The sequence below is a fragment of the Mytilus galloprovincialis genome, chromosome 8 (assembly GCF_965363235.1).
Source record: "Mytilus galloprovincialis chromosome 8, xbMytGall1.hap1.1, whole genome shotgun sequence".
NCBI classification, from domain to species: domain Eukaryota; kingdom Metazoa; phylum Mollusca; class Bivalvia; order Mytilida; family Mytilidae; genus Mytilus; species Mytilus galloprovincialis.
In genome coordinates, this window is record NC_134845.1 from 76,407,166 (window position 1) to 76,459,674 (window position 52,509).

Consider the following 52,509-nt stretch of genomic DNA (forward strand, 5'->3'; position numbering starts at 1 on the left):
CTTTTTTTCCTCAATTTATGACCATTTGATAAATATGAATTATTTCTGAATAAAAAAAGCATAAATGTTTAGGATACTTATGCATGTTATGAAATACAGAAGTTACAAATTATTTAACAAAAAACCAATTTGTGTTTATCTTTTAAAACAAAAAAGTTATGTCTTTCTTTCGAAAGGACAAATACGTCCACAATTCCGAATTTTGAGCAAATATGCCAAATTTCGACCTCATTAAACTAAAAAAGTAGCACATGAAGGTATATTTTTTATTACATATTTGATTTAATCAGGCAAAAAATAGCCTATATGGAAATTTTCATCAAACTTTAAATACGGGATCAAAACTGTATCGTATGCCCTTAATAGCTCATGAAAGGTCATTTACCAAAATTTTAGAAAATTCTTGATTTTCTTTCTTTTGTTTTGAGACCAAATAATACCTTAGCAAATATAAGGTAAAAGTTCGAGTCAGCCTTTTCCCACCATATTTTAAATCTCAATTATATTGAAAACGAGGTTCATGACCTATCAATATTATTAGCTTATTTTCATCCTTAATGAATGTTCTACCAGCTTATAGTATCAATTTTAAATTCTTAATTTATTAATTTTCACCTAACTTCACCTAAGTATATCCTTAAATTAAATCAAAATAAACAGATTTTGCGAATTGACCTAAATACAGTTTCAACCTTATATTACTGATACTAGATATTAAGAAAATGCAGCTAGAGTTAAAAACTAATAGTGTAGGGTTTTCGACAAATAATTTCATTTATTTAATGTGCAAAACACAGATGAAATTTGCTAACTTCAGCTGAAACAAGTGACTCAAGCAGAAATTTTGTTTCACTAATTATAAACGCTTAGATATGATCATGTCTAAATGTGGAAAAATGTGATTTCTAAAATAAAACACTGAAAAAGAGTTTAAAAATGTCTAAATGGTAGTTAACATGAAGAAACTCAGTTCACTCTTAAGCGTTCAATGACCATATAAAGTAATGCAGTTACACTTATGAAAACCTTACATACAATAATTCAAATCAAATGTATTCAAATATAAATGCAGGATTAAATCTTTAAATCATAGGAAAATGTTGAGGGAATACTGTTGGAGATGCATATGACACAAATGTTAGATACCATCTACATAGTTGCATAAAACAGTTTTAAAGTACATTTGCAATCTCTCTGTGATCACTCTTTGCAAAGTTTTAATACTGAGGTAAATAGATTTTTCGTAACTGAAATTAAACTAGTTATCTTCTATGACTGTTGTTTTGGTGCAATTAAAAGTGAGAATGTGGTGCCTTAAGTTGCTGAGACAGCAGTCGAAAAGAAAACAACTACTTATTATATACTAATCTTCAACATATGAAAACTCTGAGGATTATTAATTGTTCTTGGGGTACAAATTTGTTGATTTGGTCGGTATATGTGAACAACAAGTTTAAAGACAAGTTATCATGACCATATTTTTACTTCAATTACTAAAAAATGTACCCACAAAAATTATATAATCCGTAATGCCAAAGGAGTTATGTTAAATAAAAAAACTAGTATGAAACATAACTTAACCATACACTTTCGACATTCATATCATGATAACATGACATACGTAAAATAGATGCAACGCACCATAAAAAACAAAAATAAAAATCGAAGATGAAGATGAATTCTAAATGACCAGACTTCAAAAGTTATATTAATGCAAGAAAAAAAAAAGATATTTGTTTGCCTCTTTATGTCCACTGTAGGATATCAGGACAAATGTTCAGGTATCCGCCTTTACTTGATATTTGGCAGTAACGATTTCCTTCATTTTGTGAACTTCATTGTATTACGAGTAAGCATATAGAAAAATACCAATGTTTTGAAATGAAAATGTATTCCTTCTCAATAAATACAGGTATAACGAATAGATACATGCAATTTGTTTCTGAAACTTACATTTAATTTTTGACAAAAAGAAAATTTTGTATCAAGAAATGTTATACATAAACACATAATTTGGTGAATATATATTTTGATAAATGGTTCATCTTTTAGAAAAGGAATAGCAGATGCATGTTATATAGCTATCTCTAGCTGTCGAGGCAGTAGCAATACGACTTCCGACTAGAAATAAAAGCTTCTTTATGTGCTTCTGAGTGTTTTGCTGTGTTCAACCAATGAAAAACAATCTGTTTATGATAACAACATAGCTAGTTCCGTTATATACTAGTACTTGATTAAATCAAGGTATGGTAAGCACACAACAATCTAACAAACCTTCTGTTAAACATGATTTGCTAACCATTCATCTACTAATTTAGTAAGTGCAGTAGTACACGAATGTTTAGGTCTGAAACCTGACTGTGTAGTATTAAGAAGGTCATTACTATTTAAAAATATATACAAACTATTAGCTATAATGTCGTTCTATGATTTTTGAGAGACAAGGCAAAACTGCTATTGGTCTATAATTATCAGGATTACAGGCATCGCCACTTTTAAAAATTGGGCAAACTCTTGCAGTATTAAAAATACTTGGAAATTTACCACTTTTGATGCTTAGATTAAATATATATGTCAAGGCTGGTGCAATGACAGCACTGCACATACTCAAAATATTTGGTCCGACATCATGCATCTAAACCCGTTGCTTTAGACTTGTCAAGTTTTTTTAAATACATGTTTACATCTAAAATACTCATTTCTGGTATAATGAATTTTTTACTACCCGTTTGTAACTTTGAATTTACAAATTTATTGAGTGCATCAAAACTGGCACCATTATCATTATTTCATAATTTGTTATCAACTATACCTTCAGCAATATTTGTGAAATGCACATTATATGTATTTTCTATATCAACATCATTTTGAATTACACTATTTTTATATTCTAAATGCGTGATATTATTATGTATTTTTTTAGGATTTAGACTTTTGACATACTTCCAAATAGTTTTACTATCTTTACTATTTGAAATAGCATTTTGAAAATATTGTTTCTTTGCCTGTTCTACTAGATAATTCTTATTAATAAATATTACTGTAAATAATCGTCTATAAAAACGAATGTGTCTTTGCATCATCACAACATGTGATTCCCTTATAATTTTTCAATCTCTTGAATGAGCTGCATTGGTACAGTTATTCACCAATACTAGAAATTTTTAGGCCCAACCAATGGGCATTATGTCTTTTTGGTCTGTTCATGTGTTCGTCCGTCCGTCCGTTCACATTGTGTCGAGCGGCTGATATTTTACGATATCTATACAAAGAAGACCCGATTATCTTTTTATCGTTCTATTACTGGTCGTTTCTTTCTCCCTAAGACAGTTTTACGCTTGACAAAAGCAAGCTTGATAACGTCTCTTCTCGCATTGTGACGTCGCTGATAACTTCTGTTCTCACATTGTGACGTCGCTGATAATACCTGGTCTCGTTTTAAAGTCTTGATACGAGAATTACGGAGCAACAGAGCAGGGTGATATAGGCAGAGGGAAGGACGATAAAGTTTCGTACTTGTTGTTGAAAATGGACCTCACACTAAAGTCAAAGACATATAAATGAACTAAAATTAAAAACATAACCAAGGACAGAGGCTCAGGAATAGGAACAGGCGCACAAATGCAGCGGAGTTAAACATATTTTGTAAGATCTCAACTTTCTCCTGTACCTCTAGCCAATGTAGAATAAAGAAACTTAGCAATACGCAAAGTACCCAATTTAACAGAAGAATCGGATGTCAGAACAAGTAAACAAAAACTACTCAAAATGACAATGATACATAAATTAACAAAGGACAACTAGCAGTTACTGACATGCCAGCTCCAGATCTCAATTAAACTCATTGAAAGATTATGTCCTCTGTATATGAAAATCAAGTACAATCCTTCTCGTAAAGGGTTAAGTATCATACCATCACAAAATGTAAGAGAAGAACATAACCTGTATCATGCTAACAATTAGTTTTATATGGATAGATTTTCGATAACATCTGAAGGTATCTGTTAGGTTAATAGATCTTTCTATTTGAGATTAATTCATAAGGGTTTTGATTTATCTTTAGATTTTCTGTGAAGATAAATTGAAAACACGCTCAAGACTCAAACTTATTATATCTTATTTTCATTCTAAGTATTTTAATCTGAAATATGCCTTTAAACACAAACTGAACAATAATAAAGGCATGTTGAAGGATATATGTCAAAAATATACTAACAATGCATGACATGTAAATAAATAAAAGCAAACAAAAGGCAAACACCAATGCATTTCGCAACATACAGAATACAGTGAACAAGAAAGGACTGTGATATATTTGTCATAGAATGAACTGTTTACTGTTTACACTCAAAGAAATGGTCCAAGATTTTTTTTACTTCGTTAATTTTTTATAAATATGAAAATTGAATGCCCCGCATTATTCACTACAAGAAGTTCATCGTTTAGTTGATCGTAGTCAATACTCATAGGGCGGTCAACGCCATTTGATTTCTCTATAGCTACTGTGGCTAGTGATAGGAGGGACTGTTTTACAAAAATTGTGTCATTTTCATAACACGAAACAAATAAGTTATTATCACGGTCAGTTGTCAGCCCTTTCGGATTGCTTAAGCCTTTCACAAGGTATTTATATCGTTTGTTGTTGGTTAGATTACACACATGAATGCGTTTAATATTCTCCTTAGCACCGAAAAGATTTCCCTGGTTGTCGACATGAAAATAAAATTCTCCTTTGATATTACTATTCTCTTTGACTATTTTCCCAGAATCATTTATATACATCAGCCCTTCATTTATACAGTTGACTAATAGATTGTTTTCAAAATAAACAATTCCTTTGCAGCTATCATTTAAATCAATGATGTTAATACACTGCCAAGCATCTGTATCTATTACACATACTTTCTTCTCACCAATAAGAGTTACACCTATACGGTGGTCCTCTATAACTGCTATACTATCGGGCTTACCAAGTAATTGAACTTGACCTTTTTTAAAACCATCTTTAGTGTACATAATACACCTAGGATTAGACGTTTCCGCTATAGCTATATGATACTTGTTTGGCATCAATTTTGCATCCCTTATGAAAATATCTTTGTTCTTTTTTTCGATACGAAATGACTTCTTAACGCAAAAGCTAAATTGTGAATCGTTTCTTGAATCGGCTGCAAAGGGAAGATTTGTAGTTTGGGTAATACAGGATGACTTTAAAAATCCAACTTGCGAAGTATGTAATGATTCTGCAGGTAAAGAAGTAGTCAAAGGAAAATATGGTGAACTTTTTACAGGAGTAGTTAATAGTAATTTTGAAACTCGATTAGACAATTTCCAATTGAAAGCTTGTGATTCTAATTCAACAGTAGAAGAACCTGATTCGACCGTGTCTTTACTTGAATCTCCGCGAGATGTGTCCGTCCCATTTTTTGGTCCATGCAAATTCCTATTAATGTGACGTATATCTATACCATCCTTTGTTTTTACGTAAGACAGCTTGCAATCGGCGATACTTTGTAAATTGTGCTTTGGGTCGGTTATGTGGCTTTCGCTATAATCATCTTCAATATGTTTCAGATGCATAATCTTTAAATATTTCTGTCCTAAAGACAACGCAGATTCTACTGAAGTATCTTTTATAACTTTGTACTGGTTAGTCGTACATTTTATTCTGGTATTAAGATCGGTTAATCTTTTGTTTACTTCCGAAATGTGATTTTGATATTTTTTATTCATTTCTTGCTCGACGTCATTTTGCAATAAATCTATGTGTTCATTAATGGCGGTTCTAGCATTCTTCAATTCTTTGATAAAATTAGTCTTAATAATTCCCAAATCTCTCAAATTCGACCTCTCATTATCAGCAACTGTTGTTAAGCGAGTTTTGCGTTTTCCAACAGTCAATAAGAGGTCCGTTGTGACGGTTTCCAATTTGTTGTCATCTACGACGTCATCAACCTTTTCAACGTCGCAACAATGTCTATGATATTGTCTTTTACAAAGAATGCAACATGGCTTCTCATGTTTAATGCAAAAATATTCTATCGATCTATCCCTATGTTCATGACAAATATTCCATTCATCATGTCCAAAACCAACAGACTCCTTCTGAATGTCCAAAGGCAGAGCGGAATCTTGCTTTACTTCGATCACGTTGTGATTTCCGCTCACTTTGAATGATTTGTGTTGAGATTTACAGCTATGGCATAATGCTTCATCACATTCGGTACACCAACATTTTGCAGATGAATGCCGGTTCTGTTTACGACATGGCTGACATTCCATTATCTATAACAAGAAAAAATACATTAAGCGGACATTAATCAGTGGCAAATATTAGCTAACTGTCCTTAAAAAATATCTGTAAAATATTCGCAGATGTTGTTTAGTATTACTTGCCTTTAATGAAGTCTGACGGAATTGAAAAACGTATTGATGAAAAAGGAGTATAAAGACTGTTTACTTCCTTACTAAACGAAGAAGGAAGTCACAAATGCCGTTTTGGACAAGGAAAAATAGTCGGATAAATATTTGTCTTGACAGTTGGAGGAAATTAATTGCATTGTAGTAAACAAATTGAGTCATTAACACATATATATTGGGTGTTTGATATTTTTATAAGATATTTTGAAACGTATGTTTAATTTCATGGTCACAAAAGCTTTACACAAAAAAATAGGGGTGACAAATTTACTCGACTGGTTAAATTCAAGTGATAGTTTTTATCTTATATGCAATGTAGTCTCTTTATTTGACAGGATAAAACTTCACTCTTGTCAATTATCCCTATCTAAAACTAAAGATAAATTAAGTGCAGTTTTTTAAAGGTCCAAATTCAACAAAGACTTATAGAAACTATGGTGGTAATATACATATTATTGAAATGCACCCTTGACCACGAATGCATTTGAATTGTAATGAAAAATTGCTAAAATAAGTTATTCTGAGTGAATTGAGTCTCAAAAACCCATTTATGGAGAAGTTTGCTGTGAAGTAGGACTCTACCATGAATATTAGTAGACAGAGATTAGTGTCTTGTTGAGTTTTTCTGAGTTTTCTCCTGTTTCACTTTATTTTGCTATAATAGAAAACTTTTTCCTAAATACTACTGTGATGAATATAAAGCTATAAAGAAATAACAATTATGTTTTAAGCAGTACCTGAAAAAAATATTCACTAAAAAGGAAGCAATGTTTGTCCTTCTCTTTGGTTCGGCGGATATATAAGTTTTACGTAAGGACTTATTGTAACCTCAATGGAGTCAGTACACTTTTATATGGATAATTCATTTAGCTTGAATGCTTCAATTAATCACATATTCTTAATTTGAAATTGAAACTTTGGGGACATGATAGATATAATGGACAAGTAGGGACCTTATAATGAAGAGTATTAAGTCCGTTAGTGAAAGTTTCATCCTAGAGTAACATGTTGTGTCGTGTTTAATGTATTTGTAGGCAGATGAGAACAAAATTGATCATTCATTTGTCTACAATAAATACTATTATTCTACGACTTGGTTTATAATTTTCGAAGACATTTCATCAAATTGCTAAAGATGTCGTTTTACATTTTATTGAAGTGATTATGACAAATCTTAAGAGAAATGCTTGATACTCCAAGTAATTACAAATAAAAATAATCGTATTCAGTGTATTCAACAAAAAAGTCTTCTTTTAGGGTAAAACTACCAAATCAAGGACGTAAATGTGAGGCGCCTATGACGCTACACAATATTGGCATGGATTTTTTTAATTTAACTTCAACTATATATGCTTATTTCAACATTGGTAGGAATCATATTGTTTACATTTTACACTGAGCGTGAGAGAAAAAAGGCGGAATTTTTATGCAAATGGAATACCTCAGTGGTCATCTCTGACACAGATATCCCGTATCGATTAAACGCTTGATGATGATGCCGAAAACCTTCGAAAGGATTACTTCAATCTTACACTTGGAACTCTAACTTAAATAGATTTATTGTGAGCAGTAAATCTCAATTGGATAGCATGATATGATATATCACTGAAATAATATTTAATGGGGGTAATCAATTCCATATTGTTTGGTTTTATGGTGTGTTTTTTTTTATTTTAAATGTTAACGTTTGATATGTCACCACGATTGATTATCGTTGAAATGTAGTGATTTCTTTTAAATAGTAACTTGCAATAATCATGCTTTTCCATGCCTATTTTTCTATCAACCTGGATCCAAGTGTGATCCTGAATATCACGGAAATTGTCCCTTCCAAAATGAAACTCATTTCTAAAAAAAGAATTTCTTCTCAATATTTCACAACAAAAATAAAATGTGTAACATATTATAATAATTGGATTTATAAATCAACAAATATGCAGAACAAAATTTAAAATAATACTGTAGATTTCATATATTTATAATAAGTATCTACCTTGCTGTGTATCCAATCAATATTATAACGCTGACTCAAATTTACAAACGTATCACAACATGCTTTACTGTATGACTCGGTATCTACTTTAAATTAATGATTTTTGTCATGTTTTTATGTTTTTGAAACAGATGTTTATTATGTTAATCAATGCTACAGACAAACTTCGATTTTTTGCTTGAAAGTTTCAAATTTCAAGTTAAATAAATATTTAGAATACAAATGTATATTTTATTTAAATGACATTTTTTTTAAACATTTTAAAATAAATTATACATTTACAGTTTTGCAAAAACATGCAAAGGTCAATTATTTTTTTCTATTTTTGTTATTGACGCTCGAACGAAAATCCAAATTTCATTAAAAAAAATGCGTGAGGACATAAATTGTTTGTATTAAGAGGCACATGTGGGAAATAAAAATATATCAGGATTAACTAAAGCTCAGAAACAAACAATAGTTTTAAACATTTAGCAGTTTAAACAGTAATAAAATAGCGAATGGATATGTGTCAAAGAGACAACAATCCCACCAAACTGTAGAAAACAGCCAAAGGCACCATTGATTCTTCAACACAGTGATAAACTTTTGCAGATGGAGTCCCCATACTCACGCAAGTCTTAACACATTTGAATACTTGAAACTTGTCATGTTTATAAACCATTCACACTATAAACAGTAGACATTGATATTTTGTGATAAGTTAACTTATATATAAGCAACAAGACAATGTTCTAAAGTTCACAAATTTCCTTTGTACTTAGGATTGTAACCAGATTATATTCATATCTAAATACTTTAAGGTGGTACCTAATACAATAGGGAGATAACTCTGTAAAGTCATCTAAACGTTTTAATTACTTTGTGTTGTAAAAGGAATATTAAGCTTCTCAATGATCAAAATTGGTGTTTGGTAAATTGCTATATAACCAGTGTATTTTTTCTGATAAAACGGTTGGTTCAAAATTTTTGAAATTTTTATATTTTTGTTAAAGGGTCAATGTACATACTTTGACAAAATCTTATGAAAATTAAACGAGCCAAATTGATTTTAGTGAAAGTGTTAATTGTACAATAATCTTTTGTTATATCTACTCATCCATACCTTATCGCAAATAAGGAAATGTTACAAAGAATTTGCGGAAAATTGCGGTGCATGAATTATATTTCGAGACTGAAAAAACAATATGTTATTACTATTTGTTTGTTGCTATGTACTATATTTGTTTTCTAGTTTGTTACTGTTGCGCAACCGTCCTTGGTTAGGAGGATGGTGCCATTTAACAAGTTTAACCCTGTCACATTCTGTATGATCTTGTTCCAAGTCAGGACCCTGTGATTTAATAGTTGATTTTTGTTGCTGTTAAACATATTTGTTTTTCGTTCAGTATTTTTTTTACATAAATTAGAATGTTAGATCACTCGTTTTGATAGTTTAACGGAGCCTTTGGTAGCTGACTTTGCCATATTGGTCTGCTCATTGTTGAAGGCGGTACGGTGACCTATATATTTAAATGTCTGTGTCATTTTGTCTAATTTGGAGAGTTTTCTCATTGGTACCCATACCTCATCTTCTTTTTATATGAACGATATTTTTTTCGTATACGTAGCAATTTAAGTTCTTATCATCCTTAAATGATATCAACAACGACGACTACTCCGGTCGTGCTTGTCTTTCCTACTTAAAACTACAAACATATAGTTATAGAACAATATATGGAACAACAAAATTCGTGGAGAATGTGTCCTTATATTGTCCAGATACAAAAGTGTCCCATGTTATTTTTTGTTGTTGTTGTTTTTTTTTTGGGGGGGAGGGGGGTGCAAACTCGCAAGAATATGTTTGCCACTACATGCTGTAAAGTAATGTTCAAAGTGAGAACCCTGTAATTCAGAGGTTATTGTTAAGTGCTGTCTATCATTTATAGTTTTTTTTAACATTGATCGGTCGCTGTTTTTCTCGTTTTAAGAGTTAGACATTGTGTTATGACAGACCATTTTGTAGATTTGACTTCTATTTGATTTCGGTCATTGTTACCCCAATATAAAATATATTGATGAACTTTTTGCAAATCATGTACTAGTACATACTGAACAGTTTAATGTTACTGATCTTAAATTTGTTGTTCATTTAACGTCGTTATCATACAAATGAATTTTTTGAATTTTAAAATCGAATGTTTCCTTCCTTTTTAAAACAAATTTTGGTTTGTCTTTCATTACTATCTGAAACATTTAAATAAAATCTTAACTTCCATGGAACGTCAAAAAGAAATAAATTCTTTATAAAATGAAACAAACAATATAAAGAGATATCCGACGCTCTCGAACTCTTTTTCATCACTTTGTTCATTCGAACTTGAACTAAAGCAGAACTTGTTCCTATTACAATTTGAAAAGGGGTAACAAATTCGAATGTAAACGGCTATCGTAAGATTTTCCACAAACAGATTCTGATAAGTGAAGCATGAAACAGTTCATTGCTCGCCATTTCTTAATATAATGCAAACAAGTTTTAGCTTTCTAAAAAGCTATCGACTGCTTCGCTCTACACTAATTCAAGGTTATATGTCTGCATGTGGTTCTAAAAGTAGTATTGGAAATGTGGTAATTTTAGAAATTGATTGAAATAGAATGGATGTACTTTAAGAGTGTGCGTTTTACACCCATGCTTTTAAAAGATTTTAATTTCTTTCTTGTTGAAAATTAAATCAATTATAAATTTAGACAGGACTCTTTAGGTGTGCCTATATTGACAGAAGTTATAAAAATACAGATAATGCATTTTTGTAAACATTGTTTAGGAACATTGTTTAGTAAAGCAAACCGTGCAAATTGCAGAGTAACAAAGCAATGAAACACGTATTAATAATTGATATTTCAATATTGAATTTATCTGTGAAATGTATGCATAATAAAACGAACGTGAATTAATGACAGTTGATCGGAACTGAAATACACATAGTTTATTCTCCGTCATTTGATGTCTTATCCTAGACGAGAAAATTCTGTAATTCTTTATCTCATTTAAGCCAATAGCTCTTGCTGTATCTCAGCCTCATTATGATGCAACCAATCAGAATATATACGTGATAAGTAATTTATTCAAGATGGCTTGTATTTCGACTGAAACTTATAGCTCCGCATCGTGATGGGAAGCAACTACGTCAATTATAATATGACAAATAAACGTAAAAATTGGATTTTAAAATTTCCAATATGTCGGTGAACAGGGTACACTCAGGATATTCAAGATTACTTATTTACACACGATGAACGTAGAGAAGGAATATCGTTATCAAGTATCACAAGCTCTTTTACATTTCTTAAATATGAATATTGAATGTGCAGTGTTATTTACTACTAGAAGTTCGTCGCTTTGATGATTGTAGTCTAAACTCAATGGGCGATCAATGCCATCTGATCTCCCTAATACTACTACGGAACGTGGGTGACGCGACGGTTTAACAAATATTGTGTCATTGTTATTACATGCAACAAACAAATTATTGTCTTTGTCGGTTGTCAGTCCTGTGGGATTATCTACACCGATAAAATTGTATATTAATCGTTTACTGGTTGTTAGATTGTAAACATGTATGCTTTCATCGTTCATCTTAGCAGAATACATATTTCCTCGACAATCGATATGACAGTATAATGCCCCTTTAATGTCAATATTCTGTTTCACTATTTTTCCAGAATTGTTTATATACGTTAAACCTTTATTTGAACAGTTGGCTATAAGATTGCTTTCATAAAAGACTAGTCCTTTGCAATAGTCATGAACAGGAATGGTATTTATGATCTGCCATTTATCTGTGTCTATCACAGATACCCTTTGCTTACTCGTAACACCTACGCAAATGTTGTTTATTATTGCTATGCATTGAGGTGCACCCTTAAGCATGACTTGGCCCTTTTTCTGACCTTTTTTGTTGTAGATTATACACCTTGGATTTGACTTTTCTACAAAAGCTATGTCGTTCTTGTTCGGCATCCATTTTGCATCATTTATTGAAATATTTTTATTTTTTTCTCAACATAAAAAGTGTTAAATAGACCGAAATCGAATGACGAACGGTCTTCGGCAGTATCCATGCACGAGATATGCGTTGTCTGTGTAACAGGAAATGGCGACGAACTCGTAACGGTTGATGTAGGTGGCAATTCTGCTCGCAAAGTAGTAGTTGTAGTCACAGGTAAGGGAGATGTTGTACATGCAACGGAAGAAGTAACTTGTAATTCTAAAGCTGATGGATCAAATTCAAAATTAGAATCTTTTGATTGGTTAAGTTCTAGGTCAATTATAGAGGAGCCCGATTCTAATCCATCTTCACTTTTATTTTCCTGATACTTTAACATATCGTTGTCTTTCCCTTTCAAAGTGCGTTTGATGAGCTCTACAGTAATACTATCACTAGTCTTCTTGTACGACAGTTTGTGATTAGCGATACCTTGTAGACTGCAATCTTGATAGGTTTCATCACTTTCGGGAAAACCATCTTCCATGTGTTTTAGGCGTATAATTCTTAAATATTTTTGTCCTAATGACATATCAGATTGTTTTGTATCTACTACAATTTTGTGTTGGTCCGTTACATATTTTTTTCTGGCAGTAAGACTTGTTATTCTTTTGTTTATTTTCCTTGTTTCATTTCCATATTCTTTGTTTATTTCTTGCTCGATTTCATTTTGCAATAAATCTAGATGTTTATCAATGGCAGATCTTGTATTCTTTAGTTCTTCAATACAACTATCCTTTATAATTTCTAAACCTCTAAAATTTCACCTCTCTTTATCTACAACTTTAGTTAAACGGCTTTTGCGTTCCTCGATTCCCAATAAGAGGTCTACTGTGGTCGTTGCTTGTTTGGTATCGTCCACTACGTCATCCACTTTCTCAACATCGCAACACTCTACATGGTATTGTCTTTTACAAAGAATGCAGCATGGTTTTTCGTGTTTAATACAGAAATATTCTAACGATTTATCGTGATGTTCATCACACATAACCAATTTGTGTTTTCCGACATCAACAAATTCATTCTCTGTACCTAACGAAGATAGTTCTTTTACTGCGATAGGCGGCAATTTTGACACGTTGTGATTTCTGCTCACTTTGAATGACATGTGTAGTGATTTACAGCTATTACATAGCGCTTCTTCACATTCGTCGCACCACAATTCTGCAGATGCATATTGACCCTGTTCACGACATGGTTGAAACTGCATTATCTGAAACAAAATTAGATTAATATTAATCAGGATTATTCATTTTAACACTTATTCATGTCAGTCTTCCGTTTCAGAACGAATTATTTCTTCACTATTCACCATAGATGTCGTTCGTTTCAAACTTCATGTCTGCAATAAATAAGGTTTAAGAATAAGACGTGGGAAATAAATCTATGGACTTTTGAACATCTTTTATCTATTCCTCACACAAATAAATGCATACATTCATGCAATGGAATTTGCTTTTAACATTCAAATTTCTACATAAAGCCTTCAGATTTCTCATTTTTTTTAGCTCAATCAGGTACTTAGGTACCTACTTGAAAAGATTTATATTGTTTTTATGAAATTTCCAGCAATTACATTATTTATAACTGAGAATAGCTTTAAACATGCGAAGAAGACGTTGCTTCTTTAAATATGTATTTTGTGAATTAAAATTGGCTTCCCTTTTTTCAGTCCCTTTATGTCTAAAATATATCATTATGTATCTATACATTTCAACATCCTCTGGGTTACTTTTTAATCTGCAGGTATGAGCCTTCCACCCGAATGTAAATATAGAAAATCGCTTTGAAAACAAATAATTTATGAAGCATGATTGTAATTAATGAATACCATCTTGATTTCGTTAATTATTATGATGTATCTGTATCACAAGCAGATATATTTGCTTCGTTTTTCTCGTGACACCACACACATCATTTATCTGTATAGTGTTTTTTGACTCAATTTTTTTACGCGTCAAAGAAAAGAACGAAACCAACAATTATCATAAATGAATTGTATTCTTACAAATAATCAAATAAGTATCTTACAATCATAATGGTTACAAAATCCTAATTTTGTATACTGTATATATAGATGTAGTTAACAACTTTGCCGATATTTAAAAAAGGTTTTTTCTTCAATTTTCAAAATTCCTATTGTGTATCTTCAAAAAGATATATATAAAGGACTTACTTTCTGTACCATAACACAAGCATAAGATGATAAAAGCAAATTAGCATATCTTTAATGTCGATAGCTAACAAATGTTTGTAAAACACGAATTTACCCTTAGTGAATGTTATAAACTAAGTAAAACTAACTTTCAAAAGAATGAATACAATAAACTATTTTGCAATCTATTGTTAAAAATAGCAGTAACAATATCAGGTATGTGTTTAAAAGTTGACAGTTGAATCTTTTAATTTACGTCAAGGACAATACATGAGTCATCTTTTCAAATAATTTATATCATTAAAAGGCGAGTTCATTAAGGTACAGAATTACCGATCGGTTGATTGTGATTGTCTACCTATGCATTGGCACAAAATGGCTATATCGCGATAAAAGGTACAGAAGTAGTCGTAGCTCCTGTAGGTTCGCCGTGTCTTGATAAAATGGTGTTATACGTTTCACGTAATTAAAATTTATATAAAAAAATAATACGAGAATACCATATGTCTAACCTGCTTATGTATTTCGAAAAGGAAACTAATTTTAAAATGAACCCTAAACAAGTCGTAAATAAGATAGACTACTATATAAACGGTTTATACATTCAGACCGAGATTACTTTAGACTAATGACATAACATATCTTGCTGTCACCTGATAACTTTTTTTATATATGTAGGACTCTAAAGTGCGATGGGGACGCTAAAGTACGATGGTCACGCTAAAGTGCGATGGTCTACGCTTAAGTGCGATGGTCCGCGAAAGTATAGACGAGAGAATTGTACTTGGATTATGACGTTAACAGTCGTTTATACAAACCAAAAATGTATATGCCGGAACATAAATTAAGAACATTTGATTCACAACTTTTAAACCAAATGTCCACGTTTTAATTTCAGACCTAACCGTGCTTTGTCGGCTGAAGCAACTGTGTTGTTTAATTTCGGATGCTGGAAGAAGGACGTGTGTCCTGCAGTCAACCATTTTACTTTATAGATGCTAAATAGGTTGAAATAGTATACGCATAAAGGTATCGTAGATCCTGCTTCTATTGGCAGCGAACGGATGCACTGAAATTATTGTTTACAATTCAGTTTACAGTCCCCTTAAAAATATTTTCGATTTTATTAAAAAGTAACGTCAGTAAAATAAAGGTTCATGTTTTTCAGCTTAAATTATAAATTGTCGGCTAAAACATAGTTTGTACAGTGGAGGAAAATATAACATGTCTTTTGTACGGAAAAGAGAAAGCTTGACGAATATTGACTTTTTCTCGCATTTAAGAATAAAACACCTTGTACAAATAAATGTTACATAATGTATTCCGACAATGTGGTCGGTCTTCAAAATAAATTTTAGAAACTATCACTTAAGCTTACCGATAAATCATAAAGCCTATTACATATGTTATACCTTAGCAGTCTAGCTTTTGCAAATAGACCAGTTTTTTTTTAAATCCATGTATTTTAATGTTTTAAACCGTCGACCTTATCATATTGGTCCATCGCACTTTAGCGTGATATACCATCGTAGTTTAGCAAACAAACAACCATAGCACTTTAGCGTGAGACAACATCGTACTTTAGCGTAGACCATCGCACTTTAGCGTGACCATCGCACTTTAGAGTCCTACATATATATTTTCAGGAAGTAAAATGTTGATTAATATCGCATTAAAAAATGAAACTTACAAACCATTTGGAATATTTATCTCGACAGAGATAAAAAAAAATTTTTTTTCCTTGAGCGATCCCATGAAAATTTGTTAGGATTACTTATAGAATTGAAACCTTTATATATCAAAATTTTAACCGTGTACCCGCTATTTTTTAAAGATATGAAGAGGACATTTCAAAATGTTCAACCAGTGCATAAAAATAAGAACCGTTAATGTTATTACTACCACTTGGTTGCTACCTTTGGTAGTTGGTTGTTAGTCGCTGGTGGTATCATCAGCATAGTCGCAAAACGTTCGGCAATTGCATGAAAATAACGTGTGTTGTGCTATTACAATTTGCGTGCTCTAATATTCTGACTGCTTTATCAATTTGTTCCTTTTGGTGTACAAGCTCTTTATCTTTTAATACTTTTTGGATTTTTAGTAAAATAAATATAACACAGAGAAAAAAAACAAAGATTAGATGTGAAATACAAGTCAAAAGCAAATTACTAGTAGTGCACAAATATGCTTTAAATCAACACAGGTATTTTGACTCGGATACCGTGCCTTACAGTTAACACAGTTACATGTTCAACTTTATGCATTTATATTTCTTCCGCCTATAAACATATTTGATAGGTTACTATGTTTTTATTTAGTCATTTACTATTAACAATATCTTCATGATCAGAAATAAATCATTAAAAATAGTTTTAGTTAGCTTAATATTTATTTTTTGTAAAATGTGAACAGATGTTTACCACTTTTCCACGTTAATTCACGGTGATTGTTCAAGTCACGCTTGAACTATATGGTTTAAATCGAACAAATATACAAAGAATAAACATACACTCACGTTTTATTGAATGTTTAATGATAAAATGCCTGTCCGTTTGGAAACTTTACGTTAGCTCTCCATTTTCGACTTTTCGTAGTCATAGTTGCAAACTATAAACAAAACTGATATACGACAGCCCATGAACGGCCATGATTTGAAAACAAACTGATTTATTTCATTCTACTTTCGTTTTCCATTTATGACTTTCGTACTTAGTTCAATCTTTCGACCATCGATTTACATTCAATTATATTGATAAAATCATCATAACGTTCCTTTCGTTAAATAATCAAGAATTCTCTAATTATATTGCCGAATTTTACACAAAGGAACGTACATTAAATGAATCAATTACAGACGGGAACAACTGTTTTTTTCCTATATTAAGATATTTCAGTTGGGACGATACTTGTTTAAACAATGATTTGTCCGTATCTTAGGTAGCAATAAACAGTTAGGAGAAAATACTAAAATTTGCCCTTTTGAATTTTACCATCCCCTTTTCATTGCTTTTTTGCAATATCAAGCTTACTGTTTGTGTCATATATGGGCATATGTATGTAATCAGAATCTTCCATAGATTTTATATCCAGTATATAAAATGGTAAAATATCATTTCTTTTTGGTGTATCCATGGCAACAATCTGCATTTATTTGTTATAAAATATTGCAAAAAGAAGGGGAAAGGTGTCACATATTTCCCCAAAATTTGGCTAAAAGTAGAATTTCAATCGCTTGCAGTAATACCTTTTCTTAATCTGTGTACATGTATCATTCAGCAAATCCAATTAAAATCATATGTCTTTCATCTCATTTTTTTGTAAAGTTGCGTCAAAAACTTCGTGTAGAAAAAGAGTGTTTGTAAACAGTACATTAATTTCTGGACCGATGACCGGTCTAGCTATGACAATACGGATTGTCAAACAGAAAGCAGCCAATAAAACATGTAAAAAATAATCTTGATGCTCTTATAAACCATCTTGGAGGCTAAATTAGCACTCATCTGTCTAAAAATGAATTTTATTACACAATAACTTTCCTATTTGAAAAATCCAAAGGGGCCAAAATGCGAAACTAAACTCCTAACTGTGTATTGCTACCTTACGGTGTCTATATATTTTCACTCCGTTGCTATGTCCTTGTCTGTAGTGACGTTGCTGAGAACAAAAAAAACGTAATATTTGTGTTGGTGATTAATTATTAAGTCAAGGAATTTGAAACCACAAATATTTGAAATCATTACTAAATGCTTGTTTTTCAGCTTGTACTCTTAGATATGTGTGTTATGTGTTATTGTTTTTTTGTCTGTGATTTTAGTCGATCTAATGAAAAACCCCTTTACAATATAAATAAGAAAATGTGGTATGAGTGCCATAAGACAACTCTCCATTCAGGTTATAATGTACAAAATTTTGACATTTGTAGGTCAAAGTACGGCCTCTCAACAGGGAGCATTGGCGCACCAACCATAAGCTATCAACTTCTTTAAAATGAGTAGTGTAAAATAATTCAAACAGGAAAACCAACGGTTTCATCTTGATAAAAAAAAAAAAGAGAAATGAGAAACACCAAATAAAGATCAAGTTATATTGTTTGTTACGGTTTGAAGTAGACTATGGTGACCGCAAAAAAGTTGAACAAGCTGCATTCTGTTTGTGTCTGTCTAAAGTCCGGATCTGTTTGTGTCTGTCTAAAGTCCGGAGACTGTTGTACTGTTTTTGTCATTTGTTGTATATAATTTTGGTCTTTGTTTATTGTTTTGAACATAGATCTGACCGTTTGTTTTCTCGTTTGAATGGTTATACATTAGTAATTTGGGTGACCTTTTTATGCAGTTTTGATTTAGTTTATTTATGCAGGCCGTAAGGTGACCTTTATTTGCTTACTCCAATGCCATTTTGTCACTGATGGAGAGTTTGCTCTTGGCTATCATATATCTTCCTTATTTTATATGCTTAGGAAAACAAATCAATTTGTTATCAAATGTAATAGGTGAAAATATGAAATTGTAATCCTGGTATATTTGATGAGTTTATTCTTACAAACACAAAAAAAAAAAATAGCGAAAAGTTCCGATCAAACCGTTGCTAGGAGTCGTCTTGAACTACGAGTGAGGTGTGATCATTTACTCAATGATGAGGGTATCACTAGAGCATTGCTTTTCTGCTTTGCCTCTCTTTTTTTCAATTGCGTGTAGTGATTGTGCGTTATGTATTTCCACATCGAATTCTCATTAAATTATTTCTTTTTTTAAACTGGTAATAGCTCAAAGAGTACTCTTTCCCTTACCACATTACCAAGTTGAAACGTAATATATATCCAAAACTTAGTTGTTGTTTTTATTATTTTCTAGTTTCCTGTCGCCAATTCACTTTTCTAAATTGCATCTGTCCCAAAAGCACCAAGCACCTATCTCGATTGTGAGATACAATTTTCCTCATTATGCCATAGAACATTCCCATTGGACCATACATCATGATTATCTCCCTTCATTCTTTACCATTCAAGGGCTCTTTGTCATACAATTGATCATAAGCATTTAAATTTCATGTAAGTCAGGCTTTATGGGTTTGTACTATTTCATATTCTGAGAAGCATCAGGTATCTACTTTAAAACTTTAATTGATAAATGTCTTTTGATTCGGATTTGATTATATGTTATGCAATCTTTTCATCAGTTCATTTATACTATGTAAATAATATCTTTATTTAGAGGAACATGAATCTATACAAAATAAGCTCAGTAGACAACTTTCGAATTCGATGCATTTCCCACAAAAAACGTCAAAAACTTTGGTTTAAGTGAACATCATTCGTACGGTTAGGACCGGGGCGTCGTCACTTCCGTTCCAATGTTGAGCGATTAATTGAAAAAAAAACTATACAGATATATTGCACAAATTATTCGGCAAATTGGATTCTCTGTTTTTTTAAGCACTACTGTCATAAGGGAATTGTGATTAAGTACCTACAGAACAAATATTATGTCTAGCTTATCCTGCACAAGGACGATCGTCGAGACGCTTAATGAATGTTTAAAGTGCAGGGATACAGGTGAGACCCTCTATCTGGGAAATGACGCCATAAAGGCGCGAATAATTGACGAGTTTTTACCGGTGAAGGACAAACTCGAAAGTGGTCTATTGTTTCAAAACAAGCGCATAACTACATCATATACATATACAAATTCATTTTCGATGTTTGATTACCATTTATATCCTACACATTCGCCATTAACAAGTTAAAAATGGATGTTTTCATGGTTTTTGTCATTTTAATATTTGGTGCGTTAATGGCGACAATCGTCAAATTATAACAAAATCTTCTGTTTTTACACCTTAACACCCAGTTGCAGTCTTGTCTGTTTTTTCTGTTCTAGTTAACAAAGCTATTAACCGTATAGACGACAGATAGAGATTATCTGGTCTTTAACATGCTGTATAGACAGTAGTTTATGGTCGACGACAGTATGTCATGCATGTTGACTTGTATAAGTAGTGTGTTTCCATATAGATATGATTCTATTCTCCCTTGTGAATGATGGACTATATCACAACAACTATGGCATTGTTTATCCATGGAACACAAACATTAGTAACACTTTCGGTGGTTAGTTCTATCGTATCCTCTTAAAAGTTGATCTGTCATTTAAACCGCTCATTGTTAGTCAATTGTTGTTATTCAAATTGTAAACATCCTTTTATCGTTCCATTAAGCAGAGTTAAGATTTCCTCGATTGACAACATGAATGTCTCATTCAATATTATGATCCTGTTAGGCAATTTTTCTTAAATCATTGTTATACTATAACCGTGTTATATTGTTTCAAAATCAAATATTGTGTCTTTTGTACGTATTAAGCCGTGTTCACATCGATCTAAACTCGGTGTTGTGTTAGTGTAACTCACGCGTACGTAACCTAAAAAAATTACGTACCCATTGATAAAACTCAATGTTTACATGTAGTTATGTTTTGTCTACATGCAGTCGATAGTCAATGTAGGCCTTGTATAGGTAAAGTGTACACAAAACTAGGCATTTAAAACCTTAATTCTAACATGTATATTTAAAGAAGAAAACGAGTTTTGAATAAAAATGATATTTATAACAACTATTAATAAAGTTCTTTGTATACACTTGATATATTTCTTTGATATAAATAGCACTTTAACGTATCTTTATTTGTAATGCGTAATCGAGACTTCTTTAGTATCTCTTTCAATTACTGCAAATCATCAAAATGGGTTTCATAAAGGAGCAATCACTTAACTCCAAAAAAGGGGGGTTGAGTCAGATTTTTGTTCGCGTGAACGTTTTTATTCAATATTCGATGCTAGCAATGAAATTGTTTCCTCAATATTTAACACTATAACATGTATAATGTATGGGGAAGTTCATGATTCCGAATATGTTTCTAATCATCTTTATGACCAGAATATATGTATTTTGTTTTTGTATTTTATCAAATTGGGGATCAGAATATTTTGCAAGGAAAAACCCATCCCCCATTTTTGAAATCAAATGGTCGTTCCCTAACTAGAAATATTGTCCGCAAAATTTGCATTCGGTTCTATGTTTTAAATGACATATAGTTTACAAGTGTGAACAAATCTTATGTACAGGTAACTAAACAATGTGTATAGATATGAACATATTTAATGTGAAACCAGTGTACATTACATTAAACTAATTGTAAACATGTTTACTGTACATGGCGTTTGGTGTGAACACGGCCTTATACACGTAAACGGTGTTTATAAACTACCAATGCCTCATATCTATCACGTCATACACCTATATATTATTGATATTTATTTTTGAAATGCTATTTGGTTGACCATTTAGCTACATTTGACCGTTTTTCTGGTCATCTTTGCTGTACATAAAACACACAAGCTTAGAGCTGTATGTAGACGAAACGCACGTCTGGCGTTGCAAATAATGGACCCGGAACCTTTAATAGCTATTTGTAATACTAAACCATTATAGGTCAGTGTACGATCTTCAACACGGAGCTTTGGCTCACACCGTACAGCAAGTTTTTAATTGCCCTGAAATGACAAGAGTAAAACCATTTAATCGGTAAAACAATCGGTAGCACATAATTAAACAAAAGCATTATAACGAATGAAACAACTAAGAAAATTAGTGTACTTTAAATTGCTTTTACCTTATATTTCGTACATTATATAGAGATGTCACTTTTATTGATGTGTCTTCACTAACTATTCGGGCTGAAAGAATCCATTCTGTATTTTGGAGAGTTTGCGCTGCCTCATCTTCTTGGTTTCTTTAAATTTTTCCTTGACAGTTGCCACTACTCGTTTTGACAAGGGTTAATGTCCTTCCGTCTGGCGTTTAAATTTAAAGAAAACGGAGACCCCTCTACATTCATTTTGTTTAAATACAATTCACATTCACTTGCAAATTAAACAGCTTCATAATTTTGAGATATTAACAGATAAGTGACATGTTTTATGAAAGATAAACACTTTCAAATAAAGAAAATACATGTGAAATCACTTTTTTGAGAGGATATTTTATATATACACATGGAAAAAAGGATTGCAACACCTTGATTTTTTAAAATTCGAAAAATCAGTCTCTGATTTTGGATGGAATATGATAAAATATTTGTAAAATAATATTGAAACGTAGTTAATGATGACATTGGCATTAAAACGAACAAAAAATTAATGAAAAAAAAAAGTTTTATCTAACCAAAATTTTTATAACAAAATGAAGTGTTTTTGGAACAAAAAAATGCATTTTACAACTTTTGCTTTAGTCGAACTTTACAATGTCAGACATTTCAAAATTAATCTTTAGATGATTGTTCACATCATGGTTGATCGTTATACGCCAAAGAATTAGTACTTTGTGTGCAGCCTCGATTCAAACGGATAACCGTATCTTAACGTCTTCTGATTTCTGCCATATGTCGACTAATTTGTTGCTAAGGTAGCAGCAACCATTCTTGACGAAGGGTATTGTTTATTTCATGACGTGTTTGAACTGGGATGCCCTTTCGTGCACTTTACGGCCAATAGTGTACCATATTTGCTCGATATGGTTCAAATTCGGACTACGATTGGGCCAAGGAAGATAAACCGAATTCCATCGGAACAATGGATCTTCCTCCACGACGCTAATTTCGAACTTTGGCGAGCTCTGCACTATATTGGATACGCGAATATGTGTGTCTGTTCGTAGGCAAAGGTCCCCGAAATGGTATTATCGCACGATAACCAGTAGCGATGATCCAATCTCGAACAGTTCTTGATTAAAGGCTCCTGTATGGTCATCACTCTCTTTTTATGATTGTATTGTTTGCAATGGGTTTCCTTCTGACCAACCTTCATTATGCTTGATTTTCACTAACAGATGTTATAGGGGGTCTTCTTGACCTCGGAAGGTCTTTAACATCGTTTCTTGACTGATTTTTATTCTCAAAACGACTTATAGTGGAATGGGGATGACCAACAATACGTGCAATTGTGACAGCGACATACCTGCTTCCCTCATGCTGATTATCTGCCATCTTGCTGCAGTTATGAGTTGTGGATGACCAATTACAAGGTCTCATTCACATAAATTTATAAACTTGGTTATTTTAAGTGTTGAAAACAATGAGGATAAAAACAGCTGTTTTAGTGTTTACGAGTACAGTAGCTGCATGTGCAGATAAGAACTGATAGAGTCGATATTTATTGAATAAACTCAGGTGATATTTAAATAATGTTTAATTAGTTCTATTTCAACAAATTATTTAACAAAAAAAATAAAAGTGTTTTTTTAATTTGAATTTGAATTTGGTGTTGCAATACTTTTTTCCATGTGTATATATAGAATATATAACAACCAGAGAGGTAAACGAATTACACATTTAACCGCAGCTGCATTTGTGATTTCATAAAGAAATAAATATATCCATTCAGACACGATACGATGTCTATATGATTCTATATAATGAAATAGGGGGGTATAGCCTTTCACAATAACACTTCTATATGAATAAACTACACAAAAGAAGCAAACAGCTGGACAAAACTGAAAACAAAACGAAAAAAAAATTAGAAAACCTAGAGTGGACAGTTCTCCTTTTATTTAATGTATGTATTACTAGATAAACAAACAGTTCCCAAAGGTAAAAATATGCCGTTTGCATGGCTCTTCTCCTTTTTTCTATTTTTTTTTTTTTTTTTGGAATATCAACTTATCAATCGGGTACTATCTTACAGATGTAGTATACCAACGGGTCGACACTTATATGTCAATGAGTCAGAAATGTTCTTCTTCTGTTAATATGTATGTAAAAAATATGTTCTGATCTTTTTATGTAATAACTTGTCATAAATGATTCCATGTGGCTAAATAAGATGTCATGATAGCTGGGAAACATATATGGCATGTCAGTTAACTGCTAGTAGTCTGTTGTTATTTATGTATTATTGTCATTTTGTTTATTTTCTTTGGTTACATCTTCTGACATCAGACTCGGATTTCTCTTGAACTGAATTTTAATGTGCGTATTGTTATGCGTTTACTTTACTACATTGGTTAGAGGTATAGGGGGAGGGTTGAGATCTCACAAACATGTTTAACCTCGCCGCATTTTTGCGCCTGTCCCAAGTCAGGAGCCTCTGGCCTTTGTTAGTCTTGTATTATTTTAATTTTAGTTTCTTGTGCACAATTTGGAAATTAGTATGGCGTTCATTATCACTGGACTAGTATATATTTGTTTAGGGGCCAGCTGAAGGACGCCTCCGGGTGCGGGAATTTCTCGCTACATTGAAGACCTGTTGGTGACCCTCTGCTGTTGTTTTTTATTTGGGCGGGTTGTTGTCTCTTTGACACATTCCCCATTTCCATTCTCAATTTTATATAAAATTGAGTTATGATATTCTTATGAAATACACGAATAGGTATATTCGCATAAATCAATATATGAATGAAGGTGGATTTTAAACTCAAACTGATAACCTGCATCCAAATTGTGTATGTTGCTGAGATCATTCGTGTGAGCGTTACAGTGTAAAACCTCCACATAATACATTATTTCATTCATAACAATTTTTTCATTCGCATCATCTCTGTACATTTTAGCCGAGCCTTCATTAGCATTTTATATTCGTGTTATTTTTTAACTATCATCAGTTCTATAATATTTACAATATTCAAACAACTGTATATACATGGGGATTCGAAAACAATTACATGTTGGACAAAATCCATCTACAGTTTTGCCGGAATGTGTTGAAAATTAGAACGTCGACAACAAATTTTATGACATATGGAGAACTTGGTCGTACACCAATAGATATCGTAATAAAATGTAGAATTGTGTGTTTTTGGAACAAGCTTCTCACCAATGAAAATAAACTTAGCAGTATACTTTATCAAAGAGATTAAAAGATTATCACACTTTCAAATGGATTGATTATATTAAATCGATCCTAGACAATGCCGGACTAAGCTATGTTTGGACTCAGCAATCACCATTAGATATAAATCAACTAAAAATCGTACTGACAGAAAAACTAAAAGATTCATTCATTCAACAATGGCATAGTCAAATTGACAACTTATCCAGAAGAGAATTTTATGGACTTTTTAAAACAATCTTTGGCTTAGAAAACTATCTTTTAAAATTAACACCATTCGAACGTAAATATATTTCAAAATTAAGATGCTGCAATGTACAAATTCCAGTAGAGCTGGTAAGATGGTAAAAAGAAGAGAGGACATGTGTTTTTTCAAATCTCAACCCTTCTCCTATACCTCTAGCCAATGTAGAAAAAGCAACATGTATAGTTGTTTACTTCTATGTAAATTGTTTTCCAAAGGGATGGTTGTATTATTGGCAATCATACCACATCTTCTCTTTTTTTTTTGGGGGGGGGGGGGTAAGACCCCGCTTTGTCCTTTGTTTCATCAGGAAGATATTTGTTTTCAATTCGTGTAATGTGTTAAGCTTTTGGTTTTGCTATTTGATTAGGGACTTACTGTTTCAAAATTTCCTCGGTTAAAAGTTCAGTATTTTTAATGATTTTACTTTTCCATGAGTTTATATCTATCGAAATATACAGGATATACATATTCATGAGTGCATGAAGTTAAAAAATGTGTAATTGATTTCCTTTATTTGTTTTAAAGTAACCATTAAATTTCAGAAAATATTCTCGAAAAGGATCTGCGAACTAGAAAATATCTACTTGTGCTGCCGCGAGATTTGAATGTGTGTTTATTACTACCACACACACCCAGCGAAGTGTTTGTTTATTTCAAACTATGGAGAGTCGCATTGTCTTTTTAATATCTATTATCTATTTATTAGCGAACTCTGATAATAAAAAATGAAATAATACAATAGGAAGAGAATGTATTGATTAATTCAGTAGTTGCCGTGTGTAGCTATTTTGCATAATTTTTTTATTTTGTTGTTTTGTGCTCTATTACCCGGTTAGTTTGTTACTGAAGGGTCTTTGAAAGCTTGTAATGTGTTTTTCTTTTTTTAATTATAGTTGAATGCCATAGTCCATAACATCTACTTTTCGGGATCTCTGTTAAATAGTTGTCTCATCAATGATAATACTATTTCATATGGTCTCATATTGAATACAAAAAAGTAATATTACAAAAATATTGAACTCCGAGGAAAATTCAATCGGAAATTTCCTAATCACATGGCAAAATCAAATGACAAAACACATCAATGGACAACAACTGTCATATCCCTGCCTTGGAACAGGCATTTTCAAATGTAGAAAATGGTGGGTTGAACCTGGTTTAATTTCACGTAGAAATAACCAAGAATTACTTAAGCTTTTAAATTATATACAATCATTTGACCGTTTTTTTATAATTAAGGTTGTTCACGTGTTTATCTTCCTGCTATATACATGTAATAAGTCATATTTTGTTTATATTTAACCAATGAGTATTACAGAATATATATTATGCAACTACCCTATTTAAAGATTTTCACGTAGAAATTTCCAAATGTCACGTGACCTTTTAAACATAACACAATCATCAGATTTATATCTGATGCAACTACCCTATTTAAAGATTTTCACGTAAAAATTTCCAAATGTTACGTGACCTTTTAAATATAACACAATCATCAGATTTATATATGATGCAACTACCCTATTTAAAGATTTTCACTTAAAAACTTCCAAATGTCACGTGACCTTTTAAATATTACACAATTATCAGATTTATATATGATGTAACTACCCTATTTAAAGATTTTCACGTAGAAATTTCCAAATGTCACGTGACCTTTTAAATATAACACAATCATCAGATTTATATATGATGCAACTACCCTATTTAAATATTTTCACGTAGAAATTTCCAAATGTCATGTGACCTTTTAAATATAACACAATCATCAGATTTATATATGATGCAACTACCCTATTTAAAGATTTTCAAGTAGAAATTTCCAAATGTCACTTGACCTTTTAAATACAACACAATCATCAGATTTACATATGATGCAACTACCCTATCTAAAGATTGTCACTTAGACATTTCCAAATGTCACGTGACCTTTTAAATATTACACAATCATCAGATTTATATATGATGCAACTACCCTATTTAAAGATTTTCACGTAGAAATTTCCAAATGTCACGTGACCTTTTAAATATAACACAATCATCAGATTTATACATGATGCAACTACCCTTTTTAAAGATTTTCACGTAGAAATTTCCAAATGTCACGTGACCTTTTAAATATAACACAATCATCAGATTTATATATGATGCAACTACCCTATTTAAAGATTTTCAAGTAGACATTTCAAATGACACTTGACCTTTTAAATATAACACAATCATCAGATTTACATATGATGTAACTACCCTATCTAACGATTGTCACTTAGAAATTTCAAAATGTCACCTGACCTTCTAAATATAACACAATCATCAGATTTATATATGATGCAACTACTCTATTTAAAGATTTTCACGTAGAAATTTCCAAATGACACGTGACCTTTTTAATATTACACAATCATCAGATTTATACAAACTGGACATATATATATTACAGTTAATTGCTATTAATAAGTATTGCAATATGCATTTTGTTTAAATGAATTATCAGTATTTAGTTCTAAATCAATCCTAATTCTATCTCATTTTTGAATGATAGTTTTTCATATGTGACGTCATGCTGTTTCTAAATTTCATAAATTCAAATGTGGCATAACGTTTCTGCCTTTTCGCCATCGTATGTGACGTCACAATTTTTTTAATTACGTTGACGCTTGGACTGATTCGGATGTGTGTCTATTTTGTGATAAACTTGGGTTTAGTTTTCTGTAATTAGTTAATATTTCAGTTTCATTATTATATATATCTCTTTCATATTCATTTGTTTAACATTTACTGTTTGCAATAGCATTAAGTATTCTATATAATAAGGATGTTCTTATCCCGTGCATAAAAACAATGCCGTATTTGTCAAAACCTTTTCAACTTTTAATCTTCAGTGCTGTACAACTTTGTACCTTTTTCACGTTCGATCTTTTATATCTAGGCGTTATGTATTCAGGTTTAGTTTTCTGTAATTAGTTAATACTTTAGTTTCTTTGTGTATATCTCTTTCATATTCATTTGATAAAATTTACTGTTTGCAATAGCATGAATTGTTCTATATAATAAGAATGTTCTTATCCCGGGCATAAAAACAATGCCGTATTTTGCGAAACCTTTTCAACTTTTGATCTTCAGTGCTGTACAACTTTGTACTTTTTTCACGTTCGATCTTTTATATCTGGGCGTCACTGGTGAGTCTTGTGTGGGCAAGGCGCGTTTTTGGCGTATTGAATTTTGGACCTGATGCTTTTTGTTATCTATTAATCATGTTTTTCTGTGTCTAATATGTTCTTCTGTTTGTTTGTGTTGTGGTCCTGTGGTGTTGTGTTGTCGTTTCGGTGTTGTATTTAACTTTGCCATTAAAGTGCGAGGTTTGGCATGCCTTAAAACCAGGTTCAACCCACCACTTTTATTCCCCTTTAAAAGTGTCCTGTACCAAGTCAGGAAGATGGTCATTGTTATAATATTGTTCGTTTCTCTTTGTGTTGCATTTTAACGTTGAGTCGTTTGTGTTTTCTCTTATTTTTGAGATATTGAGATAAGACGTGGCACGGTACTTGTCTATCCCAAATTCATGTATTTGGTTTTCATGTTACATTTGTTATTCTCGTGGTGTTTTGTCTGATGATTGGTCTGTTTCTGTGTGTGTTGCGTTTCGGTGTTGTGTCGTTGTTCTCCTCTTATATTTAATGCGTTTCGCTCGGTTTTGGTTTGTTACCCCGATTTTGTTTTTTGTCCATGGATTTATGAGTTTTGAACAGCGGTATACTACTGTTGCCTTTATTTATACATGATGCAACTCCCTATTTAAAGATTTTCACGTAGAGAAATTTCCAAATGTCACGTGACCTTTTAAATATAACACAATCATCAGATTTATATATGATGCAACTACCCTATTTAAAGATTTTCATGTAGAAATTTCGAAATGTCACGTGACCTTTCAAATATAACACAATCATCAGATTTGTATATGATGCAATTACCCTATTTAAAGATTTTCACATAGAAATTTCCAAATGTCACTTGACCTTTTAAATATAACACAATTATCAGATTTATATATGATGGAACTACCCTATTTAAAGATTTTCACGTAGAAATTTCCAAACGTCACGTGACCTTTTAAATAAAACACAATCATCAGATTTATATATGATTCAACTACCCTATTTAAAGATTTTCACGTAGAAATTTCCAAATGTCACGTGACCTTTTAAATATTAAACAATCATCAGATTTATATATGATGCAACTACCCTATTTAAAGATTTTCACGTAGAAATTTCCAAACGTCACGTGACCTTTTAAATAAAACACAATCATCAGATTTATATATGATTCAACTACCCTATTTAAAGATTTTCACGTAGAAATTTCCAAATGTCACGTGACCTTTTAAATATTAAACAATCATCAGATTTATATATGATGCAATTACCCTATTTAAAGATTTTCACGTAGAAATTTCCAAATGTCACGTGACCTTTTAAATATAACACAATCATCAGATTGATATATGATGCAACTACCCTATTTAAACATTTTTACGTAGAAATTTCCAAATGTCATGTGACCTTTTAAATATTACACAATCATCAGATTTATATATGATGCAACTACCCTATTTAAAGATTTTCACGTAGAAATTTCCAAATGTCACATGACCTTTTAAATATTATACAATCATCAGATTTATACATGTTATATATGATGCAACTACCCTATTTTAAGATTTTCACGTAGAAATTTCCAAATGTCACGTGACATTTTAAATATAACACAATCATCAGATTTTTTTCTATCTAGGCTGTGAACGCTGTATGTCTTCCTGCTTAATATTAAGGTAATATTTTTAGTTCAAAAATCTTTTACAATTATTATGTAATATAAACTACATTTTTCTTTAAAATCTTTGAATCTTCGTTATATTTGAATCAAAGTAAGCAGCGAAGCATATTATTGTTTTTATTGAATGCATAGATTTTCTGAAAATTACCATTTCGTTAAAATTTAAGTGAAAAGTAAGATCACAAACATACTGAACTTAGAGGAAAATTAATTCGGAAAGTCCATAATCACATGGCAAAATCAAATAACAAAACTCACCAAAAACGAATGGACAAGAACTGTCATATTCCTGACTTGGTACAGGCATTTTCGAATGTAGATAATGCACTGAAACTGTGTTTTCTCAGTGATTTGAAGTAACTGAGAGACTGATATTCCCAAGGCTGTAAGTTTTTAATTTAGAAACAAATATTTAAAGTGGCTGTGAGTAAACAAGACCTTTAGTCTGATATTTGAGTTAATTTACCGTTCAGTGTACCATAATTCGTATGATGACACGGATGAATTTGTTCTCTTTCATGACACTAATTATGTTACGGGGTATCAATCATTTGTCAATTTCACTTTAACGTCAAGAAAAAGTTTTGATCATGCTGAGTTGAAGATGAAACATACAATAAAATATTAAAGAAGATGAATTGATAGATCTTTTACTGAACATATAAGGCATGTTTCTCAATATTAAATAGAAAACAGTGCTGATGTGTTTCACTTAAAGTTATTTGCAAACTATAATGTCTGAATTGTCTTCTTTTTTTTTTTTTAACTTAGATAGATCACCTGATTCAATCAATTATATTAAAAATATGGTTATGGGAATTGAACGCAGAAGACAATCATCTTTAAAATAGCAGGATCCCTTGTTTAAATAAAAGTTTGATTTGGACAGGAGATTTGAAATGGTAAGTGAAATAACATTGTCGGTAAATTTATATGAGAAGAAACACAATTCTGATATTTTGATTTGTAACATACATAAAGAGTTTATGTCTAACCATGAAAACACCTGTTTAATTAGTAATGAGAATTGACTCTGTGTGTATCTGATATGATAAATAATTCAATTGGTAGTCCCATTGACGAATCCAAACTTGGACAGAACTTATGAAAATAATGTATTGTGTTATTCATTGGTATTGTAGGAATATTCAAGACAGCCATTGTTCACAATTTATATTGGATACCAAATCAGGCACAGATCATCAAAGCAACTGTTCAAATACATACAGAAGCGACGATATATAATGCGAATGGAAGGAACAAACACATCTTTGCATTAAAAGAAAGAAAATCTTATATACAGGGAAGTTATTTTAAGTATTAGTAATTGATAAATTCATTGATCCATTAAAATAAATATGTTTGGCAAAGAACTGTTGTTCAAAAATTTTAAACTTCATAATGAGTATTGCTGATTTAGTTAATATAAGATTCATACTTGTTGAATTATATAAAATCAAACTGTAGATTATAACTATATAATTTAATTTAGATGTAACGCGTCTTCTGATTGGCTGACGTTATTTTGTTATGAGCCCATAGACATCATATAGTCATGTGATCGTGACGTCATCAACATTTTTTCATGGTTTTCTACGGTTTAAAATAGAATTTAGAATTAAATTATAAGAAATGACTGTAATATTTTTTCTGTCTATTCGAAATAACATAAAAAATGTGGTGCACACTGTTAAATAACCCGCTACGCGCGTTATTCAGTGTGCACCAAATTTTTTATGTTATTTCTTCATAGACAGAAAAAAATTACAGTCATTCCTTAATTATCATCGCGCTTTATTCTGTATATACAACATATATTTAAAATATTTGAAAATCAAGGTGGAAAGAAAACTTGTGGTTATGGTTTGTCGCTGTGTAAAATAAGATTTGTTTTTTTTGTACATAAAATAGGACGTTTGTGTTTTCGTTTGGATTGTTTTACATTTCGGGCCTTTTATAGCTGGTAATAGGTATGGGCTTTGTTTATTGTTGAAGGTCGTACGTTGACCTATAGTTGTTAATTTCTGTGTCATTTGGTCTCATGTTAAAAGTTGTCTTGTTGTCAATTAAACAACATCTTCTTTGTTTATATATATAAAGGTTAAATCAATTCCTGCCATAATGCAACATAATCATTACCAAACCTTCATGATTTTTTAGTACATCGTCTTAAGCGTGTGTATTTTTATTCAAAGTGACCCTTTCACTTTAGTTTTGTATAATTTTAACAGCGACTGTGAAAATTAAACATCTGCAAGTAAATATAAGTACAACAAATTTTACTTTAAGCGAATTACAACTGGGGCACAAAAATTACAACTTTGAGTTGCGTTAAACCATTTATTTTAACCCCAGATCTCTATTGAAACATTTGATTTGCAATAAATAGATCATACAACAAAAATCAGTTTAGAAAACAAAATTACTTAATGTTCAATATGTATATAATATACAATAAAACAGATAACAAAAAAAGAAATGTGCTATACACATTTGACACAGCAGATGAAAGGTACTGCAGTGTATTGTATGTAATATTTTGTAATATTGTTATCATACAGCCTAATATTGGCTGCTTAATTTGCATAGAAACTAATACAAACATTTTTTGCAATGAAAAAGAATCTGTGAAAAATCTAAAATACTCTAAAATTTAAACCATTTCTATTTACAGAAAAAAATACAAAACACATTTAGTCTTGTTTAAAACTTTGTATGGGCTATTTTTTAACGTCTCCATACAACTACAAAAGTAGAGTCATAGTTGATAGACATGTTAGACGAATGTTTACGTCTGACACTTGAGAGACAAAAGTCTAGATTCGAGACATTTAAATAAGGGATCATCTCAAAACTGGGGATTTCATAATTTTTTAACAGGTCTCATAACATAAATATTACAAACATTAAATATTATATAATCGTTTTAGTAAATAGGCCTTTTAACAAAGAATACAAAACAAAGCCATTCCTTATTTCGAAGTTTCACATGATTGTTGGTTGATTGCTTTGTTGATAAAATGTTTGCATAAAAGTAAGTGACTATTACTGCATATCGATACACTGACTGGTTATTAGGTGAATCGGTGTTAAGTTTTATTGGTTGTATGCTCGATGATTTGATTTGTTGATAATTTGCATAATGCTAACAGTATCGATTATCCTTATTTTTTTAAGGGAAAATGAGAAGTTCCCAGAATGCCCTTTATTTGGAGTAGGGAATATGTATCCTTCTGTTGAAAAGAATGTGCGTTTAATATTTGTCACTGGACATCACAGTCACAATCAAGAAATCCATTAATCAATATGAAATATGCTATGGAACTGTCAATCTAGCAAGCAATATATCATTCATGCAATCAGCAAACGTACCAAGTTAATCAATTAATTAACGAACGCGAACATGCATCTATGACAAAAATTAAAATTTCAATCGATCAACCAATCAATCAATCAATTAAACTACAGGCTTACGATCTCGGTAAACGAATCTATATGAACATTGATTTTTTATGCTATGCAGATAGTATATCAACCAACCAATAAACCAAATAATCTTTGTAATGGAAACAATGTTAGTAATAAGGCTATTGTCGTTTGTTTTTTGTTTTTTTTTAGTTAATTAAATCTATACTTTTATTCATGATTCGTTATTCAAGCTGTTGTCAGTTTTAAACATTTATCTAATATAACATATATTCAATAGCAACGCCTACATGAAGATTCAAGTTGTATTACTTTTGATTCATGATTATCTGTTGAAAAGTATTTTTTGTTGGTTTCTTATGTATCTAGTATTATGTCCAAAATGCATTTAAATGTTCAACGAATGATCACTTTTTTCAAAACATTTTCAGGGGATACTTAATCCACAAAAACGTTATAGACTTTCGATTCTTACGAAATAACAGTTACATGTCACTTAGTCAAATTTATTTATCTTCATGATCAAAATTGTTTGGTTTTTTTTTGTTTGGTATATCGAACTAAAGTTATATTGTTTTACACACTTTAACAAATTTAGGCCGTTATTTTCGATATTGAATTGTTACAAACTTTTTATGTTTGGGCCTTTAACCTATTTTAAAGGTCCACCGGTTCCCCATAATTGCTAAAAATTCACTTAATTTGAACTTGGGTGGATAGTTTAAGGCCATTGGCGATTACACCACATCTCCTTAATTTTATCCAAACTGTCAATTGAATCCACTGTTTCCAACATGACATAACAACTTGAATAGTAGTACGATCTTATGTTTAAACTCCTCTAGAAACCGATCACTACTGAAATGAGCATAACATATTGGTAAACATGAAAATAGTTTATCTTCATTTGCGGATAGTTAGAATCTGAGACGTTATAAAACGAGTTATAAGAGGAACCGCAATGATAAATTTGATTCAAACTCACTATAGTATAATAGAAGAAAACAAGAATGTGTCCAAAGTACACGGATGCCCCACTCGCACTATCCTTTTCCATGTTCCATGGACCGTGAAATTGGGCTCAAAAGTCTAATTTGGCATAAAAATTAGAAAGATCATCTCATAAGCAACAAGTGTACTAAGTTTCAAGTTGATTGGACTTCAGCTTCATCAAAAACTACCTTGACCAAAAACTTTAACCTGGACGGACGGACGGACGGACGAACGGAGCCATAGACCAGAAAACATAATGCCCCTCTACTATCGTAGGTGGGGCATAAAAAATCAAATAAGTTCAAACAACGTTACATGGCTGTTACCTAAGTAATACTTAAATATTATTGATGGCTGATCTTTCAGTTATAGAAAAAAAATACTATTTCTTTTGAAATTAAGATTTTGTTTGAATACGTTTATTTTCTTATTTGTGATGTTTTGGTAGCCTTAATGAGTGTTCATGTCTAAGTTGACAACTTGACCTCCAAGGCATTCCTCGTGTGCATAACTATACTACTCTACTGTTGTTTAATCTTTGCATCTGATTATTTATTATCAGTGACTGTTGAAACAAGACTAGATTTGTTATCTTGTTTTAATGCGTTTTATAATTTGGCTTTTTAACACTTTAATTGAGGCGCGAATATAAAAATGTATGACAACATTATTAAAACAGAAACAAAATGCTTCAAAAACATGCATTTAATCATACATTGTATATTTTGTATGTTCTAAATCATAATGAAATTTATAATCAGTGAATTTAAATGTGACAGATAATGCCTAATTTTCAATTGGTTGCAAATAATAGTTCTCAAGTAATTAATTAAACTGTTATCAACAATTAAAAAACAACTCCTGTGTCTACAACTCTACAGTCAATTGCCCTCTTAGGTTAAAAAAAAAGGTTTGAAGCACATTAGTTAAGTCTTTTGCACAACCTTCAAAAACTAGTTATTAGGCAATTGATACATGTATTTTATAAACCAATAAAACGTTATCCAGCTAACCTGGCCTAAATTGTTGCCATCACATGGTGTCTATCGTTAACAAATCTTAATTTGCTCTACAAAGATGAGCATTAATAGTGTGTCTGATGACAGTATAGCAGACTAGAAAATAATGTATTCATAAGAGAAAGTATTTAAATTAATTGTTATTCTAGTTAAAAAGAACATTTTCATCTCTTGAGGGACGATTATATTCCATTTGATCTTTATGTACATGCAATCCAGAGGGACTAATTGATTCTTCAAATTTATAAACAAACTTACTAGAGTTTTCTTTTAACTGGTTTAATGTTACAAACTGTGACTTGGATTGAAAGTTGTCACATTGTCACGCATAACAAATCTGCTTACATCTATTATTCTCAGAAACGTTTTCAAACTCTCAGAACATCCGCCAGGGAAAAAAACAAATGCCACCTTCCTTTTTTAGTCCACGAAACGTCACTGTTTATGATTTGCTAAAATTTATAACATTTTGAAAAATTATAATGTTAATGATTTGATAACCCCAAATAACATTAACGGTACTCAAAAATTCTGAAAATTTGGTCATAATGTGGAACAAAAACTTCATTGAATAGTTGGTTACAACAGGGCTTATATTAATTTGATTTTATATGCAATATATTTAATTAGCGCTTAAAACTAGCAACATTCGAGGTTTTGTGAGATTTTGCAATCATGTCGACCAGTTCTGGATTTGTTGTCGCTTTAAATCATGACACATCTGATAAAATCATCATGACAAGAAATTTAAAATTCCAAACAAAATTTTCTTCAAGTTCAGTATGTATTACATGTCTTTATAATAATTTTTTTACCTCATCAGATGAATTTTTTTTTACCAATAATAATCATTACCTATTGCTGAAAAACACACTTATTTGTTCTAAAACAAAACATTCAGTTTAACTAAGATAAAAGGAGAGTGAGCGAAACAGGTTTCTTGGTTCCTCTATTTCACAGGTTACGTAGCGAGTGGAAATTTATCTACCGACCAGTACTAAAATGAAGAATATCTATATGCAATATTTTATTACAACAATAGCAACAAATAAACATGTTTATGATTATTTACTTTGTTATAAATGTGTTGTGTTCATTTTTAACATGCTATGCCGGATGGTTTTTTCTTCAATGTTTTTTATCTTGCACATTTGTAAATTATATATATAAATTATATATTTTATATATTAATGTGTATATAATTTTACATCTTTTCTAATAGGGATTTTTATGCATTTGCATTTTACACTATGTTTGATAACAATCATTGTATAAACATTGTGTAATCGAGACATGTATATGTAATTTGTTAAACACAAAAGTTTAATATAAGTAAGCATACAGGTCATATGGTGTTGCGAAAAGAGAATTGGATTATTGTTAACTAAACAATGATTGTCTTGAATATTTCAAAGCGTTTGATACCTGTTTTCTTTATATTATATTATCATTATCATGTAACTAGTTCTGAATATAGAGTTGTGTATCCATTGTATTGGTGATAGTGTGTCAGTATGTGTAACTCGTTTTTTTCAACATGGTTCAACATTTTGTTCGTTTATGTGCATATTATGTAACATTAATCAACTTATATTGATGTTTTGAATCATGTTTTATTTTGTATTAATCATAATGTTTTCAATAGCAACTATGTCATATGGAATCATTCTACTAAATTTGAAAACTATAAAACAGCGAAATAATTTCATTTCCATAAGCAGCACTCGCACCCGCAAAGTGAAAGGATTAATATAAGTTACTATAAGTTGTTTCCCAAATCCACTTTAAATAAATATGTTTAAACTTAAGAGTTCCCAATTAACATTGGTGTAAAATGATAACAATAAAAGTAAAACGGAATAAAGAGCGCAAGAAATAAGCTTAACTAAAAACAAAGGATTAAAAAAAAATAAATAAATAAGTAAGTAAAAAAATAAATAAATAAATAAATAGATAAAAAAAAAAGTAAATAAATAAATAAATAATAAATAAATGAATGAATAAATGAGTAAATGAATAAATGAATAAATGAATAAATGAATAAATGAATAAATGAATAAATGAATAAATGAATAAATAAATAAATAAATAAAACAGTTGAAGACTATTTTGCATGCTTTAATCAAATTTTTATTTTAGAACTTATCCAGGAGAATCCACAGAAGAGTCAAACGACAGTGTAAGGACATTTTTATTAATACATAGATCTTATATTTTTTATAATTCTTTTCAGCTGCGTGTACTAAAATGGTACTTTAGATCTTATTCAGAAGAGGTCGAAAAATCCTACGACAGTGAAGAAGAAGAACTGGTAGGACATTTTCTGTTGCTTTTATTTTATCAAAATCAAATGAAGACTCAACATGCTCAAATTGATGTATGTATTGTGTGAAATTTAATAAACATTTAGCATTTTACAGAAGAGCAAAACCGAAAATGGTTTAAAAAAAAACAATAAACCATTACTATCCAAATTAATATGACTTTAATAATTAGGTAATATATCAGGAAGATCAATTAAAAACCAGCGTCAATACTAAACGTTTTAACTGAACCTGATATGAATAATCCGAAGTGTGATTAGATGTCAATTCTTTAAGGAATGACTGTAATATTTTTTAAATATCATAAAAAGGTGGTGCCCATAAACAACCTGCGTAACGGTTTATGTAAAAGTTTGCAGCACCTTTATGCTATTACGAATAGACAGATCGAATATCACTGTCATTTCTTATAATGTAATTCTAAATATCAATTTTAATTAGTTATTCATGAAATAAACGTTGATGACGCCTAGGTCACGTGACAAAAGTATGTCTATGAACTGATAGAAAGTAATAGAAGGAAACTTGAGATTGATGAAAATATCTGCAAGGTTTTATGCGTGTACTGTTATATTGAATATAAATTCAAATATAACGTCTGTCTCAGTTGATGACTGGGGGTTATTAGACTGTTTGAGTTTGTATATTAATTATATTTTTCTTACAAAGTCATGAAAGTGATTCCTTTTTTATCTATATAAAAGCTATTTGTCTTTTAACAGCCTACAACAGTAAGCGATTAAATTATATAGCAAGGCATGGTTCTTGTCGTTCACTGATATTTCGTGTATCATGTCTGTGGAGTTTGATAGGGATTCGTCATAATGTAAAGGTGTAAATCCACCAAAGCATATTACGTCACATCCGGTTGAATACGAAAAGGGCATATATCGTTGGTATTTCAAAGCACCGTTATTTGGTTTGGTGTTTCTATAGAATATTTTGAAAACCTGAGGTTACATATTTACTAAAGCTTGAACACAGGACAAGGAAGTGACCATTTGATTGGTCAAAATCCAGTGATGGTTTCTTTTCCGATATTCAGTGAAATGAAATGTGAAAGTTTGTCTAAAGCACTGGACAGGACAAAAATGTTACTTATGCAGAGTATTTCTTTATTTGCAACAAGGATAAATTCTGCACATGTTGTTTTGGAAAGTACAAATTTAACAAAGGCTTATTGGAAAAAAAACGTGAGTGGTATTATACTCCAACAGCTTATATTCCTGGAAAAGTGTAACAACAACTTAGTGTCGCATGTCAGTTTGTACTTGCAGTAAGCACATTTATTTTTCTATGTTTCTCATTTCAGTCTTCTGATTACACCAAGATGTACAACGACAGCAGTGACGAAGAAGACGAGTGAAAATCCTATTACTTGATGCAGACTTTTCCGGATTATTCAACTTTATCCATAGGATTTTAATCTCAATATTAAAAAAATCTTTAAAGGTGATACCATGTGTTTGATTACTTTGATTTAACTTTTTAACTTACCTGATCCCTTTTGTTATTTCAACTATTGATTTTGGTTTGTGTCTGTCGTCGTCGGCGTCGTCGATTGTCTTAAAACTTTTAAACAAGACTTCTCTTTGAACAACCAGGAAAGTTAATGCTTTTGGTCCAGAAAGTCAACAACATGCCCATTATAGGTGCAATTGTTGTAACCACTATTATGTACTCGTTTCCGCGAATGTGACTTATTAAATTAGACTGATCACCTATAGTTAAGCAAAATGACAGATGCCACATTGGGTGCAAAATCTGCCTATTCTTCCGGAGCGCCTAATATCGTCCCCAGTTGTTAGTAGCGTTCGTGTTGCATTATTTTTTTGTGTATACATTTAAATGATAATATATTGTGTTTTGTGTACTGTTGTTAATCTGATGATTTTTTTTATATTTTCTGCAAAGGCGTTGTCGGTTTATTATTGACTTATAAGTTTGATTGCCCCTATAATATTAGTCGCCTCTCTTATAACATAATTATGAAAACATAGAATGTCTAATATCTTTCAAATGTTTACCTAGGATCAAAACGCCAAATATTATCAAATGTCTGCTTGCACATTTAATCGATTATTTGGGTTTCTATCTTTAATCTTAATCTCAAAAACTAAAACAATGGTGTACAAACTGTGACCTGTAAAAATATCAGCTCCAAAGAATTTAAGGATTTTGACAAACTGTCAATGTGACTAAAACATTTAGATACTCTTTTTGGTACATTGTTTTACATTGAAAATTAATGAAAAAGTATGAACTTGTGTTGTCATTTTCGAAACCATTAATTAAATTTAAGTAGAAACCGAAAAGAAATATTCATCAAATAGATAAACAGAAATCATAAATGATTATAATCATCGACAATACAGCAAGATTCGAACAACATATTAGGAATTGCCTGTTTTAAATTAAATTTTATGTTGGTAAATAAAATTGTCTAGCAACTATTTCTAAATGATTTAAGCATGTATTATCTTGCTGTTATTGTACGTTCTGTTGTTTTGGACACATTGTTCTTTATGATTGCAAGTATTTAGATATTCTTATCTGTGACCGGCTTAATTGTTTAGAGTTTTATATAAAGGAAAATCTAGAAAGTGTCTTTCGAATCCACAAACTTATATGATGCATGATTGTTTGATGTGCGACTATGAAAGCGGAAGTATGTCTAGTTATCGCTCGACTGACTCTATCCGTCTACTCGTCAAACCGTCCGAAAAACATCGGGTAGTAAACTTTTGCCAAAGTTTTCTTTGCTTTTCAGGAAGGAAATAAATAAATTTTTGGTCATAGTTCGATAATGTTGAGTTGAAGATAGCAAACAATTTTACATCCGATATGCAGCATTTTTCTGTTTACTTATAGTATGAAATATACAACCCTCATTGTACTGGGAAAAGTTTGACGGTACTTGGTCAAACAGCTTGTGTTAGACTGCTGATCTCACACAGTCGCATCAGCTTAGTAGTTACTGTACAAGTATTGACATTATTTCAAACATTTTTTTTCTGGTTATAAACAGTATTCACGTACTTAAGTTTAGACATAATTTTCGGTTTGGGCGTTCCAGATGAAGCAAAATGCATTTTTTATTTTACTTTGATAATGGGGAGATTATAACTCAGTACAGGAAACCACCTAACTTCAGCATGTTCAGTGAGAATATGTCAAAGTTTACCAAAAACTGGTAAACCGATATGCTTGAATATAACATGATACTAGATTAAATCCCCATATAGTGCATATATAGACAACGACAAATAAAGGATAACATAATTTAGTACTAAACATTCAAAGGCAATCCAGATAAAAATACATAGAATCAATACATAATTTGAATGTTTTGTCATATTCTTACAAATTCATTCAAAATTTGGAAAAAAAATAAAAACGCATTAAACGACAAATCTAAATGTAATACAATTGAATATTCATTTAAAGTACTTAGTGTGAACTGAAAAAAATCCTTGAACCTATAGATGGCTTATTTTTTAAATCCGTTCAAACTCCAAAAACTCCAAAAATACTACTTATCGTATCAAAATAAACATTTTAATATAAACTCAAATCTTACAATTTTCGTTTAAAGATAAAAAAAAAATCCAATTTACAGATGGGTGCAGTCCTAACCTGTACAGCAAGTTAACTTGATAACCAGTCATTTGGACTGGTCAAAGTTAACCTGTGACCAAATTTAGGACTGCTCTGACCAGTCCTAGGACCAAAATCTAGTTAACTTGAAAAGCGGACTTTGTCCTAGGACTGTTTTTATGTCTGCCAAAAAGTTAACTTCGAAACAGGTCCGCTATTGATATAAGTTAACTTCGAACCAGTCCTGCCGTAAAGTTAACATAAGTTAACTTCGAAACCAGTCCTGCCATAAACTTAACATAAGTTAACTTCGAGACCAGTCCTGCCACAAAGTTAACTTTTGCTTTGACAAATCAGATCGAAACCAGACCTGTTCCCAAGTTAACTTTTGACTGGTCTGCTCAACACTAAGTTAACTTGTAACCAGGACCGCTCTACATCGATTTTTTAAAAATATTTTTTAATATCTTTGTTTCGTAGTATAAACATCGAAAAAAAAGTAAAACTAATACTTCCGTTATATAAACAGGATTTAATACAAATATTTGAAAATAAAGTTCGCATAAAACGTTGCTTGAAACACAAATTTATCTGTGATCTGCCAATCTATAAATTAAAAAACGATCTTGGTTACAATGATAACGGGCACTGAATATAAATTCCAATACCTATCAAATTCAACCATATTTGCACTTTATTTATATGTATATCTATGAAAGGACGTATTTTAGAGGAAAGCATCATTTTAACACATGACTACAAATTTTTCTTCGCATAAATTTAGGGTGCCAGCATGTCCTCCTTTTATTCAAAATATTGATGCATAAAAAAATTTAGTTACGTTTTGATACCTCATGCTGACTTGTACCACAAAATTATTTGACCGCGTTGACCAAAACTGACCATGTGTGCACTTTTATTTATAAATCTATATACCTGCATAGTAAATCAGCCATATTTTTCAAATTTTTGTTCGCATAAATTTAGGGTACCAGCATGTCCTCCTTTTATTCAAAATTTTGATACGTAACAAAATTTCAGTAGTTTTAATACCTCATACTGACTTGTACAACAAAATTATTTGACTGCATCAACTAAAACTGACCATATGTACACTTTAATTTGTAAATCTATATACCAGCATAGTAAATCAGCCATATTTGTTATGTCAGGATTCAATGTATATTACAATGGACAGCAATATTGCTGTACAATAACAACAATTTTTTGTTTGAAAAAATTTAGGGTGCCGGCATATGTCCTCCTTTTATTCAAAATATTGATACGTAACAAAATTTCAGTAGTTTTGATACCTCTTGCTGACTTGTGTAACAAAATTATTTGACCGTATTGACCAAAACTGACCATGTGTGCACTTTTTGTTATAAATCTATATACCCGCATAGTAAATCAGCCATATTTTTTCAAATTTTTGTTCGCATAAATTTAGGGTACCAGCATGTCCTCCTTTTATTCAAAATTTTGATACGTAACAAAATTTCAGTAGTTTTGATACCTCATACTGACTTGTACAACAAAATTATTTGACTGCATCAACTAAAACTGACCATATGTGCACTTTAATTTGTAAATCTATATACCAGCATAGTAAATCAGCCATATTTGTTATGTCAGGATTCAATGTATATTACAATGGACAGCAATATTGCTATACAATAACAACAATTTTTTGTTTGCATAAATTTAGGGTGCCAGCATATGTCCTCCTTTTATTCAAAATATTGATACGTAACAAAATTTCAGTAGTTTTGATACCTCTTGCTGACTTGTGCAACAATATTATTTGACCGTGTTGACCAAAATGACCAAAACTGACCATGTGTGCACTTTTTTTTATAAATCTATATACCCGCATAGTAAATCAGCCATATTTTTTCAAATTTTTGTTCGCATAAATTTAGGGTACCAGCATGTCCTCCTTTTATTCAAAATTTTGATACGTAACAAAATTTCAGTAGTTTTGATACCTCATATTGACTTGTACAACAAAATTATTTGACTGCATCAACTAAAACTGACCATATGTGCACTTTAATTTTTAAATCTATATACCAGCATAGTAAATCAGCCATATTTGTTATGTCAGGATTCAATGTACATTGTATATTAAAATGGACAACAATATTGCTATACAATAACAACAATTTTTTGTTTGCATAAATTTAGGGTGACAGCATATGTCCTCCTTTTATTCAAAATATTGATACGTAACAAAATTTCAGTAGTTTTGATACCTCTTACTGACTTGTGCAACAAAATTATTTGACCGTGTTGACCAAAACTGACCATGTGAGCACTTTTATTCATAAATCTATATACCAGCATACTTAAGCAGCAAATTTTTTCAAATTTTTGTTTGCATAAATTTAGAGTGCCTTCATGTCCTCCTTTTATTCAAAATTTTGATATGTAACAAAATTTCAGTAGTTTTGATACCTCATGCTGACTTGTACAACAAAATAATTGACTGCATCAACTAAAACTGACAATTTGTGCACTTTAATTTCTAAATCTATATACCAGCATAGTTATTCAGCCATATTTTTTATGTCAGGATTCAATGTATAATACCTGAATACAATGGACAGCAATATTGTAATACAATAACAACAAATTTTTGTTCGCATAAATTAAGGGTGACAGCATGTCATCCTTTTATTCAAAATATTAATACATAACAAAATTACAGTAGTTTTGATACCTCATGTTGACCATGCTGACTTGTACAACAAAATCATTTGACCACATCAACTAAAACTGACCATATGTGCACTTTAATTTGTTAATCTATATACCATGTATACCCGCATAGTAAATCAGCCATATTTTTTATGTCAGTATTCAATGTATAATACAATGGACAGCAATATTGCAATACAATAACAACAAATTTGTGTTCGCATAAATTTAGGGTGCCAGCATGTCCTCCTTTAATTCAAAATATTGATAGGTAACAAAATTTGAGTAGTTTTGATACCTCATGCTGACCATGCTGACTTGTACAACAAAATCATTTGACCGCATCAACTAAAACTGACCATATGTACACTTTAATTTGTAAAGTTATATACCTGTATAGTAAATCAGCCATATTTTTTGTGTAAGGATTCAATGTACAACACAATGGACAGCTCAATATTGCAATACAATAACAACAAATTTGTGTTCGCATACATTTAGGGTGCTAGAATGTCCTCCTTTTATTCAAAATATTGATACGTATCAAAATTACAGTATTTTGATACCTCATGCTGACTTGAACAACAAAATATTTTTAGCGCTTCCACCAAAACTGACCATACATGTATTAGCACTTAAATTTGTAAATCTATATACCATATATATACCCGCATAGTAATTCAGCCATATTTTTTATGTCAGGATTCAATGTATAATACAATGGATTGCAATATTGCAATACAATAACCAGCTGATAACAACAAATTTTTGTTTCGCATAAATTTAGGGTGCCAGCATGTCCTCCTTATGTTCAAAATATTGATACGTAACAAAATTTCAATAGTTTTGATACCTCATGCTGACTTGTACAATGAAATAATTTGACCGCATTGACCAAGACCAAAACTGACAATTTGTGCACTTTAATTTCTAAATCTATATACCAGCATAGTTATTCAGCCATATTTTTTATGTCAGGATTCAATGTATAATACCTGAATACAATGGACAGCAATATTGTAATACAATAACAACAAATTTTTGTTCGCATAAATTAAGGGTGACAGCATGTCATCCTTTTATTCAAAATATTAATACATAACAAAATTACAGTAGTTTTGATACCTCATGTTGACCATGCTGACTTGTACAACAAAATCATTTGACCACATCAACTAAAACTGACCATATGTGCACTTTAATTTGTTAATCTATATACCATGTATACCCGCATAGTAAATCAGCCATATTTTTTATGTCAGTATTCAATGTATAATACAATGGACAGCAATATTGCAATACAATAACAACAAATTTGTGTTCGCATAAATTTAGGGTGCCAGCATGTCCTCCTTTAATTCAAAATATTGATAGGTAACAAAATTTGAGTAGTTTTGATACCTCATGCTGACCATGCTGACTTGTACAACAAAATCATTTGACCGCATCAACTAAAACTGACCATATGTACACTTTAATTTGTAAAGTTATATACCTGTATAGTAAATCAGCCATATTTTTTGTGTAAGGATTCAATGTACAACACAATGGACAGCTCAATATTGCAATACAATAACAACAAATTTGTGTTCGCATACATTTAGGGTGCTAGAATGTCCTCCTTTTATTCAAAATATTGATACGTATCAAAATTACAGTATTTTGATACCTCATGCTGACTTGAACAACAAAATATTTTTAGCGCTTCCACCAAAACTGACCATACATGTATTAGCACTTAAATTTGTAAATCTATATACCATATATATACCCGCATAGTAATTCAGCCATATTTTTTATGTCAGGATTCAATGTATAATACAATGGATTGCAATATTGCAATACAATAACCAGCTGATAACAACAAATTTTTGTTTCGCATAAATTTAGGGTGCCAGCATGTCCTCCTTATGTTCAAAATATTGATACGTAACAAAATTTCAATAGTTTTGATACCTCATGCTGACTTGTACAATGAAATAATTTGACCGCATTGACCAAGACCAAAACTGACCATATGTGCACTCTAATTTGTAAATCTATATGCCAGCATAGTAAATCAGCCATATTTTTTATGTCAGGATTCAATGCATAATACAATGGACAGCTATATTGCAATACAATAACAACATGAACAACAAATTTTTGTTCGCATAAATTTAGGGTGCCAGCATGTACTTCTTTTATTCAAAATATTGATACGTAACAAAATTTCAGTAGTTTTGATACCTCATGCTGACTTGTACAACAAAATGATTAGACCGCATTGACCAAAACTGACCATATGTGCACTTTAATTTGTAAATCTATATACCATGTATACCCGCATAGTAAATAAGCCATATTTTCTATGCCAGGATTCAATGTATAATCATGATAATACAATGGACAGTAATATTGCAATATAATAACAACAAATTTTTGTTCGCATTAATTTTGGATGTCCGCTGTTGGGATGGCGCCTAATTATGTCTTCTCCTGGCACTCCTGTGAACATGTTAGTAGGACGGCAAATGTAAGCAATAAGGAAAACAATTAATGCAATTTTTTTTCTGCATACATTGAGAATGTCAGCGTTTCATCTCAGTCTGTATTCATCATACTGAACAGTCACTAGGGTGTGTAAAACGAAACTATTAGGCCGCATCATCCAAGTACATGTACCAACACTGACATGTCTGAATTAATTTGTGATTTTTACCAATAATACCTCATGCTGACTTGTACAATAGAAGAGGAATATTGGAATATCAAAAAATGTGATTGGAATGCATGGAAAGAAACAGCAAAAGACTCATTTTCAAAATTATCCTTTCCACAAAATGAAAATATAGAAAATAACTACAACCGATTTGAAGAAACTTTAACAAACTGTATGACAAAATGCATTCCCTTAGTCAAACCAAAGAAAAAGACGATATTACAACACCCCCCATGGTGGAATGATGATATCAGAGAAATGAAAGGAAAACTAAACAAAGCTCAAAAGAAATTTAAATTAAGAAGTACACCAGAAAATTTTGAAAATGTTGCAAAAGCAGAAAATGATTTTGAAATGACAAAAAAAGATGCCCAAAATAAATGGTCAGAAGACTTGTGTGAAAAAATTGGAGATGCAAAATCTTTAAGGGAAAAATGGTCAAATTTCAAAAAATTAACTAAAAAGAAATCTGAAAATTTAGTACATCCATTGCAAGGAAATAATGGAAATATTCTTTTCACTGAACCAGAAAAATCTAACATCCTGAAAAATACCTTCTTTGAAGGTTACCATTTAAAAGCAAATAATTTTAATCAACAATTCTATGATGACATCACACAGCAATACATCAGCATTAGTACTTCTAATCAAGAAGAAAATACAGATAACATCAAGTACAATGATTATATTACAATGGAAGAGTTAGAAGGATCCATTTTTAAATTAAAAAAAGAATCAGCACCAGGTCCAGACTTCTTTTTTACTGAACTTTTCATCAATGGTGGAAGCGAAATAAAATCCAAACTTTTGGACATCATTAACCAGTCATGGGAAGAAGGAATTATACCATTAAATTGGAGAAGAGCAAATGTCAAATTTATAAAAAAATTATATAAACCAAATTACAATTTACCATCATCGTACAGACCTATCAGCTTAACTAGTGTAGTGGCAAAATTAATGGAAAGAATTATAACATACAGGTTGGAAGGATTTGTAGAAATGAACAACATCATGGACCAAGAACAAGAAGGTTTTCGACATTTTAGAGGTACAACAAATGACTTATTATCTTTAACACAAGCTATTTTTAATGGATTTAACAAAGACAAAACCACTATTGTAATTTTTATCGATTTTGAAAAAGCTTATGATAGCGTTTGGAGAGAGGGTTTAATGGTAAAGTTGTACAATGACGGCATCAAAGGGAAAATGTGGATGTGGATTAATGCCTTCCTCAGTCACCGAGAAGCTAGATGCATGGTGAACAATTACAAAAGTCCCTGGTTTCAAACCAGTATTGGTCTGCCACAAGGATCTGTTATCTCCCCAATCCTGTTTAATATTTTTATAAAAGATATTTTTAAATCCGTGTCTGCAGACTGCTGTAAGTTTGCAGATGATGCAACTATTTGGCACTCACATTCAGATCCAAAAGTTATACAAGAAAAATTGCAAAAAGATCTCAATCAAGTACAAAAATGGAGCAATGATTGGAGAATGAAACTTAGCATTCAAAAAACAGAGTACAGTATTTTCAGTAAAGAAAAAAATAAAGTCCAAAATATCAAACTAAAGCTTGGAAACACAATTCTAAAATACAACCCTAATCCAGTTATACTTGGATTAAAATTGGATGAACAACTAAATTTCAATAGTCACATAGAATCTACAGTTAAGAAAGCCAAAAGATCTTTAGGAATTATAAGAGAAATCAAGGGAATAGCATTAATACCAACAAAGACACGTATTCAAATATATGACAGCTTAGTATGTTCAATTTTTAATTATGCTAGTAGTATTTGGCAATCCAGCTCTTCAAGTCATCTGGACAAATTAAATGAAATACAAAGAAAAGGGTTAGCATTATGTTTAGATCTACCATCTCAATCATCCCTTGAAGCATTAGAAGTACTTAGTGGAACATTACCAATAGATTTAAGAAGAGAAGAAATGGCCATCAGAGAGTTAGGAAAAATTAATTCATATAGTAATAATGTCCCAATTAAAAGAAAATTTGAAATTTGGAAAGAGGAGAAAAATCTAGAAAAATTCATATCACCATTAGGAAAAATGTATCAACAAACTGAAGATATGAAAGATACAGAATTGGTTGATATAAACAAGATAGAACCGCAGTATGAATACCAAGGTCTAGTATCAGTCATTAGAGCCCCTGACTACTGGCGTAACATAGGCAGCTCAAAATCCAGAACACCAGCCCAAATAGAGGAAGGAAAACAAATTATCTCGGAACAACTCCAATCTCAAACACCAAACACAGCAGTCGCGTTTACAGATGGGTCATGTTTAGGAAATCCAGGCCCCTGTGGTGCAGGAGCTATCATTTACATTAATGATGAAGAAGAAAAATTAAAAACACCTGTCTCTAACAAAGGATCAATCTTGCTAGCTGAACTAATAGCAATAAAAATGGTACTGGATTACATAGAATCTTTTTCAAAAGAGCAAATTAATACTTTAACTATATTTTCGGACAGTCAGGCCGCTTTAGGTATCTTAACTCTCAATTGGAAAAGTGACAGCTATCATCAAACCATTAACGAAATCAAAGGGAAAATAAAAAATTTAAACGAACATGGATTTTTAATAAACTTAAACTGGACACCAGGACATGCCAACATAAAAGGAAATGACGAGGCAGACTCCCTGGCAAAAGAAGCTGCTAAAGAAGCATAAACACTAGCAGTTGATGACATAGTGTTTACAAAACAAGATGTAAAAAAAGCAGCTAGAAATTCCGTTACAAAAAAATGGCAACGCAGATGGGAAAATAGTGATACTGGACGTCATTATTTCAGATTTCATCCTGAAGTTAAAACTAAAGTTAAAAAAGACTTCCCGTCAAAAAAAATGTACAACATAATCAACAGTTTACGAACAGGTTATTCTAAATTAAATGCATACCAATTTATAATAAACCAGCACATCAACTCGGAAACCTGTGATCACTGCAAACAAAAAGAAAATGTACAACACTACCTTTTTGAATGTGACCTGTATTCAGATGCCAGAGACAACTTATTTCATCAAATATACTTCATAACAGGACAAATTCCAACAGATCTAGACAATTTATTAACAATCAATTTGCCAAATGCAAAAAATATCAATCAACTATTAGCGGAGTACATAGAGGAAACAAACCGTTTTAGTGGATAATTTGATAGAAATTTCTTTAAATTTTTAATATTTTTAATTTTTCATGCCATTTCAATAACCTAATGAACTATTTTGTAAATTTATTTCCCTTCATACATAAATTCTATAGATAATATTTTTAAAGCGCCACCTACAATATATAAGTACAAAGGAGAAACTACATTAGTGATAATTATTTTACAAGAGAGAATAATTTACAAGAGAGATTACTCTGTCATCACGACAAAGATTGAAGATTGAAGATTGATTTTTAATAAAAAATGCATTTGAGGTTCTCTTCTGGTAATAGTATACTGTTAATCTATTATGTCGGTTGATTGATTTTGTTTGTAGTTAAACGTCAAGTGACAACTATTTCATTCATGTGCACAAATCTCTCGACAAATCTGACGAATTTGGCGAGATTGTTGGTAGTTTTACCACATCGTACATATCCGGACACTGTACAAAAAAACGGGGAACGAAGTAACGTCGACAAAGATGTTGATATCCCATGATATACGAATGTTGTTCCGATGCGTTGGATATCCCTTATTTCTATCCGCCTTCTAATTAAAAAAATATGATAGCTCTATGTAATTGACTAATGTTTATAAGAATATATAAAAATAAAAAAAGAAAGAATTGTGTTGTTAATTAATAATGTCTAGTAGAGTATAGCGAGTAAAGAAATTTGCTATCAGAGACCTTCTGAACAATGCGAATGTTGTTTATACATATTTTAATAAAGCTCAAGTCTGATATGAAAAGTCGCAAAAACGATAACATTTCATAAGCAGACATGTCCCCAGATCTGGTCAATAGCAGACTTGTCCACAGGTCTGGTCAGAAGCAGACCTGTCCACAGGTCTGGTCAAAAGCAGACCAGTCCACAGGTCTGGTCAGGAGCAGACGCTGTCCACGGGTCTGGTCTGGGGCAGACCTGTCCTCAGGACTGGTCAAAAGCAGACTTGCCCACAGGTCTGGAACAGACCCGTCGATAGGTCTGCAGCAGTCATAAAAAAGCGGACCGTAGGTCTGGTCCACCGTAGACGAAGTTAACTTGCTGGTCTGCTTAAAAATTCTCAAGTTAACTTAAAAAGCAGTCAACAAGTTAACTCTAAGTTAACTTTTGTCAAGGTTAGGACCGCACCTATCTGTAGATTGATATTAAAAAGGTTAAGATAGAATTTTCAGATTAATCTTATCATATTAGAGCGTAATTGATATTTTTAAACAACAGAACGATAATGTTTTTGCTTGCTATAATATAAAGTCTGACACCTCTGATGTATCTACAAAATACCACAACACTAAATCTACGTATCATATCTTAATGAAAGCATAAAAAGATAACTCTGTCAATGGAATCAACAAATATTGGCATTTAAGAGAGTAGAGGTAGCCCAATATCCTTATTTTTTCTACTTGGTGACGGGATTTTTTATCAAGATTCAAGATAACACGAAACATCACGTCTGTAGCTATACACTAGTAATTATAATCAATACTCTGTGTTTTAAAGAAAAAAAATCACAGTGTGTGTGATGTTGAAGTACCGTTGGTATTAAAAAATGATCCACAGTGAAAATATGTCCACTTCATTACGGTCTACGATTTAACAATTGACCTTCATTTGCTTTAGTGGACAGATCAAAAATAACTTATTGATTAGAAATAGTATCAATTCTCTTTCTCTATAAAAATAAATGGTTATGGAATATCCAAATATAGCTGACCAATCAAAACTCTTCATCTTGGCTTAAAATAAGAGGCTCTCAAAAGTGTATCGTTAAAAATAAATGATATGTTTATCTTATTTATACAAATATTTCAATCGTCAACATAAAAATAGTGATTTAGATAACTTCCCTTTATGTAACGTCCCCTTGCAGCACCCAATAATACTTTACAATAATTTTAACCAAAAACTAGTTAGCTGAATTGTAACGTACGCGTATTGTATGCAATATAGTAAGCTCTTGGAGAATGTTCCTCAATATTTATTTTTCTTGTAATAGGATATA

At 31.3% G+C, this 52,509-nt stretch overlaps 2 long non-coding RNA genes across 2 annotated transcripts; one reads left to right on the top strand and one right to left on the bottom strand.

Moving 5' to 3' along the window:
• Positions 1–11,147: 11,147 nt before the first annotated feature.
• On the bottom strand, positions 11,148–17,178 carry LOC143043530 (uncharacterized). Its single transcript, XR_012968444.1, has 2 exons — positions 17,109–17,178; positions 11,148–13,651 (listed from the first exon to the last, which is right to left on the bottom strand). It is a non-coding gene; the product is annotated as an uncharacterized LOC143043530 (long non-coding RNA).
• Positions 17,179–31,328: 14,150 nt separating this feature from the next.
• LOC143042599 (uncharacterized) lies at positions 31,329–39,771 on the top strand. The gene is made up of 3 exons (XR_012968062.1): positions 31,329–31,462; positions 38,232–38,309; positions 39,635–39,771. It is a non-coding gene; the product is annotated as an uncharacterized LOC143042599 (long non-coding RNA).
• The last annotated feature ends 12,738 nt before the right edge of the window (positions 39,772–52,509 follow it).